This window comes from Aedes albopictus, chromosome 3 (genome assembly GCF_035046485.1).
Source record: "Aedes albopictus strain Foshan chromosome 3, AalbF5, whole genome shotgun sequence".
Taxonomy (NCBI): domain Eukaryota; kingdom Metazoa; phylum Arthropoda; class Insecta; order Diptera; family Culicidae; genus Aedes; species Aedes albopictus.
Window position 1 is genome coordinate 123,660,523 of NC_085138.1, and position 72,089 is coordinate 123,732,611.

The 72,089-nt window shown below is 38.1% G+C and overlaps 1 protein-coding gene across 1 annotated transcript in view; it reads right to left on the reverse strand.

Annotated features, from left to right (window-relative positions):
• Positions 1-71,723: 71,723 nt before the first annotated feature.
• The window catches only part of LOC134290343 (uncharacterized), a 2,648-nt gene continuing 2,282 nt past the window's right edge, over positions 71,724-72,089 (reverse strand). Inside the window, exon 2 of the mRNA XM_062857461.1 lies at positions 71,724-71,840. Within this exon, the coding sequence (XP_062713445.1) occupies positions 71,724-71,840 (117 nt within the window). The remainder of the gene's footprint in view (positions 71,841-72,089) is intronic.

Below are 72,089 nucleotides of genomic sequence, written 5' to 3' on the forward strand. Positions count from 1 at the left end.
ACATTGTTGAAGACGGAGAGTTTTGGGCGCAGTTTGGCCATCACCAGATAGTGGTCAGAGTCGATGTTGGCGCCACGATAGGTCCTGACGTCGATAATGTCGGAGAAGTGCCGTCCGTCAATCAGAAAATGGTCGATTTGAGATTCCGTGTGCTGTAGTGATTTCAAGGTGTGTTGGAAAAAGGTGCTACGTATGGCCATATTTTTGGAGGCGGCGAACTCAATCAGTCCTAGGCCGTTTTCGTTCATCTGCTGGTGGGCGCTGAACTTAGCAATCGTCGGTCTGAATTCCTCCTCCTAGCCTACCTGAGCGTTTAAATCTCCTATGATGATCTTGAAGTCGTGGCTTGGGCAGCGGTCGTACTCGCGTTCGAGCTTCGCGTAAAATACGTCCTTGTCATCATCAGTGCTTCCGGAGTGTGGGCTGTGCACGTTTATTATGCTGAAGTTGAAGAATCAGCCCTTGATCCTCAACCTGCTCATTCTTTCGTCGATCGGCAACCAACCGATCACGCGCCTCTGGATATTACCCATCACGATGAAAGCTGTTCCCAGCTCGCGTGTGTTGCCGCAGCTCTGGTAGATGGTATGGTTGCCTCTAAACGTTCGCACCACGAATCCTGTCCAACACACCTCCTGAAGCTCTAGAATGTCAAAAACCGCGGTCCTTCAGTAGATCGGCCAGTGTGCGGGTGTTGAGAGATCGGCAGTTCCACGTCGCAAGTCCTTTTTGTTCGCTGGGGTTGTTGCCGTTGGTCTCGGTTCGTATTATTCTGTTGCTGATTTTCCGTTGCAATGTCCTTTTACGGCTGGCTCGTAGGACCTGCCACCAACCCCCTACTTTCCGGAGGACCATAGTGCACAGTTGAGCTTAGAGTCCTTCCCTGGCATTCGGGCGTAGATCAGCCGCCTCTAACATGGGGATCAGACGCTGTTGTAAGCCACTGCTCCTGGAGAACTGACGCTCAGGTTTGCCGAAGCAAACCAACCCCCCTCCCGCCTTCCCTGTCTGCCTGCAAACCAAAGTTCCACCGAAGTTGGTTACCCGATCTTCCCTAAGGTTGCTCATAGTTTCCGGCCGGTACCACGAGGAGGTAGGGATAGGATTTGCTGGGCAGAGGGTAGTGGATCACAATGGGATCTGAATTGCGCAACATACCCAGCCTTTACCCCAGCAGAAGGGAATTACAACAGCATAAGGAGCTGTGTTATTTGGGTAAAATAACTGAATAATAGAATCGATGATTTTTATGTTATTAACATAACATATTATGTTGTAAACTTGTCTGTCATAAGCGGCAAAATAACAAATATCATAACAAAAAATGTTCTTGGAAAACCATATTAATAACTTGTTTGGTTAGTTTCAATAACAACTTAATAACAGTGAATTTGGAAAATATTTCAATAACAAATTAAGATATTAATATGTTATTGATAATAATCGGAAAGCAAAATTTGTTATGGTATCAAAATCGTATCTAATTAAATTATGATACTAATTATATAAAATTATTCACTTTGTCTCACAAACCCACCAATAGCATGAGTAACAATATTTTAAATGATCGAAAAATACTATATTCATTAGGCCTGTCCACCTTTTCAAAAATGTTCCCTGATTCTCAAGTCCACCCCCATATTTTGATTGGTATCCTAAAAGAAGTAACTGGTCAAAATTTCAGCCAAATCCATTGAAATTAAGAGGTGCATCAGATCAATTTTGTGTTTTTCGACTATTTTTGAACTTCAAAAAATCATAACTCCACTAAAACTTGTCAAAACTTGATTCTTTCGGCAGAAATTGAAAGCTATACTTGTTTGCTACAACTTCTTCGAACAACGTGTGCCAATAACATTGAAGGAAACATGTGTAATTATCACATTTGTAATTAGAAAAACCTTAAAAAGTTGATTTTTTGACAGATTTCGTTCTGGAACACCCTAATATACGTAAAAAGTTTGATATTTTAAAACAGCATCATATTCTCCAATGTTGTGTGGTTATTTGCTTTTTTGACACCAATGCTGTAGGAGTTGAGCAAAAAATATTAAAATTCGGGAAAGCCAAATGTGGTCTAAAAACTAGCTTTTTGGAGGCAATCACGCTGTGGCGCGAAATTGTACCGAACGTAGTAGCTTTGCTTCCTTGTAGTTTGCCTTGGCTACCCCGTACCACGGGTGATAACAAACAAGCGTGATGACAGGTGTTTGCTATCATATCAGTGCTGACGCGATGCCACTTTTTGCGCGCCAAAGCGTGATTGCACCCGAATTGCTAGTTTTAGGCTTTCACGAATTTTAGTAATTTTTGCTCAACTCCTACAGCATTGGTGTCAAAGAAGCAAATAACCAAAAAACATTGGAGAATATGATGCCATTTTGAAAAATCCAACTTATTACGTATTTTAGGGTGTTACAGAACGAAATCTAACAAAAAATCAACTTTTTAAGGTTTTTCTGATTACAAATGTGATAATTACACATTTTTCCTACAATTTGATTGGCATACGTTGTTCGGAGAACTTGTAGCAAACAAGTATAGCTTTCAATTTCTGCCGAAAGAATCAAGTTTTGACAAGTTTTAGTGTAGTTATGATATTTTGAAGTTCAAAAATAGTCGAAAAACACAAAATTGATTTGATGCACCTCTTAATTTCAATGGATTTGGTTGAAATTTTGACCAGTTACTTCTTTTAGGATGCCAATCAAAATATGGGGGTGGACTTGAGAATCAGAGAACATTTTTGAAAAGGTGGACAGGCCTAATATTCATATTCAGCATCAGAATGAATTAATCAGTCTAAAAGAATGTAAAAAAAAACTTCCAGAAATTTCTCTGAGAGTTCTTCCACGAAATCATTCAGAGATTTTAAAAAAAATCCTCCAGATATTCCTCCAGAATTATGAACGGAATCCCTTCAAGGATTTCTTCAGAATTTCTCGTGATTATTTGTCTTGAGATGTCTATGAAAATTTCTTTGAGAATATATCCAGGAATTTTTTTCGAAGAGTTCTGCAGGAGTTTTTCAAAAGATTTTGCCAAGAATTCTAATATTTGCTCAGAAGAATTACTTTTGGAATTTCTACGAAGGTAGCGCCAAGAGTTCTTTTGAAGACTTGTCCAGGGTATCGAAGGGTTTCTCCAGAACTTCTAAGTGTTCCAAAAATGGAACAAAACAAAAATGCAGGTAATTATTATCGAATTGTTGCTTTGATTTCAAAACTTGTTACTGTTGTGCTATTGTTGATAAGTCAATAGTACATCAATAACAAAAATTGTAGTTCAACAAAATATGTTATTGAAATGTACCTTAGTGAATGTATATCAATTGCTTGATTATAACAAAATGAGATTGTCCTACAAAATTTGTTATTGAAAATCTATGCCTTGATAATTAAATAATAATGTATAAAAATAGGTTATATGATTTTGTAGTTATTAATTTGATATTTTCCTCTGCTCGGGTACCGTTCCTGGTTCCGGAAGCAAGGTTGCAACCATTCATTTGCAAAGATTTACATTCATTTGCTATTATCTCAGTTCAGAAGCATGCTATCGAAATACAATGTATGGATGAATTTAACCTTGTAGTTTTATCTGAAAGTTTGCCGAATAACATTGGGGTCGCAAACGCATACCAAAGTCGTGAGCGAGCTGTGAAAGCAACTCTCCACAGCGTGAATAAAATTTACATTCACCGCGTGGAGAGTTGCCTTCACAGCTCGCTCACGACTTTGGTATACGTTTGCGACCCCAATGTTATTCGGCAAACTTTCAGATAAAACTACAAGGTTAAATTCATCCATACATTGTTTTTCGATAGCATGCTTCTGAACTGAGATAATAGCAAATGAATGTAAATCTTTGCAAATGAATGGTTGCAACCTTGTCCGGAAGTATTCAGGGGAATTCAAAGATTTCCAAAGAAAAAAACGTGGAGCTCGTGCCATGCTGAATGTATTTTTCATGCATCATCTATCTCAAACCTGAAGAAGCGAATCATAGGACAAAGTGGAAGAGGCGCGCCAAAGATTGAATTGCCACGCGTTACAGTGCATTCAAAAACTTTTGAATTTTTTCAGAACCTTTTCACGATTTCTTTCCCACCTAACAGTAGTGTTGTTCGTAAATCCCTTTGTTTACTGTCACCAAACAAGCACGCGTCCGTTGTCCTAGGTGGAAGCTCGTCATGCCGCACCACAAGCCTGCCTTCAATCGATGACGAGTCGTATAGTAACGTTGAGCACATAGTGGGTAAGGTGCGATGCAAAGAGCTAAGAGATCGGATAAGCGTCGAAGCACACTCTGTGGAAACTACACCCAAAACTGGAATTTAGGAGCGTTTTAGTGCTTGTCGTTTTGTGCACGAAACGTGCACGGCATAGGCGCGAAACGTGCACGTTGGATGGTGCGCAAACGCTCATGCTCGGTTATCGCATACATGCGTAACAAAAATAGTATCTGGATACAAAAATCCACCACTGAACTGCTCGACTATGGAACGCGAACAAACTGCGAATGATGGTGCACGCACACAAGTACTGTATGGAATGTACAAACAGATGCCGTACAGTATAACCAACACTCAAGTGTGTGTGAGCAAAATCATGTTGTTCAGTTTGTTTTCAACCATCGTCGTCGGTTCACGGTTTGCGGAATCAATCGCGAATATTTTACAAATTAAAGTAGTTTTAATTTAAATGTTAGTTTTAAATTTAAGTGCAAGAAGTGATTTCGCTTTATAACGGTCAAGAAACACCGTCGGAACGGTCGTCATCAGCGGTGGCGCGGCGCGGTGGTGGCGGTGGCGAAAATTTATAGTGTTTTTTTGTGATTTTGATTTGGGGAGGTGGCTCATCCGCCAGCAGTAAATAAAGTGGAGGGCTTTTTTTTTTAAATATACCTAATCTACAGAAAAAAAACGGCAAGCAATCGGAAGTGAAATTGGCGAGATTGGCCGTGATCGGTCTGAGTCGCCCAGTGTTATAAAAAATGTAGTGGAAATTGAAATGGGCAGTGATAATGCCACCTAGGGGCACCGATGATTACGTGCGAAATAGAGAGTGCGCGTGCGTGAAGCCGGAAAGATAAATATCTATAGTTTTGTGAAATGTTGTCGTATGATCACAGTTCTTTTTGAATACCTCACAGTTCTGTTTTGATTATTGAATATATTTTTTCAATTTTACTTGTTTACAATTTTAATGTTAAAAATTGGGTACTTATGTATAAAAAATATTGATATTTTCTATAACCTAAACGAAAGAGCTCATCATATCATGATTTATTGCGTTTCAATACCTTTGTTTTGATGGATGAATAAACAAAATAGTTCTAATGTCCGTGGATAGAATGACAGTTTACCACGAAAAAAATTTACCCATATAAACCTAGAATGTATTTTAAAAATAGTTCCCAGGCTTAGAAAATTATAAAATTTTGAATTTCGACTAATTTAAGGGTGGAGATTCCGATTATGAAATAATCTGGATACTCCCAAAAGAAGATAATTGTTTTCGTGAAATCGCAATTCTAGTGAAACTTCTTAGAGCAATCAACATTTTTCAAATTTGACTTGTTAACAATGATTGTTGAAAGGTCACTGTTCTTATTAATCTTCCTGGAGCAATTCTGATTAATTTAATATAATTATTTTAAAATTTTACTTGTGTTAAGAACTGTTGTCGTATGATCACAATTCTTATGCTATTGTTTGGAGCAATTCTAAATAAGTTTCTAAGATGGGGAGGTGCTGTCTGGGGCTACAAGAGTGATTGCCGGAAGAAGGTTCGCGAGCCCGCAGTGCCGGGGGGATTTTCACGGATGTGTTGTGTGCAGGTGTATTTCAATTTTGTTCGCGACCAGATCCGAGCAAGCCAACGTCTCCGTGTGATTCGGTGCTGGTGTGTGGCAATGGTTCATGGCTTTTTTCTCACTATTTGCGTACGTGTGGTGATAAGTAATGAAAAAATGATAATGAAAATACTGAATGAAAAAGAAGAAAACGGTATCTGATGGAGTTGAACGAATCAGGGTATCAGAGATGAATATTGCCTGGCTAATAAAACAGGCGAAGATAGCATTGAGATCCCCGCGATGGCAGTTCGCAGTTGAGTACGACATGAGGCTTTCCAACATCTAGAGGGACTGGACACAATCCACCCACGATCGGACCCAGAGGTGAAGGATCCATCATTCGGCGTAGATTCATCGGAGCACCGGCAACGTATATACCAACAAGTAAGAAATAATAATAACTCCTTGAAGCAAAGCCTTATCAGGAATTGCTTTCATGATATTACTTATTTTAAGAATTGGAATCGTAAAAAACTCAATTCTTCTTGGAGCTATTCTGATTGATGTGTAAATTCCATTTGATTTGTGTTAAGAGTTGCTTTCGCAAGATCATAAGTCTTATAAAACTCCTCGATACAACAATCTTTTAATAATTCAATCACTCCCTGGAGCAATTCTGTTTAATTCAATAAAATTATTTTTGAAATTTTATTTGTGTTAAGAAATGTTGTCGTGAGATCAATTATTGATGCAATTCTGATTAATTCATTGTAATTATTTTTGAAGTTTTATTTGTGTTGAGAATTGTTGTCGTGAGATCACAGTTCTTATGGAACTTCTTGGAACTATTCTGTTTAATTCATTGATTTTTTTTAAATTTTATTTGTGTTGAGAATTGTTGTCGTGAGATCACAGTTCTTATGGAACTTCTTGGAACTATTCTGATTAATTTATCTAATTTTTTTTTGAAATTTTGTTTCTGTTAAGAATTGTTGCCGTGAGATCACTTATTGGAGCAATTCTGTTGAATTGATTTAAATTATTTTGAAATTTTAGTTGTATTAAGAATTGTTGTCGTGAGATCACAGTTCTTATGGAACTCCTTGGAGCAATTCTGTTTAATTCATTTACATTATTTTTGAAATTTTAGTTGTATTAAGAATTGTTGTCATGAGATCACAGTTCTTATGAAACTTCTTGTTTAATTCATTGATTTTATTTTTGAAATTTTATTTGTGTTGAGAATTGTTGTCGTGAGATCACAGTTCTTATGGAACTCCTTGGAGCAATTCGGTTTAATTCATTTTTTTTTTTTAAATTTTATTTGTGTTGAGAATTGTTGTCGTGAGAACACAGTTCTTATAGAACTCCTTGGAGTCATTCTGATTAATTCATTGTAATTATTGTTGAGGTTTTATTTTTGTTGAGAATTGTCGTCCTGAGATCACTGTTCTTATGGAACTCCTTGGAGCAGTTCTGTTTGATTCATTTAAATTATTTTTGAAATTTTAGTTGTATTAAGAATTGTTGTCGTGAGATCACAGTTCTTATGGAACTCCTTGAGCAATTCTGTTTAATTCATTTAAATTATTTTTGAAATTTTATTTGTGTTGAGAATTGTTGTCATGAGATCACAGTTCTTATGAAACTTCTTGTTTAATTCATTGATTTTTTTTTTTAATTTTATTTGTGTTGAGAATTGTTGTCGTGAGATCACAGTTCTTATGGAACTCCTTGAGCAATTCTGTTTAATTCATTTACATTATTTTTGAAATTTTAGTTGTATTAAGAACTGTTGTCATAAGATCACAGTTCTTATGAAACTTCTTGTTTAATTCATTGATTTTATTTTTGAAATTTTATTTGTGTTGAGAATTGTTGTCGTGAGATCACAGTTCTTTTGAAACTTCTTGGAACTATTCTGTTTAATTCATTGATTTTTGTTTTTAATTTTATTTGTGTTGAGAATTGTTGTCGTAAAATCACAGTTCTTATAGAACTCCATGGAGTCATTCTGATTAATTCATTGTAATTATTTTTGAGGTTTTATTTTTGTTGAGAATTGTCGTCCTGAGATCACTGTTCTTATGGAACCCCTTGGAGCAATTCTGTTTGATTCATTAAAATTATTTTTGAAATTTTAGTTGTATTAAGAATTGTTGTCGTGAGATCACAGTTCTTATGGAACTCCTTGGAACAATTCTGTTTAATTCATTTACATTATTTTTGGAATTTTAGTTGTATTAAGAATTGTTGTCATGAGATCACAGTTCTTATGAAACTTCTTGTTTAATTCATTGATTTTATTGTTGAAATTTTATTTGTGTTGAGAATTGGTGTCGTGAGATCACAGTTCTTATGGAACTCCTTGGAGCAATTCGGTTTAATTCATTTTTTTTTTTTAATTTTATTTGTGTTGAGAATTGTTGTCGTGAGATCACAGTTCTTATAGAACTCCTTGGAGTCATTCTGATTAATTCATTGTAATTATTGTTGAGGTTTTATTTTTGTTGAGAATTGTCGTCCTGAGATCACAGTTCTTATGGAACTCCTTGGAGCAGTTCTGTTTGATTCATTTAAATTATTTTTGAAATTTTAGTTGTATTAAGAACTATTGTCATAAGATCACAGTTCTTATGAAACTTCTTGTTTAATTCATTGATTTTATTTTTGAAATTTTATTTGTGTTGAGAATTGTTGTCGTGAAATCACAGTTCTTATAGAACTCCTTGGAGTCATTCTGATTAATTCATTGTAATTATTTTTAAGGTTTTATTTTTGTTGAGAATTGTCGTCCTGAGATCACTGTTCTTATGGAACCCCTTGGAGCAATTCTGTTTGATTCATTACAATTATTTTTGAAATTTTAGTTGTATTAAGAATTGTTGTCGTGAGATCACAGTTCTTATGGAACTCCTTGGAACAATTCTGTTTAATTCATTTACATTATTTTTGAAATTTTAGTTGTATTAAGAATTGTTGTCATGAGATCACAGTTCTTATGAAAGTTCTTGTTTAATTCATTGATTTTATTGTTGAAATTTTATTTGTGTTGAGAATTGTTGTCGTGAGATCACAGTTCTTATGGAACTCCTTGGAGCAATTCGGTTTAATTCATTTTTTTTTAATTTTATTTGTGTTGAGAATTGTTGTCGTGAGATCACATATTGGAGCAATTCTGTTTAATTCATTTAAATTATTTTTGAAATTTTATTTGTGTTGAGAATTGTTGTCATGAGATCACAGTTCTTATGAAACTTCTTGTTTAATTCATTGATTTTTTTTTTGAAATTTTATTTGTGTTGAGAATTGTTGTCGTGAAATCACAGTTCTTATAGAACTCCTTGGAGTCATTCTGATTAATTCATTGTAATTATTTTTGAGGTTTTATTTTTGTTGGAACTCCTTGGAGCAATTCTGTTTGATTCATTTACATTATTTTTGAAATTTTAGTTGTATTAAGAACTGTTGTCATGAGATCACAGTTCTTATGAAACTTCTTGTTTATTTCATTGTTTTTTTTGAAATTTTATTTGTGTTGAGAATTGTTGTCGTGAGATCACAGTTCTTTTGGAACTTCTTGGAATTATTATGTTTAATTCATTGATTTTATTTTTGAAATTTTATTTGTGTTGAGAATTATTGTCATGAGATCACAGTTCTTATGGAACTTCTTGGAACTACTCTGATTAATTAATCTATTTTTTTTTTAAATTTTGTTTAAGTTAAGAATTGTTGCAGTGATATCACATATTGGAGCAATTCTGTTAAATTCATTTAAAATATTTTTGAAATTTAAGTTGTTATAAGAATTGTTGTCATGAGATCACAGTTCTTATGAAACTCCTTGGAACTATTCTGAATAATTTATCTATTTTTTTATTTAAAAAAATTTGTTTGTGTTAAGAATTGTTGCCGTGAAATCACTTATTGGAGCAATTCTGTTTAATTCATTTAAATTATTTTTGAAATTTTAGTTGTATTAAGAATTGTTGTCATGAGATCACAGTTCTGATGGAACTTCTTGGAACTATTCTGTTTAATTCTTTTTTTTTGAAATTTTATTTGTTTTGAGAATTGTTGTCGTCCTACCGAGATGAACCAGCCCCGGGCTGAAAATCTCGTTAATAAAGATAATAAAAATAAATTGTTGTCGTGAGATCACAGTTCTTATGGAGCTCCTTGGAGCAATTCTGTTTGATTCATTTAAATTATTTTTGAAAGTTTAGTTGTGTTGAGAATTATTGTCGTGAGATCACAGTTCTTATGAAACTTCTTGGAATTATTCTGTTTAATTCATTGATTTTTTTTTTGAAATTTTATTTGTGTTGATAATTGTTGTCGTAAGATCACATTTCTTATAGAACTCCTTGGAACCATTCTGATTATTTCATTTTTTTTTAATTTTTGTGTTGAGAATTCTTGTCGTGAGATCACAGTTCTTATGGAACTTCTTGGAACTATTCTGAATAATTTATCTATTTTTTTTATTTTAAAAATTTTGTTTGTGTTAAGATTGTTGCCGTGAAATCACTTATTGATGCAATTCTGAATAATTCATTGTTATTATTTTTAAATATTTATTTGTGTTGAGAATTGTTGTCGTGAGATCACAGTTCTTATAGAACTCCTTGGAACCATTCTGATTATTTAATTTTTTTAAATTTTATTTGTGTTGAGAATTCTTGTCGTGAGATCACAGTTCTTATGGAACTTCTTGGAATTAATCTGTTTAATTCATTGATTTTTTTTTTGAAATTTTATTTGTGTTGATAATTGTTGTCGTGAGATCACAGTTCTTATAGAACTCATTGGAACTATTCTATTTCATTTTTTTTTTAATTTTTGTGTTGTGAACTCTTGTCGTGAGATCACAGTTCTTATGGAACTTCTTGGAACTATTCTGAATAATTTATCTATTTTTTTATTTTAAAAATTTTGTTTGTGTTAAGATTGTTGAGGTGAAATCACTTATTGATGCAATTCTGAATAATTCATTGTTATTATTTTTAAATATTTATTTGTGTTGAGAATTCTTGTCGTGAGATCACAGTTCTTATGGAACTACTTGGAAATATTCTGAATAATTTATCTATTTTTTTATTTTAAAAATTTTGTTTGTGTTAAGAATTGTTGCCGTGAAATCACTTATTGGAGCAGTTCTGTTTAATTCATTTAAATTATTTTTGAAATTTTATTTGTGTTGAGAATTGTTGTCGTGAGATCACAGTTCTTTTGGAACTTCTTGGAATTATTCTGTTTAATTCATTGATTTTATTTTTGAAATTTTATTTGTGTTGAGAATTATTGTCATGAGATCACAGTTCTTATGGAACTTCTTGGAACTACTCTTGTTCGCTACCGACAAGTACGCTCCGGTCGCAAATGTGCCCCACTTTCCCCTATCACGCAAGAGAAGATGGAAAACGTCAAACGCGGGAGCACCATCATCAGCAGCAAGTTGCTCACCCGCCGCCGGCACCACCATCAACGCCACTCATCGATGTAAACACGCGCTCGTGAGTGAACGCGCGCGCTGCCGCCACCGCCACCGTCGGGAACTCAGCGTCATCATCATCATCGCCGTCATCGCGCGCGAAGAGAGCCGACCGCGTGTGTTGCAGTGACACCAGATTTCCGGATTGTTCTGGAGTTTTCGAATTCTTGTCGTGCAACATTTTTGAGCGCTATAAAAGCGAACATGGACCGACGTACTGCGAAACAGTTTATTCTGACCCGGCTAACGGTCAAGAAGAACCAAGTGATAATTTTAGTGTAAAAGTGAAGTGTACTTATAAGCGTTGGCGTGGCATGGACAACGCCAAGTGAAGTAAATAAAGTGGTTTTAAGTTAAAACCAGTGCGTTTTCTTTCCGAGGAAAGAAATTCCCCGTTTGAGGCACTGCGGAGCCCCAAACAACTCTGATTAATTAATCTATTTTTTTTTAAATTTTGTTTAAGTTAAGAATTGTTGCAGTGAGATCACATATTGGAGCAATTCTGTTAAATTCATTTAAAATATTTTTGAAATTTTAGTTGTTATAAGAATTGTTGTCATGAGATCACAGTTCTTATGAAACTCTTTGGAACTATTCTGAATAATTTATTTTTTTTTTTTTTATAATAAAAATTTTGTTTGTGTTAAGAATTGTTGCCGTGAAATCACTTATTGGAGCAATTCTGTTTAATTCATTTAAATTATTTTTGAAATTTTAGTTGTATTAAGAATTGTTGTCATGAGATCACAGTTCTGATGGAACTTCTTGGAACTATTCTGTTTAATTCTTTTTTTTTTTGAAATTTTATTTGTTTTGAGAATTGTTGTCGTCCTACCGAGATGAACCAGCCCCTGGCTGAAAATCTCGTTAAAAAGATAATAAAAATAAATTGTTGTCGTGAGATCACAGTTCTTATGGAGCTCCTTGGAGCAATTCTGTTTGATTCATTTAAATTATTTTTGAAAGTTTAGTTGTGTTGAGAATTATTGTCGTGAGATCACAGTTCTTATGGAACTTCTTGGAACTATTCTGAATAATCAATCTTTTTTTTTTGAAATTTTGTTAGTGTTAAGAATTGTTGCCGTGAAATCACTTATTGGAGCAGTTCTGTTTAATTCATTTAAATTATTTATGAAATTTTATTTTTGTTGAGAATTGTCGTGAGATCACTTATTGGAGCAATTCTGTTTAATTCATTTAAATTATTTTTGAAATTTTAGTTGTATTAAGAACTGTTGTCATGAGATCACAGTTCTGATGGAACTTCTTGGAACTATTCTGTTTAATTCATTGATTTTTTTTTTGAAATTTTATTTGTTTTGAGAATTGTTGCCGTGAGTTCACTTATTGGAGCAGTTCTGTTCAATTCATTGAAATTATTTTTGAAATTTTATTTCTGTTGATAATTGTTGTCGTGAGATCACAGTTCTTATGGAACTTCTTGGAACTATTCTGTTTAATTCATTGATTTTTTTTGTTAAATTTATTTGTGTTGAGAATTGTTGTCGTGAGATCACAGTTCTTATAGAACTCCTTGGAACCATTCTGATTAATTCATTTAAATTATTTTTGAAATTTTATTTGTGTTGAGAATTGTTGTCATGAGATCACAGTTCTTATGGAACTCCTTGGAGCAATTCTGTTTAATTCATTTTTTTTTTTCAAATATTATTGGTGTTGAGAATTGTTGTCGTGAGATCACAGTTCTTATGGCACTACTTGGAACTATTCTGATTAATCTATCTATTTTTTTTTTTGAAATTTTGTTTGCGTTAAGAATTGTTGCCGTGAGATCACTTATTGGAGCAGTTCTGATTAATTCATTTAAATCATTTTTGAAATTTTATTTGTGTTAAGAATTGTTGTCATGAGATCACAGTTCTTATGGAACTCCTTGGAGCCATTCTGTTTAATTCATTTTTTTATTTAATTTGTGTTGAGAATTGTTGTCGTGTAAAATCCAGCCAAAAATTTTTAAAGAGGGAGAGGAGACAAAATGTCAAAATTAAATTTTTATCAGCCTTATTTCGCTATAACTCGGACAATCTTAAACCCATCTATTTGATTTTTTGTACATGGAACTCCTTGGAGCAATTCTGTTAAATTCATTTAAATCATTTTTGAAATTTTAGTTGTATTAAGAATTGTTGTCATGAGATCACAGTTCTTATGAAACTTCTTGTTAATTTTACTGATTTTTTTTTTGAAATTTTATTTGTGTTGAGAATTCTTGTCGTGAGATCACAGTTCTTATGGAACTCCTTGGAACTATTCTGAATAATTTATCTATTTTTTTTTATTTTAAAAATTTTGTTTTTGTTAAGAATTGTTGCCGTGAAATCACTTATTGGAGCAGTTCTGTTTAATTCATTTAAATTATTTTTGAAATTTTATTTGTGTTGAGAATTGTTGTCGTGAGATCACATTTCTTATAGAACTCCTTGGAACCATTCTGATTATTTCATTTTTTTAAATTTTTGTGTTGAGAATTCTTGTCGTGAGATCACAGTTCTTATGGAACTACTTGGAACTATTCTGAATAATTTATCTATTTTTTTTATTTTAAAAATTTTGTTTGTGTTAAGAATTGTTGCCGTGAAATCACTTATTGGAGCAGTTCTGTTTAATTCATTTAAATTATTTTTGAAATTTTAGTTGAGTTGAGAATTATTGTCGTGAGATCACAGTTCTTATGGATCTTCTTGGAACTATTCTGAATAATTTATCTATTATTTTTTAAAATTTTGTTAGTGTTAAGAATTGTTGCCGTGAAATCACTTATTGATGCAATTCTGGATAATTCATAATCCAAGTTCGCATGGGTTGACGCTATTAAAGTGAAGGAGTTTCATTTTGATTATTGTAATGTAGTGTTCTTCAGTGAAACATATCACCTTTTTAACACTTTAGTGCGCCTCCAACGGTTCATCACGAACCGGCTGCTGCAGATGGAGTATGGCTGATCATATACATCAGACATGCTCGATAAACATGGAGGATCCGCCAGGGCTCATTAGAGTCTATTCCCAAGCAATAGTTCCAAGTCGGTTGGATTTGAGAAGGTTTTGATGATCGTTACAAATCCTAATAAAAGCATTATAGGATTTGTGACAGGTTTTGGAACCTTTTACAGCCGGCTGACTTCAAAATGTTGTTTGGGCTCTATTTCCCACGTTTCTCGGTTGATTTTGATTAGTAATTCATTAATGTCATAGTCGCTTTTTCGAATTTTTACAATGTTGGTCATATTTTCTTTAAATAAAGCAATTAAAATCGACCGAAGAATTAATAGTGGGAAGGAGATTTGCAGCACTTAATTGTGCTGATAGATTCGAAGCTAACGTGCGAACACTTAAACGCATTGTTGACGTCAATGCGTTCGATGTGACAGTTTGGACGAAAAACTGATTGCTCTTTATTAACTGAACAACGTTACTTTTGTATGACTAGGTTGACATTTCTAGGCCGCGCATGAGAATATGACATGGTTTATCTTGGTAGGACCGATAGGACAATTGAACGAATTTAAACATTTTTCATAGTATTTGTAGGAGGACGAATACATAATAGTTGCCAAGCAATCTTTATTATTTTAAAATTTTATTGCAATCAACTGACCAACTTGACGTATTTTTGTTTATCTCTTAGATGGCATTTTGACACCAACAGAAAAATATCAGAAGTTCAGTTGCATGTTTCTGTGGGTTTTGGACCGATGACAATTTAAGGACACAAGAGATGAACACAGAGATGTAGAAAACGATTAGCGAAATCAAGAAAACAATTTGACACAGGATCGACTATATTTTAACATACAGGGTTTGATTGATTCGATGAAAAAAAAACAAACATACGACAACTGACTTAACGAGAAGAAAAACATATTGAACCATACCACAAAATCGAACAAGACGACAAACACAAACCGTGTGACCATAACACTACATAGGCAAATCCTGACTGACTGACCAATTGAAAACTTTCCAACCTTCTACCGTAACTTTCTGAGTCAGTAGGCAACAGTGTCTTAAGGCGAAACTGGAAGCATTTCCTCATTTTGTTGGTTTTTGATTTTTTATTAAATAACGAAGCAATATTTTCAAAATCGGTTTTCGTACACATGTAGAGTATGGATCAAGGTATCTACTGATTTTTTTCCAGGTAGAAAATGTTTTTCGTTTTTTCAGAAACCATTTTTTTGTGAAATTTTATTTAAAAATGGTTTCTGCAAAAATGGAAAACATTTTCCATCTGGAAAAAAATTCAGGAGATACCTTGATTCATACTCTACATGTGCAAGAAACCCGGTTTTGAAAATATTGCTTCGTTATTTTATAAAAAATCAAAAACCAAAAAGTGAGGAAATGGATCCAGTTTCGCCTTAATGGATATCATTTTCCGCGTACGGCTGGCAAACTGCTTCTGAAAGATTACGTACTCTTTTCTATCTTCGGGTCTAGTGTAGAGGTTTCAACTCTATTCAGAGTGCAGCTAGAAACCTAGCAAAAAAAAAAATTCTGGATAATTCATAATTATTATTTTTAAATATTTATTTGTGTTGAGAATTGTTATCGTGAGATCACAGATCTTAAAGAACTCCTTGGAACCATTCTGATTATTTCATTTTTTTTTTTAATTTTATTTGTATTAAGAATTGTTGTCATGAGATCACAGTTCTTATGGAACTTCTTGGAACTATTCTGAATAATTTATCTATTTTTTTTTTTGAAATTTTGTTTGCGTTAAGAATTATTGCCGTGAGATCACAGTTCTTATGAAACTCCTTGGAACTATTCTGAATAATTTATCTATTTTTTTTATTTTAAAAATTTTGTTTGTTAAGAATTGTTGCCGTGAGATCACTTATTGGAGCAGTTCTGTTTAATTCATTTAAATTATTTTTGAAATTTTTGTTGTATTAAGAATTGTTGTCATGAGATCACAGTTCTGATGGAACTTCTTGGAGCTATTCTGTTTAATTCATTGATTTTTTTTTTGAAATTTTATTTGTGTTGAGAATTGTTGTCGTGAGATCACAGTTCTTATGGAACTCCTTGGAGCAATTCTGTTCAATTCATTAAAATTATTTTTGAAATTTTAGTTGTGTTGAGAATTATTGTCGTGAGATCACAGTTCTTATGGAACTTCTTGGAACTATTCTGAATAATTTATCTATTATTATTTTTTTTTTTAATTTTGTTTGTGTTAAGAATTGTTGCCGTGAGATCACTTATTGGAGCAGTTCTGTTTAATTCATTTAAATTATTTATGAAATTTTATTTGTGTTGAGAATTGTCGTGAGATCACTTATTGGAGCAATTCTGTATAATTCATTTAAATTATTTTTAAAATTTTAGTTGTATTAAGAATTGTTGTCATTAGATCACAGTTCTGATGGAACTTTTTGGAACTATTCTGTTTAATTCATTAATTTTATTTTTGATTTTATTTGTGTTGAGAATTGTTGTTATAAGATCACAGTTATTATGGAACTCCTTGGAGCCATTCTGTTTAATTCATTTTTTTTTAATTCATTTGTGTTGAGAATTGTTGTCGTGTAAAATCCAGCCAAAAATTTTTAAAGAGGGAGAGGAGACAAAATGTCAAAATTAAATTTTTATCAGCCTTATTTCGCTATAACTCGGACAATCTTAAACCCATCTATTTGATTGTTTGTACACTGGTAGTACTCAACGTGTCTACCTGAGTACAAATTTGCATGTGAATTGGTTCAAAATTATTATTATCTCAATCTGTTTTGAACAATGAACAACGGTAAAACAACATCAATAACCTGTCGGTCACATTAATTTAAGAAAATGGTGATGTGTTATGTGAAAAAAATCATATACAAAAATCCATGAAATACTACAGCAGCTTCACCAACCCATTTATTTTTGGGGAAAAATCGAAATTGTTTGGAGGAGTTCTTTCAGGTGAGTTTTATTATCTTTCCACTATTCATACTCTTAACAAGATGGTTTCTCTTGCAGACTTTGGTCAAAACCATTGTCATTAATTTGAGAGAAGGATTCCATGAAAACTGTGCTGGAAATGTACGAACAAACGATTCTATTGTACATTTTTATTGTACCAGCAAGTTTGAGCTCTGATAACGTAACATGAACAATACGTAAGTTAAACTTCATTTCTATAAAATATAGTCCTAACTAAAAGTGTTATTTTTTCTATAAGATATTTTTGTCTGACCGAGTTCCTGCGATGAAGATGAGATGAAGGCATACGGAAGATATGCGAACATTTGAGCATGGGGTGATCGTGGAGGCACGTTCGCTATACTTTTGTTCATAATTAAGTTTAATTATGAATTATTTTTTGGCGAAAATAGAATCGTGTAATACAGCCATAATGGATTGTTTACCTTTTGCATCCGTTTTGACAGTTAGTGTACTGAGGCTCAGTCAAATCGATTACCGAAACTACCGAAATAGTTCTGATGTTTTATTGTCGTCGCGGTTGAAACCCGAAGCTTCCCCACACCCAACAATCGAATTTTCTAAAAATCAATACGTGAAACCTAACGTCGGATGTAGTGCGCTGGACAGTAGACCTGGCCCTCTATCCAGCGCACTGTGCCCGATGTACGTCCGACACACGGTTTAAGAGAAAAATCGGTTTTCGCGCTTCAAAAATTCATTCCAAATTTTAATAAAACGTCATTTTGAGTGTTAACTGTTAACGCCCTGACCTTACCAGATGGAGTGTATATGGGATTTGACATAAGTCGGTACCCACGACCACCTCCTCAGGAGACAAATTTTAATAAAACGTCATTTTGGGTGTTAACTGTTAATGCCCTGGCCTTACCAGATGGAGTGTATATGGGATTTGACATAAGTCGGTACCCACGACCACCCCCTCAGGAGACAAATTTTAATAAAACGTCATTTTGGGTGTTAACTGTTAACGCCCTGGCCTTACCAGATGGAGTGTATATGGGATTTGACATAAGTCGGTACCCACGACCACCTCCTCAGGGGACAGATTTTAATAAAACGTCATTTTGGGTGTTAACTGTTAACGCCCTGGCCTTACCAGATGGAGTGTATATGGGATTTGACATAAGTCGGTACCCACGACCACCCCCTCAGGAGACAAATTTTAATAAAACGTCATTTTGGGTGTTAACTGTTAACGCCCTGGCCTTACCAGATGGAGTGTATATGGGATTTGACATAAGTCGGTACCCACGACCACCTCCTCAGGGGACAGATTTTAATAAAACGTCATTTTGGGTGTTAACTGTTAACGCCCTGGCCTTACCAGATGGAGTGTATATGGGATTTGACATAAGTCGGTACCCACGACCACCCCCTCAGGAGACAAATTTTAATAAAACGTCATTTTGGGTGTTAACTGTTAATGCCCTGGCCTTACCAGATGGAGTGTATATGGGATTTGACATAAGTCGGTACCCACGACCACCCCCTCAGGAGACAAATTTTAATAAAACGTCATTTTGGGTGTTAACTGTTAACGCCCTGGCCTTACCAGATGGAGTGTATATGGGATTTGACATAAGTCGGTACCCACGACCACCTCCTCAGGGGACAGATTTTAATAAAACGTCATTTTGGGTGTTAACTGTTAACGCCCTGGCCTTACCAGATGGAGTGTATATGGGATTTGACATAAGTCGGTACCCACGACCACCTCCTCAGGGGACAGATTTTAATAAAACGTCATTTTGGGTGTTAACTGTTAACGCCCTGGCCTTACCAGATGGAGTGTATATGGGATTTGACATAAGTCGGTACCCACGACCACCTCCTCAGGAGACAAATTTTAATAAAACGTCATTTTGGGTGTTAACTGTTAATGCCCTGGCCTTACCAGATGGAGTGTATATGGGATTTGACATAAGTCGGTACCCACGACCACCCCCTCAGGAGACAAATTTTAATAAAACGTCATTTTGGGTGTTAACTGTTAACGCCCTGGCCTTACCAGATGGAGTGTATATGGGATTTGACATAAGTCGGTACCCACGACCACCTCCTCAGGGGACAGATTTTAATAAAACGTCATTTTGGGTGTTAACTGTTAACGCCCTGGCCTTACCAGATGGAGTGTATATGGGATTTGACATAAGTCGGTACCCACGACCACCTCCTCAGGGGACAGATTTTAATAAAACGTCATTTTGGGTGTTAACTGTTAACGCCCTGGCCTTACCAGATGGAGTGTATATGGGATTTGACATAAGTCGGTACCCACGACCACCCCCTCGGGAGACAAATTTTAATAAAACGTCATTTTGGGTGTTAACTGTTAATGCCCTGGCCTTACCAGATGGAGTGTATATGGGATTTGACATAAGTTGGTACCCACGACCACCCCCTCAGGAGACAAATTTTAATAAAACGTCATTTTGGGTGTTAACTGTTAACGCCCTGGCCTTACCAGATGGAGTGTATATGGGATTTGACATAAGTCGGTACCCACGACCACCTCCTCAGGAGACAAATTTTAATAAAACGTCATTTTGGGTGTTAACTGTTAACGCCCTGGCCTTACCAGATGGAGTGTATATGGGATTTGACATAAGTCGGTACCCACGACCACCCCCTCAGGAGACAAATTTTAATAAAACGTCATTTTGGGTGTTAACTGTTAACGCCCTGGCCTTACCAGATGGAGTGTATATGGGATTTGACATAAGTCGGTACCCACGACCACCCCCTCAGGAGACAAATTTTAATAAAACGTCATTTTGGGTGTTAACTGTTAACGCCCTGGCCTTACCAGATGGAGTGTATATGGGATTTGACATAAGTTGGTACCCACGACCACCCCCTCAGGAGACAAATTTTAATAAAACGTCATTTTGGGTGTTAACTGTTAACGCCCTGGCCTTACCAGATGGAGTGTATATGGGATTTGACATAAGTCGGTACCCACGACCACCCCCTCAGGAGACAAATTTTAATAAAACGTCATTTTGGGTGTTAACTGTTAACGCCCTGGCCTTACCAGATGGAGTGTATATGGGATTTGACATAAGTCGGTACCCACGACCACCCCCTCAGGAGACAAATTTTAATAAAACGTCATTTTGGGTGTTAACTGTTAACGCCCTGGCCTTACCAGATGGAGTGTATATGGGATTTGACATAAGTTGGTACCCACGACCACCCCCTCAGGAGACAAATTTTAATAAAACGTCATTTTGGGTGTTAACTGTTAACGCCCTGGCCTTACCAGATGGAGTGTATATGGGATTTGACATAAGTCGGTACCCACGACCACCCCCTCAGGAGACAAATTTTAATAAAACGTCATTTTGGGTGTTAACTGTTAACGCCCTGGCCTTACCAGATGGAGTGTATATGGGATTTGACATAAGTTGGTACCCACGACCACCCCCTCAGGAGACAAATTTTAATAAAACGTCATTTTGGGTGTTAACTGTTAACGCCCTGGCCTTACCAGATGGAGTGTATATGGGATTTGACATAAGTCGGTACCCACGACCACCCCCTCAGGAGACAAATTTTAATAAAACGTCATTTTGGGTGTTAACTGTTAACGCCCTGGCCTTACCAGATGGAGTGTATATGGGATTTGACATAAGTCGGTACCCACGACCACCCCCTCAGGAGACAAATTTTAATAAAACGTCATTTTGGGTGTTAACTGTTAACGCCCTGGCCTTACCAGATGGAGTGTATATGGGATTTGACATAAGTCGGTACCCACGACCACCCCCTCAGGAGACAAATTTTAATAAAACGTCATTTTGGGTGTTAACTGTTAACGCCCTGGCCTTACCAGATGGAGTGTATATGGGATTTGACATAAGTTGGTACCCACGACCACCCCCTCAGGAGACAAATTTTAATAAAACGTCATTTTGGGTGTTAACTGTTAACGCCCTGGCCTTACCAGATGGAGTGTATATGGGATTTGACATAAGTCGGTACCCACGACCACCCCCTCAGGAGACAAATTTTAATAAAACGTCATTTTGGGTGTTAACTGTTAACGCCCTGGCCTTACCAGATGGAGTGTATATGGGATTTGACATAAGTCGGTACCCACGACCACCTCCTCAGGAGACAAATTTTAATAAAACGTCATTTTGGGTGTTAACTGTTAACGCCCTGGCCTTACCATATGGAGTGTATATGGGATTTGACATAAGTCGGTACCCACGACCACCCCCTCAGGAGACAAATTTTAATAAAACGTCATTTTGGGTGTTAACTGTTAACGCCCTGGCCTTACCAGATGGAGTGTATATGGGATTTGACATAAGTCGGTACCCACGACCACCTCCTCAGGAGACAAATTTTAATAAAACGTCATTTTGGGTGTTAACTGTTAACGCCCTGGCCTTACCAGATGGAGTGTATATGGGATTTGACATAAGTCGGTACCCACGACCACCCCCTCAGGAGACAAATTTTAATAAAACGTCATTTTGGGTGTTAACTGTTAACGCCCTGGCCTTACCAGATGGAGTGTATATGGGATTTGACATAAGTCGGTACCCACGACCACCTCCTCAGGAGACAAATTTTAATAAAACGTCATTTTGGGTGTTAACTGTTAACGCCCTGGCCTTACCAGATGGAGTGTATATGGGATTTGACATAAGTCGGTACCCACGACCACCCCCTCAGGAGACAAATTTTAATAAAACGTCATTTTGGGTGTTAACTGTTAACGCCCTGGCCTTACCAGATGGAGTGTATATGGGATTTGACATAAGTCGGTACCCACGACCACCTCCTCAGGAGACAAATTTTAATAAAACGTCATTTTGGGTGTTAACTGTTAACGCCCTGGCCTTACCATATGGAGTGTATATGGGATTTGACATAAGTCGGTACCCACGACCACCCCCTCAGGAGACAAATTTTAATAAAACGTCATTTTGGGTGTTAACTGTTAACGCCCTGGCCTTACCAGATGGAGTGTATATGGGATTTGACATAAGTCGGTACCCACGACCACCTCCTCAGGAGACAAATTTTAATAAAACGTCATTTTGGGTGTTAACTGTTAACGCCCTGGCCTTACCAGATGGAGTGTATATGGGATTTGACATAAGTCGGTACCCACGACCACCCCCTCAGGAGACAAATTTTAATAAAACGTCATTTTGGGTGTTAACTGTTAACGCCCTGGCCTTACCAGATGGAGTGTATATGGGATTTGACATAAGTCGGTACCCACGACCACCCCCTCAGGAGACAAATTTTAATAAAACGTCATTTTGGGTGTTAACTGTTAACGCCCTGGCCTTACCAGATGGAGTGTATATGGGATTTGACATAAGTCGGTACCCACGACCACCCCCTCAGGAGACAAATTTTAATAAAACGTCATTTTGGGTGTTAACTGTTAACGCCCTGGCCTTACCAGATGGAGTGTATATGGGATTTGACATAAGTCGGTACCCACGACCACCCCCTCAGGAGACAAATTTTAATAAAACGTCATTTTGGGTGTTAACTGTTAACGCCCTGGCCTTACCAGATGGAGTGTATATGGGATTTGACATAAGTCGGTACCCACGACCACCCCCTCAGGAGACAAATTTTAATAAAACGTCATTTTGGGTGTTAACTGTTAACGCCCTGGCCTTACCAGATGGAGTGTATATGGGATTTGACATAAGTCGGTACCCACGACCACCCCCTCAGGAGACAAATTTTAATAAAACGTCATTTTGGGTGTTAACTGTTAACGCCCTGGCCTTACCAGATGGAGTGTATATGGGATTTGACATAAGTCGGTACCCACGACCACCCCCTCAGGAGACAAATTTTAATAAAACGTCATTTTGGGTGTTAACTGTTAACGCCCTGGCCTTACCAGATGGAGTGTATATGGGATTTGACATAAGTCGGTACCCACGACCACCCCCTCAGGAGACAAATTTTAATAAAACGTCATTTTGGGTGTTAACTGTTAATGCCCTGGCCTTACCAGATGGAGTGTATATGGGATTTGACATAAGTCGGTACCCACGACCACCCCCTCAGGAGACAAATTTTAATAAAACGTCATTTTGGGTGTTAACTGTTAACGCCCTGGCCTTACCAGATGGAGTGTATATGGGATTTGACATAAGTCGGTACCCACGACCACCCCCTCAGGAGACAAATTTTAATAAAACGTCATTTTGGGTGTTAACTGTTAACGCCCTGGCCTTACCAGATGGAGTGTATATGGGATTTGACATAAGTCGGTACCCACGACCACCCCCTCAGGAGACAAATTTTAATAAAACGTCATTTTGGGTGTTAACTGTTAACGCCCTGGCCTTACCAGATGGAGTGTATATGGGATTTGACATAAGTCGGTACCCACGACCACCCCCTCAGGAGACAAATTTTAATAAAACGTCATTTTGGGTGTTAACTGTTAACGCCCTGGCCTTACCAGATGGAGTGTATATGGGATTTGACATAAGTCGGTACCCACGACCACCCCCTCAGGAGACAAATTTTAATAAAACGTCATTTTGGGTGTTAACTGTTAACGCCCTGGCCTTACCAGATGGAGTGTATATGGGATTTGACATAAGTCGGTACCCACGACCACCCCCTCAGGAGACAAATTTTAATAAAACGTCATTTTGGGTGTTAACTGTTAACGCCCTGGCCTTACCAGATGGAGTGTATATGGGATTTGACATAAGTCGGTACCCACGACCACCCCCTCAGGAGACAAATTTTAATAAAACGTCATTTTGGGTGTTAACTGTTAACGCCCTGGCCTTACCAGATGGAGTGTATATGGGATTTGACATAAGTCGGTACCCACGACCACCCCCTCAGGAGACAAATTTTAATAAAACGTCATTTTGGGTGTTAACTGTTAACGCCCTGGCCTTACCAGATGGAGTGTATATGGGATTTGACATAAGTCGGTACCCACGACCACCCCCTCAGGAGACAAATTTTAATAAAACGTCATTTTGGGTGTTAACTGTTAACGCCCTGGCCTTACCAGATGGAGTGTATATGGGATTTGACATAAGTCGGTACCCACGACCACCCCCTCAGGAGACAAATTTTAATAAAACGTCATTTTGGGTGTTAACTGTTAACGCCCTGGCCTTACCAGATGGAGTGTATATGGGATTTGACATAAGTCGGTACCCACGACCACCCCCTGAGGAGACAAATTTTAATAAAACGTCATTTTGGGTGTTAACTGTTAACGCCCTGGCCTTACCAGATGGAGTGTATATGGGATTTGACATAAGTCGGTACCCACGACCACCCCCTCAGGAGACAAATTTTAATAAAACGTCATTTTGGGTGTTAACTGTTAACGCCCTGGCCTTACCAGATGGAGTGTATATGGGATTTGACATAAGTCGGTACCCACGACCACCCCCTCAGGAGACAAATTTTAATAAAACGTCATTTTGGGTGTTAACTGTTAACGCCCTGGCCTTACCAGATGGAGTGTATATGGGATTTGACATAAGTCGGTACCCACGACCACCTCCTCAGGAGACAAATTTTAATAAAACGTCATTTTGGGTGTTAACTGTTAATGCCCTGGCCTTACCAGATGGAGTGTATATGGGATTTGACATAAGTCGGTACCCACGACCACCCCCTCAGGAGACAAATTTTAATAAAACGTCATTTTGGGTGTTAACTGTTAATGCCCTGGCCTTACCAGATGGAGTGTATATGGGATTTGACATAAGTCGGTACCCACGACCACCTCCTCAGGAGACAAATTTTAATAAAACGTCATTTTGGGTGTTAACTGTTAATGCCCTGGCCTTACCAGATGGAGTGTATATGGGATTTGACATAAGTCGGTACCCACGACCACCCCCTCAGGAGACAAATTTTAATAAAACGTCATTTTGGGTGTTAACTGTTAATGCCCTGGCCTTACCAGATGGAGTGTATATGGGATTTGACATAAGTCGGTACCCACGACCACCTCCTCAGGAGACAAATTTTAATAAAACGTCATTTTGGGTGTTAACTGTTAACGCCCTGGCCTTACCAGATGGAGTGTATATGGGATTTGACATAAGTTGGTACCCACGACCACCCCCTCAGGAGACAAATTTTAATAAAACGTCATTTTGGGTGTTAACTGTTAACGCCCTGGCCTTACCAGATGGAGTGTATATGGGATTTGACATAAGTCGGTACCCACGACCACCCCCTCAGGAGACAAATTTTAATAAAACGTCATTTTGGGTGTTAACTGTTAATGCCCTGGCCTTACCAGATGGAGTGTATATGGGATTTGACATAAGTCGGTACCCACGACCACCCCCTCAGGAGACAAATTTTAATAAAACGTCATTTTGGGTGTTAACTGTTAACGCCCTGGCCTTACCAGATGGAGTGTATATGGGATTTGACATAAGTCGGTACCCACGACCACCCCCTCAGGAGACAAATTTTAATAAAACGTCATTTTGGGTGTTAACTGTTAACGCCCTGGCCTTACCAGATGGAGTGTATATGGGATTTGACATAAGTTGGTACCCACGACCACCCCCTCAGGAGACAAATTTTAATAAAACGTCATTTTGGGTGTTAACTGTTAACGCCCTGGCCTTACCAGATGGAGTGTATATGGGATTTGACATAAGTCGGTACCCACGACCACCCCCTCAGGAGACAAATTTTAATAAAACGTCATTTTGGGTGTTAACTGTTAACGCCCTGGCCTTACCAGATGGAGTGTATATGGGATTTGACATAAGTTGGTACCCACGACCACCCCCTCAGGAGACAAATTTTAATAAAACGTCATTTTGGGTGTTAACTGTTAACGCCCTGGCCTTACCAGATGGAGTGTATATGGGATTTGACATAAGTCGGTACCCACGACCACCCCCTCAGGAGACAAATTTTAATAAAACGTCATTTTGGGTGTTAACTGTTAACGCCCTGGCCTTACCAGATGGAGTGTATATGGGATTTGACATAAGTCGGTACCCACGACCACCCCCTGAGGAGACAAATTTTAATAAAACGTCATTTTGGGTGTTAACTGTTAACGCCCTGGCCTTACCAGATGGAGTGTATATGGGATTTGACATAAGTCGGTACCCACGACCACCCCCTCAGGAGACAAATTTTAATAAAACGTCATTTTGGGTGTTAACTGTTAACGCCCTGGCCTTACCAGATGGAGTGTATATGGGATTTGACATAAGTTGGTACCCACGACCACCCCCTCAGGAGACAAATTTTAATAAAACGTCATTTTGGGTGTTAACTGTTAACGCCCTGGCCTTACCAGATGGAGTGTATATGGGATTTGACATAAGTCGGTACCCACGACCACCTCCTCAGGAGACAAATTTTAATAAAACGTCATTTTGGGTGTTAACTGTTAATGCCCTGGCCTTACCAGATGGAGTGTATATGGGATTTGACATAAGTCGGTACCCACGACCACCCCCTCAGGAGACAAATTTTAATAAAACGTCATTTTGGGTGTTAACTGTTAATGCCCTGGCCTTACCAGATGGAGTGTATATGGGATTTGACATAAGTCGGTACCCACGACCACCTCCTCAGGAGACAAATTTTAATAAAACGTCATTTTGGGTGTTAACTGTTAATGCCCTGGCCTTACCAGATGGAGTGTATATGGGATTTGACATAAGTCGGTACCCACGACCACCCCCTCAGGAGACAAATTTTAATAAAACGTCATTTTGGGTGTTAACTGTTAATGCCCTGGCCTTACCAGATGGAGTGTATATGGGATTTGACATAAGTCGGTACCCACGACCACCTCCTCAGGAGACAAATTTTAATAAAACGTCATTTTGGGTGTTAACTGTTAACGCCCTGGCCTTACCAGATGGAGTGTATATGGGATTTGACATAAGTTGGTACCCACGACCACCCCCTCAGGAGACAAATTTTAATAAAACGTCATTTTGGGTGTTAACTGTTAACGCCCTGGCCTTACCAGATGGAGTGTATATGGGATTTGACATAAGTTGGTACCCACGACCACCCCCTCAGGAGACAAATTTTAATAAAACGTCATTTTGGGTGTTAACTGTTAACGCCCTGGCCTTACCAGATGGAGTGTATATGGGATTTGACATAAGTCGGTACCCACGACCACCCCCTCAGGAGACAAATTTTAATAAAACGTCATTTTGGGTGTTAACTGTTAATGCCCTGGCCTTACCAGATGGAGTGTATATGGGATTTGACATAAGTCGGTACCCACGACCACCCCCTCAGGAGACAAATTTTAATAAAACGTCATTTTGGGTGTTAACTGTTAACGACCTGGCCTTACCAGATGGAGTGTATATGGGATTTGACATAAGTCGGTACCCACGACCACCTCCTCAGGGGACAGATTTTAATAAAACGTCATTTTGGGTGTTAACTGTTAATGCCCTGGCCTTACCAGATGGAGTGTATATGGGATTTGACATAAGTCGGTACCCACGACCACCCCCTCAGGAGACAAATTTTAATAAAACGTCATTTTGGGTGTTAACTGTTAACGCCCTGGCCTTACCAGATGGAGTGTATATGGGATTTGACATAAGTCGGTACCCACGACCACCTCCTCAGGAGACAAATTTTAATAAAACGTCATTTTGGGTGTTAACTGTTAACGCTTTGGCCTTACCAGATGGAGTGTATATGGGATTTGACATAAGTCGGTACCCACGACCACCTCCTCAGGAGACAAATTTTAATAAAACGTCATTTTGGGTGTTAACTGTTAATGCCCTGGCCTTACCAGATGGAGTGTATATGGGATTTGACATAAGTCGGTACCCACGACCACCCCCTCAGGAGACAAATTTTAATAAAACGTCATTTTGGGTGTTAACTGTTAATGCCCTGGCCTTACCAGATGGAGTGTATATGGGATTTGACATAAGTCGGTACCCACGACCACCCCCTCAGGAGACAAATTTTAATAAAACGTCATTTTGGGTGTTAACTGTTAACGCCCTGGCCTTACCAGATGGAGTGTATATGGGATTTGACATAAGTCGGTACCCACGACCACCTCCTCAGGAGACAAATTTTAATAAAACGTCATTTTGGGTGTTAACTGTTAATGCCCTGGCCTTACCAGATGGAGTGTATATGGGATTTGACATAAGTTGGTACCCACGACCACCCCCTCAGGAGACAAATTTTAATAAAACGTCATTTTGGGTGTTAACTGTTAACGCCCTGGCCTTACCAGATGGAGTGTATATGGGATTTGACATGAACCGATAATTAGTGTCCGGCGATCGTCCGCCTATTCGAAAGAGCTCCATCACCGTGGAACACATCACCACACACTGTCACCCTCCTGTACTTTTGACTCCTTTGCCAAAATTTTCTTTGGGTTATCACACAGGGTTTTCACTTGGGTTTTGGTCAGTTGTTTGCACTCGTTTAATTGTTCCACTCGTCCAAATCTTTCACTGTCGTCTTGTCCATCCTTATTTTTTTCCTCCGCTCTGGTTTGCTGCCGACGGGGGATCGATGGTAGAGGTTTGCTGCTGCTGCCGATTTTCCATGCTGCGGCCTTCCCCAACCAAACTTTTCTCGCGCGGACGGCAACCGGGCAAACGACAATTTTACCTCGACGCGCACGACGGACCGTGTTCCGTCGCAAGTAATGAAGACCTTAAAACGGCCTTGCCGGACGACGGCGGCCGTCTCGTCTTCAATCACAACAAACAACTGTCATCCCGCTCGATCTCGGACCGGGAGACACTCACACACTCTCAACTGCATGCTAACCAATACAGATGCACATTTTGTATGTATTAGTGACCCAAAAGCTAATGCACACTAATACATTCACAACAGCATAGCAACCGATGGCACCCACACATTGCGCTTTGTCAATGTGTGGTCAAAAATACTACTCGAATTTTTGTGCGCGCAGGCGCACCATCAAATAAGCGCGGAAAAGTGCTTCTACCGCCGACAAGCTACTTTTGCGCTTGCAGCGTGCGCGTTTTCTCCTAAAATATGCGCGCTTTGTTTTGGGTGTATATGCAGAACGCATGAACCGTACATAGTAGATGAGTTGCGATGAGTCCGGAGATGCGATGGAGCTGCTTCGACGCATGTGAACGCAAGACAACGCAAGAGAACGCTTGTCGGGTATAGATGTTATTATTGCAGTCGTTGTGTATGTAAAGCAATGCGGATTTAATGTGTTGGGGATGCTAGTAGGTAATATAAAATGCGTTGATATGTTGTTTTTTTTAAATATAACTCAATGCTTTTTCACATGACTTGCATTTCAATGGACCAGACGTAATAAAAATTTATCATACTGTCTATCGATCGCCATGTAAAATAACACATTTCATTGCATATAAAATAGTATTCCATCAAATCGTTTGAGTTTTTTTACAGCATAATTTTGTTATTATAGGGTATGTGTGCCATCAGTAATCTCATGCTCCCATTTTCATCCTATTCGAAAACAAGCGATTACGGCACCGATTGACTCCGTTGTTTTTGTTTTCATGGGTGCTCACTTCTAACAAAAAATACAAAAATAAGAAACAAAACACAAAACAGCGCTTCAATCCTTTGTTTTTCGTGGGATGAAAATGGGAGCCACATGCTTAATAAGGGAACCAATACCCTATGTGTATAAGAAAACATTTTATTTTCTCTGTTCAGGATTTAAATCAAGTGATCAATGTTTGATATGGTCGTTTGTTCAGTGCATGTTATTCATGTGCAAGTTAGAAAGTTTAAGGTTTTATGGTATTCAACTTAATTGCTAAAAGGATTCTGATTGAAAGGTTCTGCTTTTTTCTTTGTCAGGCAAAACTAGATCCCTTAATGAAAATAGTGTGACATCGATTTCGATTGTTACTCTTTTACCTAATATATGATGAATATTGTGTACTTATTAGAGACATTTTTTCTCGTAGATATCGCCGAAAATTTTGTAATAAAAAACCTATACCCTTAAATAATACATATTTGCCAAATTTTCTTTTTGCCGAGGTCAGCACAATCAAGTAATGTTTTAATGCCGAAAATCAGTATAACAGTCTCATAAAGGGTGATATGGTCAAAATTTGGTCAAATTTTTTTTTCATAACTTTAGACTGCGTACACCAAAACAGCTGATTTTTGGACCAGTAATACTACATTATATGTAGCCTTTACCATAAAATTTTCACCAAAATCGATTAAATATTGGACACATACACACGCACACACACACACACACACACACACACACACACACACACACACACACACACACACACACACACACACACACACACACATACATACACACACACATACACACACACAGACATCATCTCAACTCGTCGAGCTGAGCCGATTGGTATATAAGACTTGGTCCTCCGGGGGTTCTATCAAGATTTCATTTTTGGAGTGAACATATAGCCTTTCGGTACACCTTGGTGTACGAGAAAGGCAAAAACTGAACGGGTGCCACTTAAGGAAATATAACTTTGTAACGGCTGGATCAAATTGAATGAAATTTTTACACAACAATTTGATATGCATGCTTCACATACAGAAAATTTTTCATTGAAATCGGTTAAGTATCTCTGGCTCTATAAATAAAACAGTAAAAATGTGTTATTATTTGTGAATCCTCTTTGCACAAAATTTTATAATTGCAGATCTTAGGGTTCAACAATATCTCCGCAAATGCTAGACCGATTTTGATGAAAATTTTATGGTACAAGCTACATATAATGTACCATTACTGGTCCAAAAATCAGCTGTTTTGGTGTACGCAGTCTCAAGTTATGAAACAAATTGTGTGACCGCATTGACCGCAACATATTGACCGCATCACCTTTTATTGATTTAAATTGAAATCAACACTCAGATAGCTTAGTCCGGAAAGTAAAAATTTGTGTATACATAAACTGCCCCCACTCGCATAACTGTCCCATTTGACTTTTTATCACTTTTGAGTTAACGCTATGAACAGTCATCATTTTCAATGTACTTTCAGAAACCGTAATAAAAATTACGGATTTTTATGTCAATGTGTGAAAAAAATACCAAATCATGAGCGTCCCATATTAAAAGTACCCGCATAACTGTCCCATTATGAATTTTTGTACCCTATAACACAAAACTGAACAAACTTGTAGTTAACGTAATATTTTTCTCAGTTATGTATTGAGGTGCAAAGCAATCTGTGAAAGTTTCGAGATGATCGAAACAATTTTCAAATTATAGCGATTTTTTAAAGTTTTATATGGAAGCGAGTTTTCAAACTTCAAATGCCGTGTTCTCAATTCCTACTTTTTACAAATGGGACTGTTATGCGAGTGGGGGCAGTAAAGACGCTCACACGGATATAATTACATTTTATACATTCTTTTCTCAAATAATTAATTCAATAATCTCAATCTTGTACAGTTACACCAGATTTGTTTTTTGATCTGGTCGGTTTTTGCTATTGCAACAGGATCAAAACTGACTAAGTTATAGCAAAAGAAACGGCCCGCGCAAAACAAAAAGCGGGTGCATTTTATCTTCCCGCTCTTATAGATGAAACGATCATTTTACTACCCACATCCAAAGAAGCGCTTCAACATACAAGTGACTTCATCGATCAAATCACGCGAGTCGTTGATGCGCACGAAATAGGCGAAAAAGGATGTGAAAACAACATGCGCACTAGCGTGGGACACCAAAAGACATTTTACTCCTGTACACTTTTTGAGTTCCATTTTGGTCCCATATCAACTGTGCAAAATTTCAGCTCGATCGGAGAAACTATATTTTAGCGCCAGCCATTTTAAGTTTTCATACGATTTACTATGGGGGAAAACACTTTTTCAAAGAAAAATCGCCACAGGTTGCCCCTTAACCCCTAAAAATAAATCGATGAATGATTTCTGTTGGAAATTTTACGAGGAACCAGTCCTCCGAAGACCGCAAAGCGATCTAAGGCATGTGGAAAAAGTTATTGACTGAAAACCGAATGGCACGCCAACCCTGTTTAACATGCAAGGAATAACAATAAATAATAAAATCTCGTCATTTTATCGATCGGATGAGGCTTAATAACTTTTTCCACGAACGTCGCATCGGTTTGCGTTTTCCGAAGGTCTGATTCCTAGTGAAGTTTTCTACAGAAATCATTCATCGACTTATTTTTAGGGATCTAAGGGTGACTCCTAGCGATTTTTCTTTGCAGAAGTAATATTTCCCCATAGTAAATCGTATGAAAAACTAAGAATGGCGGGCGCTAAAATATAGTTTTTCCGATCAATCTGAAATTTTGCACAGTTGATATGGGACCAAAGTGGAACTCAAAAAGTATACAGGAGTTAGAGTTTTTCCATTTTTTGTATTTTCCCATATAAACCGTGTACCAGGCTAATGCGCACCCTCATTGAAAACCTCATGCACTATGGCCTATCAAACATCCCTCTTCTCATCTCATAACTTATCGCATCCGATCGCATCTCATCTTTCCCACTATGGTCACAGCCTAAGACGCCCATTCACTCATTATGCAGGGAAAATACATTTACAGCCAGTAGTAAAATTAATCGAGTGAAACAATTTTCGTGCTCTGCCAAATTCACTTATATAAATACGTCGCCCTTATAGGTGCCGGTTTTGCTTTCCTCGTCCAGACAAATTTCTGTGAATGCGACGATCACTACCCACCTATCGCTGGGTTTGGGTTCTTTATTGAGGTGAGGGTGGCACTCGCGCTCGTGCAGTTGATAGATTGAAAGATAGGGCAATAATCAGCAGTAACAAACCCGCACACCTGCCTTTGCTTGCACGGTAGATATAGAATTGTTGTGCGAATGGGTAGTGTACACCTTGATATGAACTGCATGATGGTAATTATAATAGAGGGTGGCTGGGTTGTTTCTAATAGCAAGTTTATTTATATGAATGAAACCTCAATGTTTTGTACAAACACTATTTCCTTCCCATTTTGTAGACGACATTGAGAATGATGATCGCTCGAAAGTTTTCATACACATTCCATCTTCCTTCCACTGCTAAGTACGGTAATCCTGATAATCAATCGCCAACATTCACTTAATGAGTTCGATTGAAATAGAGTCTTGTACCATTTGGTCAGGTACACCTATTTTGGGCACTTGTCGCGATAACTAAGTCAATTAGGTACCCAATAACTTAATCTTTGGCACACGGTGAGATACTTTACACAGGGTTGTTACAAGAGCGCGGATTTCGCGGATTTCGCGATTTTCGCGGATTTGGCGCGGAATTGTTTTTTCTGTTCCGTTATGCAAATTTTGAACATGATTTTACTCTGATTTGCATCATAGTTTTTTGTTTGAGATTGCCTTTTGATCTACCAACCAGCGCTTGACGAATCCCTTGGACGTACTTTGTTCTGTGAATCTTGTATATGAATATTAGAGTGGGTCAACGTTGTATGGAGACTTTAACTTTAAATTTGATCGTATCAACCCGGAACAAAGCTTTTTCGATTCCTTTTGGCGTCCAAAACAACTGTGCAAAATTTGGGAGCGATTGGTTGCTTCCCCGTATTCCGCATTGCGATTGAAATTTGTATGGAATTTAGTATGGGAAAACGTGCTTTTTGCATTTTTCTCTTAAATTGAAATTTTTCGTCTGAAACAATCTAACTAATGACGTTGTAGTATAGCCTAGGATACGCCGAAAAACTTTACCAAAAACCGCAAAGTGATCCGACACTTGTAAAAAAGTTACAACGTACAGATTGGCCGGTGGTGCTTGAATGGAAGTTAGTATGGGAAAACGTACTTTTTTGCATTTAACTCATAAGTTGAATTCTTTTGTCTAATACCATGTAACTAATGACGTTAAAGTATAGCCTAGGATATTTCGAAAAACTTTGCCAAAGACTGCAAAGTGATCCGACGCTTGTGAAAAAAGTTATTCGGTTGGTAACTTAGGCCAAAAATTGAGATTTTATTATTGATGCTATTCCTTTACATGTTGAATGTTAAGCACCACCGGCCAATCTGTGCGTTATAACTTTTTTACAAGTGTCGGATCACTTTGCGGTTTTTGGTAAAGTTTTTCGGCGTATCCTAGGCTATACTACAACGTCATTAGTTAGATTGTTTCAGACGAAAAATTTCAATTTAAGAGAAAAATGCAAAAAGCACGTTTTCCCATACTAAATTCCATACAAATTTCAATCGCAATGCGGAATACGGGGAAGCAACCAATCGCTCCCAAATTTTGCACAGTTGTTTTGGACGCCAAAAGGAATCGGAAAACCATTGTTCCGAAAAATCGACTTTGTTGACCCAGTCTAAGAATATACTGAGAATTAAGCCATTTTAGTGCTTGAAATAACTTTTATTCCCGTTGATATGGATCCTACAGCCTTTGGATTTTGGGCAATATGTTTCAGTAATAATTCAAAACGAAATTGATCTAGAAAGCTTTGAACTAAACCAGGTTAGGTACATTACATCTATGAAGTTTATTATCGTAGCAATAAACTTAATTTTGCATGATTAGTTTTTACAACTAAATACCTATTAAGTAAAACTAGCTGTACCCGGCAAACTTTGTCTTGCCTACTGCGTTTTTTGACGTTTTAGGTTTCAAATCCCTGTTGGTCAAAATGTATGGAAGATCGATTTTCAAAAACTCTCAATTTTTCCATGTTTTATGCCCCATAAACCTTCCTTGGGTGAAAACTAACAGAACGAAACTAAGACGACCAAAATCGGACCTTCTGTTCGCAAGTTATGCGTGGTCCTACGTATGCCACTGCATTTATAGACATGCTAGCACTCTTTCACCTTTATAAATGATCATCCGACAAAACATATTATCTGTTGGATTTAGAGGAATGATCTAAACTTCGACCTCTACTCCGAATACTTCTTAGAAATTCTATAACAAAAGCCAAGTAATCATCAAGGGTCTTCTTCAGGGTGTATCCCCGGAATTCCTCTAAGAATCTTTTCTGATATTGTTCTTGAGATCTTTTTGAATGAACTTTTTTCTTTTTTGGATTATTGCTTTAATCTATAAATTTCTCGAGTGATTTGTTTCGTAATGCCTGATTTTTTTCTGTAAGGAAATGAAAATTCTCGAAAGAGTATTTTACAAAACTATAATAATTTTTAGCTCCTAAGTCGTGCACGTTGTGTATAACAAGCGCGCACGGCATTGGAACTGAGGGGACAAATTCGCTACCCACATGGATATGGTACGATTGATCTTTTGAATATAGGTTTTTCATAAAATAAAACGATTCTAGGAATTTTATTACGAATATTTCTCAGAAATCCATGGCTGGAGTAATCCATCCATCAGAAGCCACTAGAAGAGTTCCCGTAACAATAGATTTACCGTAGAATTTTCAGAGTGGTACACCGCATAGTTATAACGCCATTTCTAGTAGAAATCCTTAGATCTTTTTAGAAAAAACTGTCGAGGCACCATAAAGAAAATTTATAAAAATGCATATAAATCCCTATGAGAACTAATGGTGAAAATTTTGGAAAAAAAACCTGAGGAATCTTTGAAGAAATTTATGGATGATTAACTGGAAAAGTACCTGGAGAAATTCTAGAAAAAAAAACCTGTAGGAATTTTAAAATCTTAAAAAAATGCAACATTGTCTTTCAGAAATTTTCCCAGAGTTTCCTCCAATGATTGCTGTAGGGATATTTTAGTATTTTAACTGCGGAGGAAGGTATTTTCTGTTTGTACAGGCATCTCTCCATGTGTTTCTCTTGGAATTTCTTCAGTATTTCCTCAAGACGCTGTGCATAAACTACGTAGATTCATTTTTTACCATTTCAGAATCACCCTCATAGAATTTGTTCATACAAAATTTTCAAAAATAGTATGAAGCTTAGACTTTGCCAGGCCACCCCCGCCCCCTAACAGTCTAAATAATTCGTAGACGAGCCCTAAGGTATTCTCCCTGGATAATACTTATCTAAACTTTAAGTTTTTTTCTATGATGTCTCACTGGGATTCTCCAGACATTATTTTTTTTCTAATTTCTAAGAATTATCACCCTACCACCCTCACAATGTCCTACTCAAATTCATGCTCATTATTTTAAGAATTCCTCGAAATAGTTTGTATCAGGTACTATATGGAAAAACTTCAGAAATTCTTTTTCATTCATGCTTTTAAGGGATAGCTCCATGATTATTTTTTCCAATTTTTCCAATATTTTCTTTGCTAGAAATTTCTTCACAAATTGTTTGATATATTCTCCTGAATGACGGGCTCTGGCAGATATCTCCAAGAACGCTCTGTAGATTGCTGCAGTGATTTTACTAAAAATTCTTGAACGAATATTGCTGGAAAAAAAGATGAACTGCGTTTATTTACGAATCAACAGTTCAGTTACCACCCGGCACCCAATTTGTCCATTCCAGTTGAAAGTGCATTTTCTTGACGCTATAGTAGATTGTTCAAATTTCAAGCCTAACCTTACCAAACACCGTATCTAACCAAATCCACGAACGTAGAAAATCGAAGGGGAAGTTCGCTGTTCGAGCATTTTAGAAACGTAAAAAATCCGAGTATATTTTCACAAATCATCCCAAAGGTGAGTGTTACAAGTAGTCCTTAACGAAATTCAGCGCCTCATGTGAAAATCTCTTTTTTGTTTACATATATGTTTACATATATGTTACATACGGTGTTTGGTAAAGTTAGGCTTGATTTCATGTTTAATCTCTACGTTATGTAGAAAAACTAAACCTTACTTCCAGACTCTCGCGGATTTGGCGCGAATTAATTTTCGCAATCGCGCGGATTTGGCGCGGATTCAAATTTTGCTCGCGCGGATTTGGCGCGGATTCTTTTCCACGCTTCTCGTAACAACCCTGTTTACAGTATCAAACCCTATACAAAAAATCAAAGCAATTGTTTTGAAATTGACTTAGTTATAGCGGCAAATGACAAAAAATAGGTACATCTGCCCAAATGGTACGAAACTCTACCAATTTTAATGCTGCCTATTTGTCATTTGGACCGTCTTCAATCGTTCGAGCATTTGTTGTCTGTGCCTTTCAGGTGTTCGTCGAAGTACTATTTCCACCTTTCGACCACCTCCAGTTGATCCTTCAAGATGCTCCCATCCTACTTGCTGAGTATTTGCTAGATGTCGAATGAACTGAATAAAGACATTTCATAAACCGTCTACGTAGTATATGGCCCTCGCCAACAAAAAGAACAAAATCAATCGGTGCCATAATCAGTTGCTTTTCTATATCTAAGGTGAGTTGAATATGGAAGCGCAGGGGATTAATAAGGATACTCTTACCCTAGCAGTCGAAACATTTTAAACGGTACGCGTGCCAATTTGTCAATAAATTATTGGATTTCGTTTTCATTGATTTCCTGCCTTTCCTGCATTTTTTCATCGCAGGATCAAATGTTGGCAGTTGGTGAATTGCTGCTATTGTTGCGCTTCCATTTCTGTCTGCACATAGGTATTTCTATAAAACCGATTCAAGAAAAATAGAGAAATCGGGCAATCATCTGCTCGGTTGGACTTGAAATTTGCGGGAAGAGTAGAAAAAGGGAAGTGATGCACCTCGGCATCTGCGAAGACACTTGAATGTATATTTCGTTCAAAATCTGTCGAACCAAATTGCATTACAATTTATGCACCGGCATGGGGCTCATCTTTGCGTTTGATTGGAAATTTCGGCTCAAACGAAATACTTTCGCACAGTCATTCACTATTCATGACAAACGTGCGAGACGATTTCCCCCTTTTTTGAGCGATCGACGTCCGTTGATGGCAGGCAGGAAGTTATGGTATCATCACATGTTGGTAGTATTAAGTAGGTACCTACATCCCTTTGTTTTTCCGCTGCATTGCTGTCGCATCTCTATAGATTCTTCTCCCACAATTCCGATACGAAGTGGTCCTTCGGTTGATAGTAATTGCTTTCGCGAAGGGATAATGGCATCAATTTACCCCTCGGCGTAATGTGGGGCGCTTCCCTTCCGTTATCGCTCGCAAGAATAGGGATAAAGGTCTGTGAGAAAGGTTATTCTATGTGTGATTTCGTTTTATTGTGAGAAAGAACTGTAGGAAATTGATTTTTGGGCTTACGGCAATGCAAAGTGAGCATTGGCGTAGCTAGGGGGGTTCCAGGGGTGGCTGGCACCCCCTAGAACAAATTTGGCACCCCCTAGAAGCTTTTCTTGACAGACACCTAAAATTTAAAACTTAACACAATAATTCTAATATTTATTAATGGCACATTTCAACAAAACTTAAGCACACCCAGAATTACTTAAATACTTGTTGTACGTTTTGGCGTTTAGGATATTCAGGCCAAACATTTCTATAGGTCCTAAGTGCATATGAGAGGCTCTCTTTAAGTCACCTCTCTTTCGATTATAACGTGCTTGTATTTATAAAATTTGATTTACTTCTTGAACCGGAAGGTAGATTAAACAATCCTTTGCCGATCTTTACATCACAAATTGTCAAAATGTTCACAGTGACATCGTAATAATTTAAAGAGAACCGGAACAAAGAGAGCCTCTCTTTTGCAGATTGGACCTTTAGATATGTTTGTCGCCTATTGGTCAGAATCAACAGACTCTCTATGGATTTTTTCCAGAAATACCTCTATCTATTTATACAGTGATTTCTCTAGGTTTTCTTATGGATTCCTACCGGTTTTTCTTTCAATAAACTTCTCTTGGGATTTTCCAGGTAGTCCTGATGGGGTTGTACAGAGGGTTCAAAATTTCATTCAATTCGGTTCACTAGTTTCCGAGATATAATAGCTCAAAAATTAGTTGGCTTAAATATAGTGTTTTACCGGAACGGTTCTAACTTTGCCGAAGATTGATCAATTGAGCCCAAATTTGTACCAATGATGCACATATAATAGATTAACAAACAGTCAAAATTTGAGATTTTTCGATGCACTTTATGAAAAATTATAGCATGTTGAACTTTATTGTGAGAGAACCTATCCCAAACATTTTGGCCACCCCCTGTACATACTAGAAATTTCTGCAGAGATTGGTCCAGCATTTTCTCCTAGAATTTCTTAGAAAATTCTCGGAATTCTTCTAGGGATTCCTCTAAAAAATTCTATTGGGATTCCTTCAGGAATTTCTTGCGGGATTATTTAAGACAATCTTCCTGGGATCCTTTCAGATGTTTCTCCGGTGATTCTTTCAGGAATTCCGGAATCTCTGAAGAGATTCTTCCAGAAATTTATCATGGAATTCCTCCAGGAGCTTATATTGGCCTTCCTCCAGGAATTGTGGCTAGGATTCCTCAAGCAACTCCTGCTGTGATTCTTGCAGCAATTTCTTTTAGAACTCCTCTAAAAATTCTCAATATGATACCTTCAGGTATTCTACTAGGGAAGTTCCAGAAATTCTTCCGGAAAATCTCCCTTGGATTTTTCTAAAAATCCCTTCGGTGATTCTTCCAGAGATTTCTTCAAGGATTTATCCAGGACTTCCTCCAGAGTTTATTCCAGAAATTTCACAGAAGATTTCTCCAAGAACTTCTATTTCCCTTCCTCCATGAATTCCAGCTGGAATTCTTCAAGCAATCTCCATTAGAACTCCTTTAGAAATACTTCTAGGGAATTCTCCTGGCATACTTACTTGCTGCAATACTTTCGGGAAATCCTCCTGAGATTTCCAGGCATCCTCCAGGCATTTTTAGGGGAACTACTTTTAGGAAACTCCCGATATTCCTGATTCTAAGAATTCCTCCAGATATTCCAGCTGGGATTCCTCAAGCTATTCCTGCGGTTATTTCAGCTATTCTTCCTCCAGAAATTCTAACTGTGGAACTTTAGAAATTATGCTACGGATTATTATGCTTTCTCCTGGCTTTTTTGCCGGGATCTTTCCAGGCAAACTTCCTGGAATTCTTGCAGAAATTTCTTTGATTGTTCTACCACGGAATTCTCCAAGCACTCATCCAGGAATTCCTTCAGAGATTTTATCCAAAGATTCCTCCAGAAATTCCTGCATAAACTCCCTTTGACCTTCCTTCAAGGATGCCTCAAACAAGTTTTCCTGCGGTTCTTCCAGTAATTCATCCATAAATTCTTACTAGAATACGACCAGAAATTCTTCTAGTGATTCCTATACGAATTTATCCTAGCATTGTGGCTGAAATTCTTCCGGAAAATCTTCCTGAGCTTCCTTCAGAAATCCCTGCTGCTATTCAATCAGGGCCTTCGTTATAAATTCTTTCAAAATACCTTTACCGGTTCTTGCAGGGACTTCTCTAGGTATTCCAAGGATTTTTTCTTTGGATTCTCCCAGGCATTTCCTGTGTAGTTTCCTCTAGCAATTACTCCTAGGATTTATGCTGAGATTTCTACAATGATACATCCCAGAATCCTGCAAATAATATCTCTTGAAATTTTCCCTATGATTTCTTCAGAAGCTCTCCGGTGATTCCTCCAGGAATTTTTAACCAAGGATTCTCTCATAAGCTTCTCATGCTCTTCCTCCAGGAATTTCAGCTGGATTTATCAAGATATTCCTGCTGTGGTTCTTCCAGTAATTCTCCCTAGGACTCCTCCTGAAATACTTACTGAAATACCTCACGGAATTCTTCTGGGGGTTCTTCTAAGAATTTCTCCAGGGATTCCTCCAAAAACTTGCTGGGATTATTCCAGATAATCTTCATAGCATTGCCTTCAGTGTTTCTTCCTCGAAATCCTCAAGGATTTTTTTCCTGGGATTTCTCCAAATATTTATCATTGGATTCCTCCAGGAACCTCTCTTGACTTTCATCCAGGAACTCCTCCTGGGATTCCATAAGCGATTCCTGCTGCCTCTAATGTGTCAGCAATGCCTCCTAGGTCTCCTCCAGAAATTCTTATTGTGATACCTGCAGGAATCCCTCTAAGGATTTCTACTGGTATTCTTGCTGGGATTCTTCTAGGCAATTTTCCTTGGATACTTTCAGAAATGCCTTTGATTCTTCCAGGGATTTTTCTTAAGACTCATCCAGGAGATCCTCTAGAGTTTTTATTCATGGATTGCTCTAGAAATTAATCATGATATTACTCCTGGAACTCCTCTTGGTCTGCTTCAAGGAATTCCAGCTGAAGAAATTCCAATATAAATCTCTAGAGGATTCCCTAAACGAATTTCGGGAATAGTTGGAATTTCCAGAGAAACTCCAGGAGGTATTACTAGAAAAATCTCTAGTGAAATCGTTTAGGGATGTACGGGAAAAACTTATAATTAATTAGAAGGCACAGATTATAGCTAATTGACAAATTGAGAGATGGATGGGATTCGAACCCACGACTCCGTGTTCGCTAGACCACAGTATAACCATTTCTTTGCAAGTTCCATCAGCATCACACACGAGACGCGACATGAGACAAGACATAACATTTATCGTTCTTACAATCATCAAGAAAAGATTAAAATTGCCGGTTTCGGGCGTTATCTAGCCCATCTACAGGACAATGTCCGACTGACTGCGTTGATTTTCGTACGTTGTTCGTACACGTCCAAAAACGAAGAGTTTATCTCGGGACCCATGTTTTACTTCCTTTCCGAAGGAAGAACTCACATTGTTTTGTGAGTTTGTCGGGAGTGGGATTCGATCCCAGGTCCAAGTGATCTAACCATCACGCCAGGTCCACTCCACAACTTCGAAAGTTCTAAGGTAATTTTGATGGAAATTTTTCCAGTAATTTCTTTGGGAATTTGTCGGGAAGTTTTCCGTGAATTTTATAGGATTTTCTTCAAGCAGGCCCAGTTTATAATTTTTGATTTTCAATTCAGCAATTTCCGGAAGCAATAGATATAACTAGAATTAAATCATAAAGAATTGCAAAAGTAATCACGATTAAATTGCATGAGAAATTCGCAAAACAACTGGAAAAAATTGCTAAAATAATTTCAGAAGAAAAACTATTGAAATTATAAAAAAAAACTAAAGAAATTAATTAAATTCCAATGAAACTACCACAGAAATTTAAAAAAAAACATACTGAAGGTACTATTAACTTTTACAGTTTATGCTAACGTAAGAACTTCACGACACACACGAGACGCGACATGAGCCAAGACATAACACTTATCGTTCTTACAGTCGTCAAGAAAAGATTAAAATTACCTTTACGTCGACCGGTTTCGGGCGTGATCTAGCCTATCTAGCCTAGGGCTAAAAATCTCTTTAATACAGATAAAAAAAATCTTTCAAAGTAGTTGCAAAGGAATTCATTACCGGTGGAATTCCTAAAGAAAACATCAAGGCTTTTGTTTTTGGCTAAATTGGCTAAATGCAATCTCAAAATAAATTGCCGAAATATATTCTTTAAAAATTTTCACAAACATTCACAAAAAAAATTCGAAGAAATCCTCAAAGAATTTTCCGAAATCATCAAAGGAGTTCCTGAATAAAATTTTGAAAGAATTCCAAAAGTAATTGTCGTAGTATCACCGTGACAGAATTTTTAAAGAACCACCAAAGATTTTTTTTTTTCAAATAAATTATCGAAGGAAATCTTTAAGGAATTTGCCGAATCAATTTCCAAATGAATTACCGAAGAAGTTCCCACAGCAATAATCGAATTTACCAAAATTTCCAAGGAAATTGCTGATATAATTCCCAAATAAATTTTCAATGCAAGTAATATCGGGATTATATAATAGGTATTCCAAAACTATCTGCTGCAGCAATTCCTTAAATAGTTACAGAAGAAATGTAGAAGAAATTTTCTAAAGAATTTTCATTACAATTATTGGAGCGAGTTATAAAAGACTTTCCGAATAAATTTTCAAAGTTATTGCCGATAAAATTTTTAAAAGATACGTGAAAAATGTTTAGTGTCATTTTCTTAACATATTACCAAATAAATTCTTAAAGTAATTGCCGAAGGGGATCCAAAGATATTTCCGAAGAAATTTGCCAAATCCAAAGGAATTTCTGAGAGATTTGCAAAAGAAGTCTTAATTGAAATAAATTGCAAAGCAATTTCTAAAATACAAATTCCATGTATTATACGCAATTAAGTTATCAAGTTTCCAAGCCTCACATCAGTACAACGGTTTGGATTTTCAAAAAAAAACTGTTCTTTAAAATATAGCGCGTTTGAATTTACGTTCTATTTTTTTCCGCGACGCAGTATATCATTATACTAAGAAATTGAGGGTGGATCGGTACTTCCTTTTACAAAAAAAAAGCAAAATAACCTAGAAGCCACTGAAACTGGCACCCCCTAGGCACCCCCTGGGAAAAAATCCTAGATACGCCAATGAAAGTGAGTGACACACATGGGGATTAAGTGAAATCAATCAAACTTGGAACCATACTGTTGATGGAGAGACGTGATGAGTAATGAATACAGCACAGGTCACAAATTGAGGAGGTGGACATAATTCAGGGAACTGAGTTCTGAGTAGTCTTGAAAAAATGTTGGGCTGTTTTTTTTGTTATTATTATTATCATTACCTTTCTAAAGTGTTATCAGCTTTTTTTAAAAAAAGTGGGTAAAAGTGATTTTTTGCATCCCACGTCACTTCTGATTTCAATCAAAAGCATAAAGCCTGTATCCGCCATAATCCGGACACAGAAATACAGCTGTAACTCTGCAATAGATACATTAAAATTGCACAAATTTGGCCTTATAACATTTTGAGATGTGTTCATTTCACCCACAAAGTTTCATGTGAATCGGTGAAGTACTTTTTGTTGTAGCAATGAATGAGCAGAATGTGCGCCCTTGAATTTCGTACAGCCCCTAGTTCAGCTTGTCAGCACTGTAACTTTCGAATTTGGCAAAGGAAATGGCGGGAATTTTGAACACAAACCTCTTTATCTACATTTGTTGCATGGTCAAAATTTCAAAAAAAATCGATTCATTACCAACAATTTTATAGTCGAAACATGTATTGAGACTGAACGTGATTTTAGCCCCTCAGAGAGCAATTAGTCTGCACCCTTTATTGTTTCGATTGTACTATTGAAAGTACTATACCAATTATCATCAAATTTTGCAGGCATAATCGACTACCTTCTGTAAAAATTTCATGAAAATTGGCAGAGAAATGTAATAGTTATGCATAAGCAAACATCGTACATGAAAAACACGAAAAAAATTTCACTAACACTCACCCCTATCAACACCAGTAGTTTTCAAACCAAACTCAATGAAACTGCTAACGAAATTTCATAATTATCCTCACAGAACTTTAAACTGCAGTGTAAAAAAAACTATCTTGTATGCGAATGAAAATTGGTCATGATTGTACAAAATGCTTAAAACCGCGTCAGTTTGATTTTCATCCACAGTTAAAAGTAGTGCATCGATTTTTATGAAATTTAGCACAAATAATAAACATACACCAAAGAGTTCTCAGTCAATTTTCTGATCAATTTTACCGATTTATTACAAAGCTACAGCCGTACTTCTGTGTCCCGGTTATTGCGGATACAGGCTTTAATATTCGTCTAGAGATTAAGAGATTTTAAATTAAAAATAAATGCAAAGGCTTCTAGACAGGTTGTGTTTATCGAAATTCCTTGAGTTTGAACAAGGATTTGTTTCTCTTGAAATTCCAGCAAAGACAGATCATTCTATCAGAAACTCGTCCAAGTGTATTTAGGATGCCACAAATATGTCCAAAATTCCCGCAGATTATTTTGAATATTCTTCAGAGATTTTCTTCCAGCATTATTTCTGTTATTTAACCTTCCAACAATCGCGCGTTCGGCCACCATCGCCAGCACATATGTCTAAGTAATAGAATTGACTTAGGAATTTCATCTGCAATCTGTGCAAAGGTTCCACTTGTAAAAAAGATGTATCAGCGACTCATTCAGATTTTTAAAGTGATTGAGGCAAAACTGGATGCATTTACTCACTCTTTTTTTTATTTTGATTTTTTAAAGTACGGGATGGGCTTAGTTGTCTAATGCCCAACTGAATGAAATCGAGCTTGAAACTATCTGTAAGAATTTCTGAAGGGAATCCCAGGAGAATTTTTTGCAGAATTTCACAGAGGTATTTCCGGAGAACTGTCAAACAATGGAGTTCTCGAAAAAATCTTGGAATTCACCTGAAGGAATACCTTGACGATTCGCTCGAATCTATTTAAAACGAAATGTCTGGAGGAGATTTTGAGAAGTCATCAAGGAATTCCTTGTGCATTTCCTAGAGATTCCAGGGGAAAACCCTGGAAGAAATCCAAAATAGTTATCCCTTGGTGAATTCTTGGAAAATGCCTGGAAGCGACAAATTTAAGATACATTTCTGGAGTAATCGCTACAAAAAAACTCGGAAGGAGATCCCTACCCCTAAGTGCAGTGATCCTCAGCCTTACTGTTTTTGCGGGCCAAAAATGAATTTTGAAAAGAGACTGCGGGCCGCAAGTTATTCAAGAATTTATTTCTCGGTTTATTTTCAACAATTTTCAAGGCTCATACATTTGTTTGATTTTTTGAAAAGTGTGAAGAAATTCACGAATAAAAAGAAATCATTTTTTTTTTTGAAAATATTGAACTAGAGCGAAGAATTAAACAACGTGGAGGATGTGGAACTGTGAGGTTTTTTGGGACTTGTCGTGGATTTTGAGAAATTTCAGAATGATTTGTACTGGATTTCAAGGTTCTCGAAAGAAATTCCGAACCTAGAGATACAAAAATTCTTAAAAAAAATGGAATAGTTTCTTGGTAGAAGTGCTGAATATGAAGTAGTATATACAAGAGATTGTTTCGCCAATGAATACAAAATGGAAATTGTTTTTTTAATTGTATTTCGTGAAATTGAACAAATTTATAATAACGAGTTCTGCCATAAATCCCCATAAACTCATTATTTAAGCAAAACACATCCTCCCTAACAACAGTTTTGAATATTTTCGAAACGGGATTCGAAGGAGACCCTTTTTTTTAATCCTTGAAAGACTTTCTAGAGGAACACCCTCAAAACATCCCTGGAAAAACACCTAGAGGAATCTCTGAAATCTAGTTCAAATCAGAGTTCTGGAAGAAATCAATGGACAGCTTCTTGGAGGATTTCTTGGAGATAAAAGAATCTCAGGATATATACCTGAAAGAATTGCAGAATGAATTTCTGAAGGATTTTTTAGAAGCTGCCGGGATTATTCTTGAAAGATTTCATGGATGAATTCCTGAACAATTCCGTGGATGAACTTCCGAAAGATTTCTTGGAGATAATTGTGAAAGAATTCCTAGATGTCTTCTTGTGAATTTCCTTGGTCCTGTATGCATGCCTCTAAAATTATATTAGAGAATTCCAATAAAAATCGCTCGAGCTGACAGAATTCCTTTATGATGCCAGTTACTTGGTTTGGATACACTGCAACGTCGTCGAAAGATCCAGCAAACTGTATTCATTGCTAAACTCATCAATGGAGAAATTGATTCCCCACCCGAGCAGGAGAAAATAGCTGAAGAATAACTAACTTAGGTATGGAAAACCGAATACCTACAACCTGAATGAGGTATTAAGCAGCCCTGCATAAGAGGTAAAATACCTAAAATAATAACTGGTGTGTATTCTGTGCATAACGCGTGAATAATGGCATCAGGTATGGCAATACCTAAATAATAATCGGAGATTTTTCCATACAAATAGCGATTTTTCCATAATTGAATGATACCTCAAGCAGTCCTCAACACCAAACCAATAACTCGTTGAGGTATTTTATCGATACCTGCAAAATACCAAAATAAGTTATTTTCAATACCTGGATAACCGACCAATACCTTGTCTTGGTATGATAATTGACTTTGGTATGTTCCAGTTATGTGGCAGTTATTCATTCCTGCTCGGGCAGAGCTGCGGGCGATGATCAACTTCCGGATCCCCAGGAGAACACTGCGCAATTCAACTCTGCTGGTACATAGATTTCACAGGACTCTGTATGGCTATAATGAACCGATTGCTGCATGTATACGAACATTCAGCACAGTGGAAGATCTGTTCGAGTTTGACTAGCCGTCCAATCGTTTTGCAGATAGAATTCGCCGATCTAATTTGCTTTAAGTTTAGGTTTATGTGATTTGTACTGTATCGTAACAAGTAATAATTTTATACTGTTTGTTTTAAGGATTTTGAACAGTTCATGTAGACCAAGAAGTCCGATGAACTTAAATAAACAATAAATAAATATATGAGTCCTTGAAGTAATTCAAAAAAATCTTCAGCTGTTTTTTAATAGTTTATTTATAATCCTGGAGAAATTATTGGAGATGATGGAAGAATTTCTTAAATTCGTGAAGAAATCGCTGAATTTTTTTTTGAAGAGATCCAGAGAGGTATTTCTGAATCACTATAGAAAAATTCCTGATGCCATCCCTGGAAGAATTTTCGAAGCAATCCCTGGAGGAATTACTGGATGAATCCCTGGGGGAATGCCTAAAAAAATCATGGAGGAATTTCTTGAGGGATACCTGGAAAAATTTCTGAAGGAATCCGTGGATGAATTGCTGGAGGAATACCTAGAGAAATTCTGGGAGGAATACCTTGTGAAATATCTGATAAAATCTCTTGCGGAATTCTTAAAGAAAATCCTAGAGGAATTTCTGGAGGAAACCCTGCAGGAATTCTTAGAGAAATTCCTGAAGCATTTCGTGGAGGAATCTCTGAAGGAAGTCCTGGAGAAACTTTTGGACAAACTCCTGGCGGAATCCCTGGTGGAATTACTGAAGGAAATCCTGGATGAATCCCTAGCAGAATCCTTGGAGGAATGTATAATGGAAGTTCAGAAAGTATTGCTGGAGGAATCCCTGGAGAAATTCTAGGGTAAATTCCTGTAAAAATATCTGAATAAATCTCTTGAGAAATTCTTGGAGAAATTCCAAAAGAATTTCTTGAGAAACTTCTTGAGGAATTACTGGAGGAATTCTTGGGAAAATCTCTGAAAGAATTCCTGGAGGAAATCCTGGAGGAATGTCTAGAGGAACTTCTGAACAAACTCCTGGAGGAAACCCTGGAGAAATCCCTTACCAGAAGAATTCTTGGAGTAATGCCTGTAGGAATTTCTGAAAGTACATCTGGAGGAATCACTAGAGAAATTCCCGGATAAATTTCAGGAACAATCCCTGCAAGAATTCTTGAAGGAATCCCTGAATGAATTCCTGCAAGAATCCTTAGAGTAATTCTTCAAGCAATCCCTGAAGGAATTTCTGAATGAGCTCTTGATGGAATCCCTGTTGAAATTCCTGGAAGAAGTCGAGGAGCAATTCCTGGTAGGATTCCTGAAGGATTCCATGTATAAATTCTTGGAGGAACGCGTAGAAGAATTTTTAGTGTAACCCCTAGAGGGCTTCGGGGAGGAATCCATGGAGAAATTTCTTGAGAAATTCCTGCAGTAGTTGCTAGAGAAATCTCTGGATGAATTTCTTGAGGAATTCCTGGGTAAATTTCTGGAGAATTCCTTGAATTAATCCATGAAGCAATTTCTAAGGAATATTCGGAAAATCCCTTGAAGGAATTCCGCAAAAAATACTGGAGGAATTCCTTGGCGATTTCCTGAAGGAATCTCTGTAGTCCTGCAGAAATCTCTGGTGGAATGCCTGGAGGAGTTTTTGGGGGAAGATGTCTGAAGGAATGTCTGGTGAAATCCCTGGGAGAATGCTTGGAGAAATTGCTGGAGAAGAAACTTCTGGATAAATTCTTAGAGGAATCCATGGAGAAATTCCTGGAAGAATTTCTGAAGGAATCCCTGCAGGATTTTTGGATGAATTTCTGGAGGAATTGCTGAAGAAATGCCTGAGGTAAATATTAGAAGAATTCTCGGAGAAGGCCCTGGAGAAGAAATTCTTGGATAAACTCTTGGAGCAATCTCTGGAAAAAAAAATCCTGGAGGAATTCCTGGAATAACTTCTGAAGGAATCCCTGGAGGATTCCTGGAGAAAATTCTAGAGGAATTGCTATAGAAATTTCTGTTAGAATTCCAGGAGAAACTCCTGTAAGTGTGCCTATTAGAATTTTTTTTTATCTGTATTAACGAGATTTTTCGCCCTTGGCTGTTCATCTCGGGACCCACGCTTTACTTCCCTTCCGAAGGAAGAACTCACATTTTGCGAGTTTGTCGGGAGTGGGATTCGATCCCAGGTCCTCGGCGTGATAGTCACGTGCTTTAACCATCACACCATATCCGCTCCACAAAATATTAGAATTTCTGGAGGAATTCCTGGATTAATCTCTGGGGGAAATTGAAAAGATAATTACACCGTCTTTGACCTTGTAGCCTTTACGGACTGAACATTACTAACACTCGACAACGGACAACACATATAAAATCCAGTGGCCCAGTGGAGAATTTTCCATTTGACGAAAAGTTTTCCCCTACTGGAGCGGGAATCGAACCCACACTCCGAGGATTACGATACACCTAAACGACTTACCGCTCGGTAACGAACCCCACTATCTTGGAGGAATCCCTGGAGGATTTACTGCGAAAAATTCCCGAAGAAATTGTTGTAGAAATTTCTGGAGGAATTGCTTGAGATATTCCTTGATTAACCCTCTAATACCCAAATTTTTTATTTTGATCTAAATATCATTTTTCGTCATCTAAAATCGATTTAAACATGTTTTGGAAGATAATTCTTTTTAATTCTCGATTTCGTGAATTTCAGTTTTTGATTTTTCTAATTTTTATTTTTAAACATCCACACACTTTTATATTTTTCCTGGAAGCCTATTTGGGGACGGGTTTTTTTGAGATGAAAACATTTTGAGATTTTGTGATTATTGTTGAAATATTATTATTTTAATTTTTTTTCATAGAAAATTTTATTTTCCGTGTGATTTTAAGGGAAATAATTTTAGAGTGTATTCGATTCCCTTAAACTATTAAACAAGGATAGAATGATTTGTGAAAAATTTAAAATATGTTAATGGAGCGATTCAATACAAAATAAACAATGACTTCTAAAAGGTGACTAAAACATCATTTTTTCAATGATTTTTAAAAAATGTAAATATGCTTTAAAATACACCAAAAACCATTTTGAGATATACAGAACAGTCCTAAATATCAGCCAAAAATATAAAAATTTTGATTTTCCACGAAACAAAAATTACAAAAATGCTAAAACTATACCCCGTCCAAAGGCGGGGTTGGGTATTAGAGGGTTAATTTCTGAGAGAATTCCTGGAAAAATTCTTGAATTACTGGAAGAGTCCCTAAAGAAAATCGTAGACGAAATCCTTAAGAGCGATCCCTAGAAAATTCCTTAGAGGAATGCCTCGAAGAATCCGCAGAGAAATACCTGGAGGCAGGGATGGGAACACTCACTTGCAAAGAGTTACACTCACTTGCTATTTTCTCCGCTCAGAAGCGTGCAATCAAAAAACGATGTATGGACGACTTTTGCCTTGTGGTTTTGTCTAAAAGTTTGCCGAATAGAGTAGGGGTCGCACACGCATACAAAAGTCGCGACAGAGCTGTGAAAACGACTCTCCACGAGGTGAGTGTAATTTACATTCACCTCGTGGAAAGTTGCTTTCGCAGCTCCCTCATGACTTCGGTAGGCGTGTGCGGCCCCTACTTTATTCGGCAAACTTTTAGACAAAACCACAAGGCAAAAGTCGTCCATACGCCGTTTCTTGATTGCACGTTTCTGAGCTGAGAAAAAAGCAAGTGTGTGTAACTCTTTGCAAGTGAGTGTTCCCATCCTTGCCTGGAGGAATTCTTTGAAGAATCACAGGAACAATTCCATTGGGAATTTCTTAAAGAATCACTGGCGCAATTACATAAGGAATTCCTGGAGGAATGCCTGTAGGAATTGCTCGAGCAATCTCTAGAATAACTCTTGGAGGAGTCTGTTGAGGAATTCTTGAAGGAATCCCTGCAGGAATTCTCAAAGGAATCCCTGCATGACTTTCCAGATGAATCCCAGGAAGAATTCCTTAAAAAAATCCAATGAAGAGTTTCTGAGGAATCCTTAGAGGAATTTTTAAAATAATCCCTGGAGTTGTTTCTGAAAGAATCACCGAAGGAATTCTCGGAGGGATTCAGAAAATTTCTTAACAAATCCGATAAATATAACGATTTTGCCTAATTGTTTGAGTATTTTTTCATCAAATACATTTATTATTTATCATACCCCCTTTACGAGTCAACGAGCACTGTGACAAAAGAAGAAAATGAGATTTGTTGCGGCCTTATATCCCCTTCGTGACGAACCAACACAATTGTGCTGTTGAGCGGTAACAGTTTTGCATATTTTTTTCATCTGTTTAGACTTTGTTTTATATGATGTAAATTGTTCCAGTAATTCAGCCATTACTTATACTTGTATGTGTGAAATAAACTTTTGTTTACGTTGCCTGTAAAATTTACCAGAACAAGGTAAACAAAAAGTGGGCAAAAACGGTAAAACATGAAAAAGTTTTATCTGTCGCATATAATTTATTTCCGATTTATCTACGTAGTCAACGCTAGAAATCAAAAGATAAAGAGTAGTTCTTTCAAATGAGTAAAAATAATAATTACTTTTTTGGGAAATCTAAGAGTTCTGGAGAGCCAAAGTTGAGCAATTTGTATGGAGATTTCACTTTTTTGCGCTCCGTCACGAAAGGGGTATGTGATCCAGAAGAGAGGGACATACCGCGCAGCTCAAACGTGTATACGACCGCAGCGAACCCGCGACGTCAAGATTATCGTGAGAAATCTAAACGCTCAGGTAGGGGAACAAAGCCCAAAATGCCAAGATGGGTTAAAATGGGCCAACTCATTAAATCATTCCTCGATGTGATTTTACCATTACTATAGGTGAATGGTGTCAAGATATGTTTACATAAAACCGGCACCAACATTTCAAAAGGGCGTAACTGCTTTTGCAACCAATGCCTTCTCACAGAGCTGTGGGTCGTATTTCATTCATCTCACGCAATTCACATCCATTAATCGAAAGAGGAGGATTTTATCTTTCTATTTGTGTTAGTGGCCTTGTTTTGAGTCACTTTTTAGTGATTTGGTCACTATTTTCGAGTCAGTCACTAAAAAGTCACTATTTGCATGAAAAAGTCACTAAAGTCACTTTTTTCAGTAAAATGGTCACTAAAGTCACTATTTTCGTAAATCTGACAAAATTTAGAAGATCATATAAAAACTTTGGTAAAACAACAATATCAAAATTGATGCACACATTTTTCTCGATAACCTTGCTTTAAAAAAAATTTCAGCTGCGCCGCTTATTAAACCATTATTATGTCGACTAAGTGTAGAATTAGCTCCTAAGTTAAAATACACATTAAAACAAACAAAAAAAAAATATTATATCGACTTATAGCTACAGTTTTATTGTTTTTAGGAGAAGTGAAGATTGATTTGTAGCTAAAATCATAGATGAATTTCTGCATTCCTACACTTTTTATAGTAACACTGCAATATTCTTGGATTTAAAATTTCAGTTTAATTATATCACTCTATATCCACGAATTCAAAAACTTGTAATGATTAAATGTTAAATGATCAAAATACGATAACACACAGTGCATTGTATTGCCCTGAATTGGTTTATCTCGCGTTAATCGAAAGTTTTTAAATAGATTTGAAAGTTTACAAAACCATTTATGTAATACAAATGCGTGATGAATTTCTGCTGAAATTACTGGAGGTAGTTCTGACGTCATTTGTTCAGCAGCTCTTCGCTGAAATCCGAAAGAGTTTATGATGGAGTTCATTTGAGAGTTTCTGATGAAAATCTCCATGCACGTGATAGTGAAAAAACAAATTTGATGGAGTTATTTCAAGTGTATTATGTATTTGAAATTAATCCAGAAGTTAGGTTCAAAACGTTTATATCATTTCTTCAAGAACCTTTCGTTCCTCTCTGAGCTCATCGATCAAACTGTTTTTTGAAGAATCCATAAGTTTTATCAAGAATTTACAGATTCGTTCAATTACAGAAGTTCCTCCAAAAACATTTCTGGTTATATTGTTCAGGAGTGCAGTATGAATATTTTCATTATTCTTCACAATGCTTCAGTTAGTATTCTTCTGATTTTTTTGTCGTGGCATAGCCAGAGATATTATCTAAAATGGTTTTAAGTCTCTTCTAGAAATTCAGAATTTTTAATCAATTAAAATCTCCAGTTCCTCCCCTGGGCTGAAAATCTCGTTAATAAAGATAATAAAAAATAAACCTCCAGTTCCGCGAGTTTTTTTTTTTTCTTGGGATCCATACTCTAATTTTTCACGCCAAACAATGCTCCCGTTTTTATCCTACTCAAAGTAAAGGATTAAAGCGTTGTTAAATTGGTTTCTTATTTTTGCCTTTTTTGTTGGAAGTGAGCACATATGAAAACCAAAAAGAACAAAATCGAACGATACGGTATTCGCTTGGTTTTAAATAGTTTGAATCATTTTGGAAGCATGGGATTACTAATGGCTCTCTGACCCTATGTCGAATTTTCCATCCGTTCGAATCACATTTTTTCACTGCAGCCGATTTTTTCTTATTCCATAATAATATTTTGCGACGGCTCTGGCTCATTTCAGTTCAAACATTCACAGTTTGTTAAATAATTCACCAAATAAAATGTAGGTGTCGCATGTACAATATGTATGATAAGCTAGTATATTGATATCGTCATTAACAATCAGTTATCAACAAAACTTTTGAAAATAGGAGAATATAGTTAAGGCTTCTTAAATTGAACACTTTTCAATACAATAAAGATTTATTCAAACAGAGCACAAACTCTGGAGTTAAGCAAAAAAAAATATGTATTGATTTCCCCGGGAATTCATCAAATGTTCAGCATATAGTTTCAATTTTCCAATAACTTTGAGGTCACTATTCAGTCACTATTTGGTCACTTTTTTAATGATTTTGGTCACTAAAGTCACTATTATTATGCCACCTGAACGCTACCAGCCCGGATTATTCGAGAGAGATGGGATACGCTCCACAGCTTTGTGAGAAGGCATTGGTTGTAAATGCAGCTACGCCCTTTTGAAATGTTGGTGCCGAAACATTCTTCTAGAAGATAAGCCGCCCTACCCATTGAAAATCTTTCGATTTCCCAATGAAAATTATCAACTTCCGGTTTTTCGTGCTTGCAATTAAGGTTTTCTGGTGATTTTATTACCAGCCAAGTGTTTCCAAGCAGATTGAAACACACATGGAGGCGCATGGTTGTTGATGTCTACGCTTTTCATGTAAGGGGTCATTCAAATATGACGACCATCGTTTAGCGGGGAGAGGGGTGACACTCCATGTATTGAGCATACGAAAATAGCGGACCAGAGGAGCAAAGGGAGTCAAAAATGCCCGAAAAATGATGGACGTAATTTTTGAACGTTTTCATGAAGTGGCATCTTACCCCATGGCAGGTGGCCTTTTTGCACCACTTCCGTTTTACGATCCAGTTTTTGAAATCGCTATAAATCGATGAAAATGCATTAGTTTAGTGAATATTTTTGCTGAAGTATCGAGCAAATATTATCTAGTTACTGTTAACACTTTGAAAGCCTAGTAAATGAAGCTATTTATCACTGAAAACGATGAAAGTTTGAAAAATGGCATATTACCCCACTTTCCCCTACATCAAGAAGAGCAATTCTTCAGACCGACGATTGGAAAGTCTTGGTAGGGTGTGTGCCATCACTCATCAGTAATCTCACGCTCCCATAGTGGTAATCGCGTTCAAATGTATGCGTGCCTTTTTTGTAGATGTAGTTGTGAAACTGCGAGGAAAATATTTGCACTCTTGCCCCGGACGTTAGTTTTATCATTATTTACCCGTTGTACCCAATTCGATTGGGTAATATTTGCATATGCAATCTGAATAGCCTTTCAATCGGCGTGCACTTTTGTGTGAGGAAAAACTTGCGCTAGTGTTCGTGTGTTGAAATGTCACTTATCTCTATATTCATCCTATTGAGTTGTCCAAAAAATGTCTCACGAAACCTAATGCAAGCCTATCCATATACGTGAGAACAAAAGATGTTTACAAAGTTCTTACAGATAGATTACCACGGGAAATCTGAACACAAACCACTACCACACAGGAATTTGGATTGGTCAATTCGAAAACAAGCGATTACGGCACCGATTGATTCCGTTCTTTTTGTTTTCAAAGGTGCTCACTTCTAACAAAAAATACAAAAATAAGAAACAAAACAAACAACGCTTCAATCCTTGGTTTTACGTAGGATGAAAATGGGAGCCACATGCTTAATAAGGGAACCAATACCCTATACGGTATACGATTCACCAATTTTGTCGCCTTCAAGAATATATCGTTTTTACCATTCCATTGGTATATTGCCATACTGATATTAATTCACTATATAATTTTTCATTCCTTTTTTTCACTGCTTTGTTAACAATCCCTATAGCAGCAACGATTTTCCCTATAACCGAGCAAAATTAACCAACACAAGGGACAAGAAGTTCTGAAACTGTTTATTTTCGTGCACGTTACGTGCAGTTGAAAAAACTGCAAGTAAAACCACCATTCTAAGAAGGGTGCTCCGGGCTTAGTGGGATGAGAGATTTTTTCCTGGCTATTCATTTACTGCCGCCACCCTCCACCTTGTCTTGTAGGCAGACAATGAACTTGATGCTATTTGCCCGAACGGAAAACGCACCCCACTTGGGTTAAGGTTGGGCTGGAAAAACTGGAAAGAGGGTGGTTGTACGCGCTGCCGATGATGATGATCGACCAAATGCTATCGCATGCGATGAAAACAAACCGACGTTCACGTGAACTTGGGATTGTTGCTACTTTTTCTTCTTTACTCTTATTAGTTGGAAAACTCCGATTCAGCCCTCTCTTTGTGCTAGTCCTATGTTGTTCAAGTTCGATGGAATACGTTATTTTCCTGTCCTGTCAGCATTGGTAGCCACCGCGGTCGAGAGCTGAGAGTGCTTACATTCAGAACCCAACAGAAGAGGGTCACGGTTCAGTGAAATCATTTTCAGATTACGTCCTGCGCTGGAACTACACATCACCAAACCACCCTCTGCTGGTTCTGTTTGGCACCGTTTCGAAATGAAGTGCATTTCCTCAATTTCTGATTATACTGAACAGAACAGAAGCATCTCCATCGCAACGTCACGTCGTCGGCGATCGCAATTAAACGGGTTTCCGCTTATCAAACAGCCACGATTTTTCAACCCATCAGCCAAACCACCACCATCGAGTGAAATGCGTGTGCTTGTATGAACACTTATATGAAGGGGTAGTAGCTATTGATGTTCTTCCCCAAATTTCGATGACACCCATTTCCTGTTATTGTGAGCTAAACAACCTAATTACAGCTGGTGCTGCTAAATTAATTTGCTCGTCATGTGAAATTATATAATTCTGAATTATTTCAGAGAACCCGCATTTGCTACACGGAATTCGTAGAGAATACTTCTGCTTTTAATGCAAATGATTTTTTATGGATAACAGCCACAGAAGGTTTTTAAAAGGGTTTTGACTGAGGATATGTACAAGAAAAGGAAGAAAGTTATTATGACATCCGATACTACTTGTGACTAAACGAAGACTCACTCTGACCTTTATGGCAAAATCAGTTCTCAGTATTAAACTTAAAAACCTGAATTAATCCACCTATGGTGAACACTTCACACTTCTTACACTTATTAAAATTATTGTTATAATATTATACACTTCTTACACTTATTAAAATTATTGTTATTGTTGTATTCGTATGTATGATTGTGATTTTTGGTCATTCTAGAAATTATTGTAGATTTGGCATCAAGTTGATTGCTTTCCATAATATAATCATCGACCATGGGCTCAACTATCAGAAATGCCAGCCAGAATCTCCTAGAATCTTGTATGGAATGTTGAAACAATAGTTTACATATTCTGGAATATTGTATCTCTTGTTAACTGCCAATGTATTAATACATGGGTAAGAAAATCATCGAGATACATTTTGTCAAATATTCTTTATCAGTTGACTAAATTAGATCCAAAGTATTTGGGACCCATGGTTATGCCACAGAGAAACAGACGCCACACTCCGCTCGCTTCCCATCGATCACCTTTTTAACGGTTGATTCAAATTTTCGGTAATAGGTCGATTGATCACTCGATGTTCTGGCATCGTTTCTACTTCTGTTTAACGTTCGCTCACTACTGCCACCTAGTAATTGCCCGGCCAAGCACAGTACGTTTAGCACTGGGCGGTTATGTTTTGAAGACGATGTTTTTCAATGAACCTTGTTCTAAGAGTTACGTCTGTTTCTATTTAATTCTACACTAGAACTAGAATAGACTTTTTTTGGATATGGCAGTCTATCGTAAATGTGTTCATAATTTCTGAAATAGTCTATATCAAGCAGATATATTAAGATAAATTAGCTAGAATGCAGAAGTTGGTAAGCGGTTGATTTGAAATACAGGAGATGATCAAAATGTTTGGGATAGGCAGCTTTTTTTTTCTCTCACAAAAACGTTCAACATGCTGTAACTTTTCATAGAATGCATAAAAAATTCTCAAATTTTGACTGTTTGTTCACCTTTTATATGTGCATAATTGGTACAAATTTGAGCTCGATTGGTTAATCTTTCGCAAACTTAGAACCGTTCTGAGGAAACTCTATTTTTTAGACAACTAATTTTTGAACTGTCATATCTCGGAAACCAGTGAATCGAATTGAATGAAATTTTAAACGTTCATCAACAATATATTGATACTTGATACGACGCTATAAAATGTAATATTTGCTCACGATGAATAAAATTATACCGGTTTCACATTTTCACCCATATAAAAGAAAATAAGTCAAATTTACAATATCATACAAAAATTACTAAATGTTTTATTCTTTCAATCCCAATATGCTCTAATATATCTTATCAGAGCTATCTTGCGAACAGAAGCAGAAAATCTTTGGATATCAACCTCAAAATTTAATGACATTTATGTAAAAAAATACATTTTTTCGAGAAAGATCCAAAAAGTGTCAATCCACGTTAACTTTTTTCATCGTTCAAAAAGTACCTATGTTTTATTGACATGAGAAGCATCAATGTATTGTTGATAAACGTTCAAAAGTTCATCAAATTCAGTTCACTGGTTTCCGAGATATGATAGTTCAAAAACAAGTTGTCTAAAAATAGTGATTTACGAGAACGATTCTAGCTTCGCGAAAGATTAACCAATCGAGCTCAAAATTGTACCAATGATGCACATAATAGTAGCACAGACAAACAGACGTAACACTTCGAACATTTTTCGATTCCAATCATAGTCTCGGAAACATATTCGCCCAATGCTAAAAGGGCTAAGTTTGGCCGACCACCAACTAGGTGGCGGTAGTGAGCAAACGTCAAACTCGAACAAAAACTATGCGAGCGCCACGGTTGGGCAGTTGGCCAACTATCAAATTTTGAAAAAGACCGTTAAATCGGTGTACGATGAGAATTATCAGAGTGTTACGTCTGTTTGTCTGTGATAGTAGGTAAACAAACAATCAAAATTTAAGAGTTCTTGATGCACTCTATGAAAAGTTACTGCGTTTTGAACTTTTTTGTGAGAGAAAAAAAAGTTGCCTATCCCAAACATTTTGGCCACCCCCTGTACATTCTTTCGGTAGGAATAATATCCAGTAAACGCAACATGATACTCACAATTACACACTCTGCTGGCAAATTTCGGTACTGGGCTTGATGACCATTTATCGAAGCACTCACTTGGGTCGGGGGACTCAAAGTTTTGCCCAAACAGCATTCATACAGCATTAATACCCATGTTTCTTGGGTTATTTCATTGCAGAAACGGAGTATTTACCATCTCATCATATAAAAATCCAGCTAATTACTACAAAGCTAATACCACAGACAAACAGACGTAACACTGACAAAATTTCCATCGCCCACGGTTTTAACGTTCATTTTAAATCTCCGCAGTTGTTACTTTCACAACCAGAGGCACGCGCATAGTTTTTGTTCGCGTTTGACGTTTCACACTAGCGCCTGTTGACGATATTGCGAAGCTCAGTGCTTTGCGTAATATCGTCACCAGCTGGTGCTAGTGTAACTGAGCGTTGAATCTTCAAGGAATTTGTTCTAAGTGTTACGTCTGTTTGTCGGTGCTAATACTTCGCAGAACGTGCCCGGGAATGTCTGGCGGAGTACTAGATTTGTAATCAGGTAGGGAACACTTGACTGGGTTGCAAAATGGCGAGGAGCGTTCAACATTGCTCTAGTCCACATGTCTCACGGACCAATTGATGACAAGAGACCGCCAGCTAAGAGTCGTGTGCTTAGTCTAGGCCCGTTCTTTCTGACTTCAGCTAGATTAGGAGGTACGTGCCGAGCATTTGATTACCAAGGAGATGCGGCCTAAATAGCGTATGTACTGCCATCCAGCGAATGAGCAGGAAATGCTTCTCCACAGGATGCTATACCTAAGGTGGCAGCCCCACCACAGTGGATAGGGGACCTTAGACCAACAACCGACTGTCCCCGAAACCCAAAAACGATACGGAAACCGGAGAAAAGAACGATTACGAACTGCTTTAACGGCAATACGTATGTGGCAACCCTAATCCCGCCTAATGCATCTGACAGGAACCAACATCTATCGTGTATCCACAATGGAATCCTTTGTGGATACACAAATGTTTACATAGAAGATGTTGGATTCTTGAAAATGGCGGCCTCGCACCCTGGTGAACGGCAACGACTTTTAGCGGACGAGAATTGGAAATGGGAATGTCCTAGCCCAACAGGGTAAACTGGCACAATTAGCCAATGAGGCATACCGTATAAAGCTTCAGATCCTAGGACTAAGCGAAGTCCATGTACCGAAGTTTGGAGAACACACATTGGCGTCGGGTCAAATTCTGCAAACATGCTCCTCGTCACCGTGTAGCCATCTGCTCAGTGCTTACGTCTACGTAGCCGATTCCGAACCCTTGGACCACCTCTTGTATAGCGTCTGGAACTAGCCATATTCCGAGTTCACGCACCCAAGACGATGTGGTAACCGATGAAACGGCATTCCAGCCGAACTTGTACAGGGGATAGACAAAATGATCGGGACAGGTAAAATTTTCACTTTTCAAAAAATGTTCAAACAGCTGTAACTTTTTGAAAAGTGCATCAAAATATCTGATTTTTTTTTTACTGTAAGTTGATCAATTGATACACAACAATGGTCAAAATTTAGGAAAGATCGGGCTATCCTACATGAAGTTAAAAAGATTCTAGAAAAAGTCAAAATTATCCGATAGCCAACTTTGAACTGCTATATCTCCGGATTCAATGAACCAAATGCAATGAAATTTTGAGCGATCATGACTTATGTGATTAGCTTTGAAAAAAGTTTGACTAAGCTTGAACTTATTAATAAGAAAGAAAGTTACAGCGATTTCATTTATTTTATAATTTTTTAGTAAATTGGTCCAATTTTAATATGCTTCCCATTACTATTTCAATTTACTGTTGGTTATTTTGTTACTTCCTTCAAAACATATTCATATTCATATATAAGTCAATTGGAGGGATTTCAAATAAACTATAATTTCTATATCGAATATTGAAGCGATGTTAAATTTTATATCGGAAAAATAATCTAAGCGCTATAATTTTCTTCCGTGTTAAAAATTTTAGGTTTTGACAAATGTTTTTCAAAGCTAATCATATAAGTCATGATCGCTCAAAATTTCATTGCATTTGGTTCATTGAATCCGGAGATATAACAGTTCAAAGTTGGCTATCGGATAATTTTGACTTTTTCTAGAATCTTTCTAACTTCATGTAGGATAGCCCGATCTTTCCCGAATTTCGACCATTGATACACAACTAGCTGACCAACTTACAGTAAAAATTTCAGATATTTTGATGCACTTTATGAAAAGTTACAGCTGTTTGAACATTTTTTGAAAAGTGAAAATTTTACCTGTCCCGATCATTTTGTCTATCCCCTGTATTTACCCGTCGTCCTTATCGCCACCATTTTTTCGAACCCATCCGTGACCCAATTACCGTTACCGGTGGGTTGGGTATCGGTATGGGTCTGCTATGTGGGCGTCATCCGTCCCCTACTCAGAAACTGCCTGACAAAGCAGTTGCTGGGCTGCGTCGTAGTGAGTGGTTCAGGCGCAGCTGCGGGCATCGTACACATATAACGTAACGCTATAGGGGGAGGAGGAAGTCCAACTTAGCGCTACGATCTATACAAAATATTTTTGGTTTTCATACAAAAAGCGTTACAAGGGGGAAGGGGGGAGTCTAAAATTGCCGATTCTAGCGTTACGTAATTTGTGTACCATGCCTTACCAGCACTGTGATTTGTCAGCTGTGGCCCTTCTGAAGGCCGGGTACAGCATTGTGCCTTATAGCCTTCACCGCCGCATCGCCTACACAGCTGGCTCCTGTCAGGGCCTTTATAGTCCCTGACTTGTTTCCTGGTTCCAGGCACCTGAAGCAAACCTCCGGTGGCTCGTGCAAGGTCAGTTCACATACCAACCACCTTGAGCTTCCCTACATTAACGGACTCGTTTGTGTTCGCCTGTACGAGTACGTCTAATACTGTGCACGTCGGCTCCCAGATCCACGAGCTTGGCGTCGACCCTCACCCCCTTCAAGAATTCCGAGTACATACTTGGACTTTTCAGTCTTGATAACGAGCGTCTCTTAGGTTTGGTGCCCTACGCTCCTACACATCCTGCGAGTTTCTTCTCTCTAGTCTTCCACTCAACTATGCTCTAAGGGAGGCCCTAGGCCTAGAATGGTCGCAATCCCCTGTTTTCTTCAATTCGTGACTTTTCAGGCCCATCCTTCCCCGCCTGGCTCGGGTCCGAATTACCGGTATTACTGCCGACTTTCACGCCTAGCCTTGAGGGCGCCGTCTGGTAGCTCCTCACCTGACGACTGGTTCACACGCTTCTGCCGATGCTTGTCAAAAGCAATCGCTCACGTCAAACTAGTTGGGCTACCCTCGAAAGCAAAGGCCTTGATCTGGGTAGACTTCGGAACCTTCAACTTTACAGGTTCTGACGCTACCGCATCAGTTGCCAAATTTGACACCACTGAGTGCGCCATAGCCACTCACACAGTTTAGGTAGCATTCTGGAGTGGTAAACTGCCAATTTTCACACTTTCTGATGGTTTTTATCCACTCGGTCGCAAAGCAACGCCTCTACAGCTTAGATTTGCGATTCCGACGATCATTACCACCGGGCATCTGGTGTTCCCAGGACTCGGTGAGTATAAGAACCATTACAAGTCGCGAAAGTTTGAAGAGATACACACTGTCGAATCCGGAAAGCAGGCTTAATTAGAACCCCAGGCCGTTGAAAGATCTTGGGCACGATCTAACGAAACGGATCCCCGCCCCCTTTAAGAAAGATTAACCTACAGTGATAGTGCTGGTTGTGCAAAATCAGTAGTCAACTGACATGACTGATATTGTGCAGCTCTGGTGTTAAGGGAAGTGTTAAATTTGTTTGTCTGTGCATAGAATATTTTGAAATACGAAACTTCGAGACCGAATTCGTTAGCATGTTTGTTTATTTTGCAACGGATGAAATTTACCCTGATGATATAAATTCCATGACATAAAAGCTGCATTAGTTCCGTTTATATGCTTTTCAACTGAAAACCTATAGGCAAGATGACGATGGTTGTTTGCGCTGAACAACGCCGCTACACCAGCATCAACCTCATCTATCCCATCAGCACGATTGAATCGAGCTGAGGGTTGCTATCGCGAGTGTCGCACCGCTCTGTGACGTCCAAAAGTCAGCATGGGATCCGACAGTTAGAGGCAACCGAACAATCCTTTTGCTGCAGCATGCATTATTCTATTCGCCCTCCCCGATCCCGATACGGGATCAGCCGGAAACAATAGGGGAGGGTGGACCGTTACTATAAACCGGCAGATGAAAGCAGCCCATCAAGTCCTGCTATGCGTGGAAGGAACCGTTTATACGGCTGTGTTTGAAGAAGATGGAAATATTGAATTACATCAAATTAATTTGGTTCAATGTACGCGGAACGATTTCAGCTGCGCGGCACTTTTAGCTGTTGGCATCATCGGTGGGTGCCCGATCAGAAAGGCATAACAAAAATGTAACAAAATTATATCAACGGTTGATATATATATATCAACGTTTGTTATATTTAGATATATTTGACAGAATTGATCTGAAAACCTGATATAATTATATCAGAATTATAACAAGATCAGTTATAATCAAAATAAATTCATGTTGATCATCTTTATATCAACATTATAACAAACTCAGTTATAGTTTTGAAAATGAAGTGTATGTCAAATGAATATGTTACAGGTGGTGTTTGGTGCGCAATTTCGCCGCTCTGTGGTGTACAGCCATACTCTTCACTCCCATACTAATTCTTCGTCTTGACGTAACGTCCCCACTGGGTCAAATCCAGCTTCTCAGCTTAAGTTATTAACTGAGAGCTGCCGCTGCCAATGACCATTTTGCATGTGTGCATCGTGCAGCAAGCACGAAGATACTCTATGCCCAAGGAAGGCAAGAAAATTTCCTTTATGCAAAGTTCCTGGACCCACCGGAAATCGAACTCTTCACACCCAGCGTGGTCTTGCTGGATACCCTACCCACGCCCTTACAGCTGTGGCTATATGGGCCAGCCACTACTCCTCACGGAGAACCAATGTTTACACTTTTGCATGGCATTCATTGAACGATTAACATTTACACAAATTTCAAAATTACTCGTACGCTCCCATTTGACGACAAACATGCCTATAGGGGTTATCTGCAGATGAGAGACTCTCTTTAAGTCTCCTCTATTTTGATTACAACGTACTTGTATTTATGAATTTGGATTTTTCTCATGTCAGAAGGTAGATAAAGCAACCCTTTTTTGATCTACACATAACAAATTGTAAAAATGTGACATCGTGATAATTTAATGAGAATCAGAACAAAGAGAGCCTCTCTTTTGCAGATTGGACCTTTAGGCATGTTTGTCGTCAATTTTTGTCAAATACCAACATGTTTTGGTATTCCAAGGTGATTTGTAAACCAAACGTGGTTCCCATGCCGAAATTATTGCAAAATATTCGCGTAAGTGGTTGCACGAGCTGATTTTCGATCTATGTAAGTCTTAGTCACTCGTTGAGCGCCACGGATTTGGTCTATTAGGGTTACACATATATTAGTGCTAAAAAAATTAAGCGTGCTCCACTGATATTGGCTACCTTTATTCAGGACACGAGTGCTACTAGTAGTACTAGAGTATCTAGACACATCTCAAACAATTATATGCAGCTACAGAAGCGTTTAATATTAATTCCAATCTATATGATAAGTGAGGCATCAAAAGGGATTTGAAAAGGATGATTTCATCGAAACTGTCAACATTCCTGTAATAAGTTTTAAGTGTCACAATCTTCCACTGATCATGTTTGAATGATTTCGTTTAACATCCACTTACAATTTGAGAGCGGTATTCAAATAGGATTAAAGCAATGATACAAAATCTCTACTGAAATCAAACTGATGTAATAATTTTTGCAATCGTTTACCATTAGAAACTTTGATAGAGTAGTGTGCGGTGGTTCGGCAGCAGCAGAGCCATATTCGCATAAATGGGTGAGCTGGTTTCATGCTATTATTTTATCGTGAATGTTCGTTGTAAAATAACATGACTTAAATATATGCCATACAATTAACGTTCATAATAATTCAGTAGAAATACAGCTGCTGATCATCTGCAAACATGTAGATTAGCGTGGTTCAAAAAATCGTTTTTGCTCCACACCGCTTATTCGATTTGTAACCAGAATCTATGTCTCCTCCCAAAATTTGAGCTAATTTGGTTGAAAATTGAGACTGCACAAGCCCTTCAAAGTTTATATGGGAATTACTACGGGAAAACGACGTTTTTCATTCAATCGACCGTAACATTTTCCCAACTGTCTAAGATGATTAATTGAACCCTGATACTCATAGGCAACTTTATTAGCTACAACTTTGCCGAAGACCGCTTTGAAATCGGACGGCTAATTAATTAGTTATCGATTTTCATCGAACTGGAGAAACTTTAACAGTGATCCTCCAGCTTCCCAGCAGGCAACATTGCTGCTGTATATGGGTCCAAAGATAGAACACAGAAATCATGGCTACTATGTTTCACTGCTAATTGCAGTGATGCCCATCAAATAGTTCAATCAGGGCGTCGCACGCTATGTCTGAACCAACAGATTATAAAAATTGAATGTACATCGGGTTTCTTTCCATAAAACATCAGTATTCAAGCTATATTTTCATTTGTAGAAGGTTTCAAAATATTCTATCGGGGAAATTTTGATTTTTCCATCTTTTTGACCGTTTTTCATACAAATTTGCTTGAAATCCTCATTTTCGGTCAATTTCTCTCCCATACAAAATGTATGGAAAAATTTTCACCGATAGAATATTTTAAAACCTTCTGCAAATGCAAATATAGCTTGAATACTGATGTTTTATGGAAAGAAACCCGATGTACATTCAATTTTTATAATCTGCTGGTTCAGACATAGCGTGCGTCGCAACTGGTGATTTTTACGTGACTCCAATTTCATCATATTTCAACGACCCTGTTCCCCCAGTAAGCGGTGTGGAGCAAAAACGATTTTTTGAGCTAATATAGATATTACATACTTTCAAAGATGATGGAAGGCCGTTGGCACATAAGGCTAACAGCAATGGTTCTGAAACCGATCCTTGTAGCACTCCCGATGGAATACCGATCGGGCTAGAATGATTTGCTTTAACTTCCTCTATTTGAAAGCGGTTATTCAAATAGGATTTACTCAGTGACACAGAATCTCAACGGAAATCAAATAGATGTGATAATCTCTGCAGCAGTTCAAAATGAGAAACCCTGTTAAAAGCTTTTGAAAAACCAATCAATAGCAGAATATTATCGATATGTTGATGGACATCGTCATGCATATTGAGCAAATGCCAAGGCAAATACCGAAGTTCGAAGTTGGAATACTTAGTATTTAGTGAAGTACCTAGTAGCTTGGAATACTTGAGGAAATTGCTTGTTGTGAGTATTTTTGCTGAAAATAAAAACATTATATGAGATCACGAGGCAAAGCAAAACTCACAAAGTTGCTTTAGTATGTCAATTCTTGTACCATATAATGTTTAAATTGGGCTTTAAACACTTATTTTTTTATTTCACAAGCCACCTAAATCTGACAATCTCCAGGAATGCATACTAACGCCACCAAGTGATGTAATTTCCAATCACAAGACTACTGTATAACTTTGCTAGGCAGGAACTTCCTTTATGGTGAGAAACATTAGATAATTATCTCGCTAGCGCCAAGAAAAGGTGAAATTGTATACAGTTATGTTCCGACTTTATCACCCCCTCCACGCGTCAGACCTTCATTTTTTATTAATGCCCTGTTACATTTTAGGGAAAATCTCCTCCCTCTTCTTCAGGATGAAGTTTGTATGCGTGCTTTCCAACGTTCAAAATATTGAAAACGCATATAGATTTTTACAGTGTTTGAAAACATTTATGGAAAGGGGGTGATAAAATCGGAACATTACTGTACCACTCTTTTCAATGTCTGAGAGCCATTGACTATCTTTACCACTTTAAAGAAGATACGACATTTATTTCTGGTCTGAATCACGAGACAAAACATGCTAAAATGCAGAGCACATTCTTGAGTTACAATTGTAACTAAATTATATCCACTTTTGTTATTATATCCTAAGATGACGTAATTGCGATCAATTGTATCAAGAATATTTTTATGTGACGTCATAGTTTCCCTCGCCTGTGCGTTGGACAAACGAGTCTATTTATAGACCAGCCACCAAAACGAAGAACCACTTGATCTTAAACCTCCCCTCACTTCAAGTGCTGCAATGGCCTCATGGATAAAGGCGCCGGATTGTAGTTGAAGGCTGGCGTCCTTGGTTCGATTCCCGTCTGGGTGTGGGTTTTTTACATACTAAGTGGGGCAAGTTTTTTATACAAAAAACTTTTCGCTAAAAATAAATAACACTCTTAATAAAAATTAACCAAAAAATGAGTTAAAATTTACCCAACTCAATTTTTACCCAATATATTTATATCTAATTTATAACAACATGTGTTATAATTTTTCGATCATTCCAAGATTTATTATATCTCACGTTGTTATAAATTTGTTAAAATTGTATCAAGACCTGTTATAATTATGTTATGGCTAGAGCAATTTTTGTTATAATTTTTGTTATTTTAACACCTAACCGGCGAATTTTATAACTCATTCTGTTATGAAAATTTTTTGAAATAAATAACTCAATCGGTTATAATTTTGTTATGCCTTTCTGATCGGGTGCCACCACCACGGCACTGCCGGACACGGACTACGGAGGGATGATGTGACGATGATGATGATCTTCTCTGTGCTTTGTTTCGAATCGTCGCATCACGTAGCGCACCCGTAGATACTCCGACATTACTGTGCAGGATCTGAACGTTTCGTAATGAAACTGCAGCTGTTTTAAAACTGTTGTCCAGTAGCTACAAAAAATGAAGATAGAAGGAAAGCAGAAAAATATTAATCGATTATTAAACGCCCCGTCGGGATGTTTCACGCGCAAGCGGGGGTGTACATAAAACGGAGAATCGTCCCATAACACTTCACCCATCCGGTTTGCGTTGTTCATTCATTCAAAAAAAAAAAAAAAGGAACAGACCAAACCGTGAAAACGTGAAACCTAATGCGCTAGAGTGATACATGTGCGTTCCACCGCACTACACTGGTGATGGGGGATCGGATATTGAACTTTACTGGCCGGACCCTTGTCGAAGGGGACCAACCAACGCAACGCCGGCGGCGAGGACGACGACGGACGCATTGGTGTTTGATGAACCACAAAACCAAAAATTTAAATGCCTCTCACCTTTTTTGTTTTCAGCCGATGAGTCGTCCCTTTTCTCGATTGGATATGCATCTGCTCGATTTGGTGAGATGGGAAATTGCAGATACACCTATGTAGGTATGTTGAAGGCAAACTGTAGAATGAGTACAATAAGGGACTCCTTCGAACAAGATTCTAAAAGTCTGATCCATGGAATTGAAAATCTAGTTCTGTGTCGAAAATCTCTGGATTTGTTGAAATTACTTGGCGTAACTGAAAATGGTAATTTATTATCTCCTACAACATGTTTTACACAACATAACATAAAACAAATTTATACACCGAAAAAATCCATTCCCTTCATCATGAATAAAAAATCATTTTCTTGTCTGCCAAGTCATAATATGATAGGTATGATTCATAATATCATGAATGAGCTGACCAAAATTATGAGCATTATATTCATGGTCGCTTCCTAGCGTTACACTTATCTGCCATATGTAATTATATAATGTCGCCTCAGCATACGCGCAGAATCTCGAGGCCGCGTTGCCAGACGAGGGCGAGCTCGATGAGGCCCCTCTAGAGGACTGCTGGAGTACAGTGAAAGCAGCCATCAACGACGCAGCCGAGAGCACCATCGGGTACGTGGAACGGAATCGACGGAACGAATGGTTCGACGAAGAGTGCAGAACGGTTTTGGAGGAGAAGAATGCAGCGAGGGCGGTAATGCTGCAGCAAGGGACTCGACAGAACGTGGAACGTTATAAGCAGAAGCGGAAACAGCAGACCCGCCTCTTTCGGGAGAAAAAGCGCCGCCTGGAAGAAGCGGAGTGTGAAGAAATGGAACTGCTGTGCCGTTCCCAAGAAACACGGAAGTTCTATCAGAAGCTCAACGCATCCCGCAACGGCTTCGTGCCGCGAGCCGAAATATGCAGGGATGAAGACGGAGGCCTTTTGACGGACGGACGTGAGGTGATCGAAAGGTGGAAGCAGCACTTCGATCAGCACCTGAATGGCGTGGAGAACGTAGGCACGGGAGCCCACGGCAACGGAGGAAACGACAACGCCAGTGCAGCGGAGGACGGAAATGAACCAACTCCCACGCTGAGGGAAGTTAAGGATGCCATTCACCAGCTCAAAACCAACAAAGCAGCTGGTAAGGATGGTATCGCAGCTGAACTCATCAAGATGGGCCCAGAAAAGTTGGCCACCTGTCTGCATCGGCTGATAGTCAGGATCTGGGAAACCGAACAGCTACCGGAGGAGTGGAAGGAAGGGGTAATCTGCCCCATTCACAAGAAAGGCGACCATTTGGAATGTGAGAACTTCAGGGCGATCACTATTTTGAATGCTGCCTACAAAGTGCTATCCCAGATCATCTTCCGTCGTCTGTCACCTAAAACAAATGAGTTCGTGGGAAGTTATCAAGCCGGCTTCATCGACGGCCGGTCGACAACGGACCAGATCTTTACCGTACGGCAAATCCTCCAGAAATGCCGTGAATACCAGGTCCCAACGCACCACCTGTTCATCGACTTTAAAGCGGCATACGATAGTATCGACCGCGCAGAGCTATGGAGAATCATGGACGAAAACGGCTTTCCTGGGAAGCTGACTAGACTGATTAAAGCAACGATGGACGGTGTGCAAAACTGCGTAAGGGTTTCGGGTGAACTATCCAGTTCATTCATATCTCGCCGGGGACTGCGACAAGGTGACGGACTCTCATGTCTACTCTTCAACATCGCTCTGGAAGGTGTGATGCGACGAGCCGGGCTCAACAGCCGGGGAACGATTTTCACAAAATCCGGACAATTTGTGTGCTTTGCGGACGACATGGACATTATTGCCAGAACATTTGGAACGGTGGCAGAGCTGTACACCCGCCTGAAACGCGAAGCAGCAAAGGTCGGACTGGTGGTGAATGCCTCAAAAACAAAGTACATGCTGGTAGGCGGAACCGACAACGACCGGATCCGTCTGGGTAGTAATGTTACGATAGACGGGGATACTTTCGAGGTGGTGGAGGAATTCGTCTACCTCGGATCCTTACTGACGGCTGACAACAACGTGAGCCGTGAAATTCGGAGGCGCATCATCAGCGGAAGTCGGGCCTACTACGGGCTCCAGAAGAAACTGCGGTCGAAAAAGATTCACCCACGCACCAAATGCACCATGTACAAAACGCTAATAAGACCGGTGATCCTCTACGGGCACGAGACATGGACCATGCTCGAGGAGGACCTGCAAGCACTCGGAGTTTTCGAGCGACGCGTGCTAAGGACGATCTTCGGCGGTGTGCAGGAGAACGGTGTGTGGCGGAGAAGAATGAACCACGAGCTCGCTGCACTTCACGGCGAACCCAGCATCCAGAAGGTGGCCAAAGCCGGAAGGATACGGTGGACAGGGCATGTTGCAAGAATGCCGGACAACAACCCTACAAAGCTGGTGTTTGCAACTGATCCGGTTGGCACAAGAAGGCGTGGAGCGCAGAGAGCACGATGGGCGGACCAGGTGGAGCGTGACTTGGCGAGCATCGGGCGCGACCGAGGATGGAGAGCGGCAGCCACGAACCGTGTATTATGGAGAAATATTGTTGATTCAGTTTTATCTTGAATTTGATGTAATACTAAATAAATGAAATGAATGAATTCTATAATTCGCGCGGTCGTCCAGCACAAACATGTGGAAAAAGCTGCTATTATTGCAAAGATTTTATTTGTTCAGAGTTATAAATGTATATATCAGGAAACGGAACAACATCAAAATAGTGTGCCCGTAAGATTCGGCAGTTTGTTGGGAGTTGATTGACCACAAAAAAAAGTAAATGCGCAAAAAGTAAACAGTGAGACTCAGCAAGTGGTGTGAACCTGTGTGAACTAGTGAACATTCGATATGGTTTGGAGGGCATCCTTAGACAATTGGATGCAGCAGCCTAAGACAAAAATAGAAAATCAGTTAAATATGATAATCCGGTGAGTTCGATCATTGTTGTCCTCTTTTATATTCGAACATGACATATATTCACTAACAAGAGACCAACTAAAAAGTGCTGCTAATCATGGAAATGGCCTCTAATATCACTAATTTTATTTACTTATGATTTTAGCTTGTATTGTTTTATTAATCTAATTAAAAGCATTTGGGATCAACGACGACGGAATCATAAAAGTAATTTTTAATTTCATGATTTCTATGCATGGCTAAATCTCAATCAACCATAATTTCATGAATTTAATTGAGAAGCATTTCACGGTGTCCTGAAACATGATTGTCTTAGCTGCTCAGTATAGCGGGAGGGTTGGCACGGGTACACTTTATTTCAGGTCACTTTCTTACAGTTTCAGGCAATTAAACACTTATTAACCTCACTACAGGTGTATCTTCTTCTTCCTCTTCTTCTTTATTAAATTATATTCTTCACTAATTAACTTGCTAATAGTCCACTAATCCACTTTATTTTTAAGTTCAACTTTTCTTAATTCTACTAATAACTCTAATTCATCAAAACTTTCTTACTGTGCAAAATTCAAATAATTTTCTAGTATACTGATTAGTAGTATGACACCGAACACTGGTATGGCGGCTTCCTAACGTCCGTGATGCGAACCTGCTGGCACAAGAGAGAAGCTCATGACGTTTCGGGTTCGTTTTTATAATCGCCGCCGATGATCGCCATCACTCGTTCCGAAAAGTCCCGAAGCACGATGACTAGCGAGTTTCGGTTCAGTGGATTGATGCATTTCGCCTGATTTGCCGCGCAAACAATGATTATTATCGAACTTGCATGAACCTCATATTTTTTTTTTTCGTTCAAAGTTTGTCTTGACAGTATAGAAATCGATGCTGAAGACTACAAAATCTTTCATCGGGGAAAATTAAAATAAAATCGATTTGAATATTTTAAGGTTTTTCAATACAAAATATGTTGAAAGGGAAAACAAACTTACATTGTTTTTGATCAAAACTAGGGGTTTTCAGGAGTTGTTTCAGAAGC